The 72,089-nt window shown below is 37.7% G+C and overlaps 5 protein-coding genes, 1 long non-coding RNA gene and 1 pseudogene across 6 annotated transcripts; 2 read left to right on the plus strand and 5 right to left on the minus strand.

The window, feature by feature from the left end:
- Positions 1-26,486: 26,486 nt before the first annotated feature.
- Positions 26,487-29,042, minus strand: LOC137733203 (uncharacterized). Its single transcript, XR_011068425.1, has 4 exons — positions 28,645-29,042; positions 28,066-28,118; positions 27,279-27,368; positions 26,487-26,878 (listed from the first exon to the last, which is right to left on the minus strand). It is a non-coding gene; the product is annotated as an uncharacterized lncRNA (long non-coding RNA).
- Positions 29,043-30,794: 1,752 nt separating this feature from the next.
- Positions 30,795-31,384, minus strand: LOC137734210 (protein PHLOEM PROTEIN 2-LIKE A10-like). Its single transcript, XM_068473511.1, has 2 exons — positions 31,064-31,384; positions 30,795-31,023 (listed from the first exon to the last, which is right to left on the minus strand). The coding sequence occupies exons 1-2, from the start codon at positions 31,303-31,305 to the stop codon at positions 30,795-30,797; spliced, it is 471 nt and encodes a 156-aa protein (XP_068329612.1). The 5' UTR covers positions 31,306-31,384.
- A 798-nt stretch (positions 31,385-32,182) lies between these two features.
- On the minus strand, positions 32,183-34,871 carry LOC137735704 (uncharacterized). The gene is made up of 2 exons (XM_068475148.1): positions 34,748-34,871; positions 32,183-33,224 (listed from the first exon to the last, which is right to left on the minus strand). Exon 2 carries the CDS (start codon positions 33,050-33,052, stop codon positions 32,576-32,578), a length of 477 nt encoding a protein of 158 aa, XP_068331249.1. The 5' UTR covers positions 33,053-33,224; positions 34,748-34,871; the 3' UTR covers positions 32,183-32,575.
- A 16,166-nt stretch (positions 34,872-51,037) lies between these two features.
- On the plus strand, positions 51,038-52,705 carry LOC137733161 (acyltransferase Pun1-like). Its single transcript, XM_068472321.1, has one exon. The coding sequence runs from the start codon at positions 51,098-51,100 to the stop codon at positions 52,529-52,531; it is 1,434 nt and encodes a 477-aa protein (XP_068328422.1). The 5' UTR covers positions 51,038-51,097; the 3' UTR covers positions 52,532-52,705.
- Positions 52,706-54,221: 1,516 nt separating this feature from the next.
- LOC137734211 (histone deacetylase 5-like) lies at positions 54,222-55,635 on the minus strand. Its single transcript, XM_068473512.1, has 5 exons — positions 55,484-55,635; positions 55,231-55,343; positions 54,688-54,899; positions 54,479-54,543; positions 54,222-54,401 (listed from the first exon to the last, which is right to left on the minus strand). The coding sequence occupies exons 1-5, from the start codon at positions 55,541-55,543 to the stop codon at positions 54,222-54,224; spliced, it is 630 nt and encodes a 209-aa protein (XP_068329613.1). The 5' UTR covers positions 55,544-55,635.
- A 10,454-nt stretch (positions 55,636-66,089) lies between these two features.
- LOC137734212 (cytochrome P450 714C2-like) lies at positions 66,090-69,359 on the plus strand (annotated as a pseudogene).
- Positions 69,360-69,666: 307 nt separating this feature from the next.
- LOC137734967 (cytochrome c oxidase-assembly factor COX23, mitochondrial) lies at positions 69,667-71,786 on the minus strand. The gene is made up of 3 exons (XM_068474309.1): positions 71,629-71,786; positions 70,330-70,406; positions 69,667-70,042 (listed from the first exon to the last, which is right to left on the minus strand). The coding sequence occupies exons 1-3, from the start codon at positions 71,717-71,719 to the stop codon at positions 69,995-69,997; spliced, it is 216 nt and encodes a 71-aa protein (XP_068330410.1). The 5' UTR covers positions 71,720-71,786; the 3' UTR covers positions 69,667-69,994.
- Between the last annotated feature and the right edge of the window lie 303 nt (positions 71,787-72,089).

Genomic DNA, 72,089 nt, shown 5'->3' on the forward strand with positions numbered 1-72,089 from the left:
CTAAAAGGGGACATGAAGTAATACAACAAAAGCAGGTAGGAGGCCAAGTGCAATGATCGATCCCCAACTAAAGGAAGCCCAACGTCGAAGAACTATTCTAAGTTCTCAATCCCGATCCACCAAATCCTCTGCGACATAAAAAATGAACCATGGTTTAAGCTACCGAAGCAATCAAATAGAGATACCTCCAAATTGGACCACACCAAGTACTACGCAATCTATCGAGGTCCCAGTCACACAGCTAACGATTGCTGCACTTGGATGAACTACCTAGAGAAGCTGGGGAAAGAAGGTAAGGTCGACAGATACTTAGACAAGCCAGTTGCGCATCCTAGAAGAAATGCAGACGCCGAAGAAGAGTTGTCAACCAAGATAATTCGGATCAATGGCATCTTCCCTGAATCCGAACACTTGGGGGCCCCCAATAACTCTAAGAAGAGGAAGATTCAGCATGCTCTACTAGTCACATAGGTCTAGGCAGTTAAACACCTAGCCTGGACCCATTGTTGGTTTCATCGAGCAGGATGCCGAAGGAGTTGACTTCTCACACGACGATGCACTAGTGGTATCTGTCCAACTAGCCCACGCCATAGTCGACAGAATGATGGTTGACAACAGAAGTGCAGTCAACCTACTTCAGCTCTTAGTAATTCAGAAGGTAGGCCTAAAAAGCACAATCATACACATAGTAAGCGACCTATCTCTGTACAATGGGATTCTAGGGTGACCTTGGTTGATAAAGCTGGATGCTGTAACCTCCGTCAAGTATCAAAAAAACTGATTTCGCATCCCGGGATGAGCAATCGGAAAAATCAAGTCTGACTAGGCCACATCTCGACGATGCACTATGAAAGTATTGAAGGAGTAGAAAAAGAAGACCTTTACCCTCGTAGGGGCTACCAAAGTCCAAAAAGGCGACAAAGCTATCAAATAACAATTATAACAGATGTATCATGAAGATGGTGCCCAAAATCAATACGCCAGCAGACAGGATGAGATGGAAAGCCGAAGAGGACATCGAGCACATCATTCTTGATCCCCAACAGCCGGAGAAGACTGCTAGAATCTGCTCACGTCTAAGCCCGAAAAAAATGAAGGAACTCACAGCTTTCCTTAGGGAAAATCGTGATGTCTTTGCATGGTCACATTCCGATATGCCCAACATCAACCCCAAGATAGCTTGCCACAAGCCACACGTCGACCCCGCTGCCAAACCCGTGATCCAAAAGAGAAGACATTTTCACACCCGAATGAGTGGCGATCATTAAAGCAAAAATCGAAAAGCTATTGGAGGCTAGGTTCATAGAAGAGGTAACACACTCAACATGGCTTGCCAATGTCGTGCTAGTAATGAAGAAAGAGAAGGGCAAATGGAAGGTTTACTTAGGCTATACCGACCTCAACAAAAGCATAACAGAATGACCCTTATCCAGTTCCCCGGATCGATCTACTAGTACATTCAACTTCCGAGAACCAGCTACTTAGTTTCTTGGATGCATACTCCGGCTACAACCAAATAGCCATGCATGAGCCCGACAAGGAGAAAATCGCGTTCATGATCATGCGAGGCACCTACTGCTACAAGGTCATGCTTTTTTGCCTTAAGAACATGGGAGCCACTTACCAACGATTGGTAAATATGATGTTCAAGAAGCAAATTAGAGTAACCATGAAGGTCTATGTCGACGACATCATGGTGAAGGGCAAGCAGCGATCAGACCACATCGGCAACTTAGCGGAAACTTTCGACATCCTTAGAAAGTATAAGATAAAGCTCAATCTCGCTAAATACACATTTAGAGTATCTTCAAGCAGATTCTTAGGGTACCTAGTAACCCAAAGAGGAATCGAAACACATTCCAAGTAAATCAGAGTAATCTTAGAGATGAAGTCTCCAACTTCCTTAAAGGAGATCCAAAGCTTGACCGGATGAGCAGTCGGGTTCAACCGCTTCCTCTCGCATTCTACCGATCAATGCAAGCCTTTTTTCAAAGCAATCAAGAGGGTACAACGAGACAAATAGGATGATGAGTGTGAAAGAGCTTTCCAAGACCTGAAGAAGTATCTTACATCACTTCCCTTACTATCTAAGCCGGAAGGAGTGGAGGACTTATACATCTACTTAGTAGTCTCGGAAGTAGCAGTGAGCTCTACCCTCATGGGAGAAGAGCTAGGGGCCCAACTACTAGTACTCTACACTTCTAAAGCTTTTCTCGATGCGGAAACCAGATATCCGATGATCGGGAAATTAATTTTAGCCCTTGTTATTGTAGCTCAGAAGCTCAGACCATATTTTCAAGCTCATACAGTCATCATCATGACTCAATACCCTTTACGATCAATCCTACATAGTCTAGATGCTTCTCAACGAGTAATGAAATGGGCGTTGGAACTAGGCCGTACGACTTAGTTTTCCAACCCCGCATTGGGATAAAGGCCAAAGCCTTGGCAGACTTCATAGCAAAATTCTTGCCTAGCCTAGGCGATGCAACAAAGCGACCCAGCGATGCTCCAAAGGCAACCGAGCACACCCTAGCCATGCTTGCTTCACCCAATGGAAACTTCTGGCATTTGCACGTCAACGACACATCCAATTACAAGGGCTTGGGAGCAGGTATGGTCATTGTCACCCCCATATGGTTTGATGCTTAAATAGGCAATCACTCTAGGCATCAAAACATACAACAACGAACCAGAGTATGAAGCCCTACTAGCAAGCCTCTGAATGGTAAAAGACTTAGCAGTGAAAAAGTTTGCAATTCATTATGATTCTCAGTGAATCACTAGCCAGACTACTGGGGACTACACAACAAAACATTCAAAATGGGACAATACCTAGAGAAGGTAGGAAAGCAACTTAAGGCGTTTCAAACTTACACCCTCACTCAAGTCCCGCGGACAGACAACGCCCACACAGACGCGCTAGCTGGCCTAGGCTTCACCCTCCGCCCTTCACCACTAACTCAAACGCTTTATTTCGGTGGAATATCTATAAAATCCAAGCATAAAGGCAGAGCAAGCAACTGAGGTGTCACAGGTTAGTACAACTCCAAACTAGCAAAATTCCATTATAGACTACCTGGTCAATGACACACTCCTCATGGAAAGATTGGAGTCTAGAAAGCTCCAAACAAAGGCAGCATGCTACTACATATTGAACGGCATTCTCGTCCGAAGATCGTACATTGGACCACATCTCCGCTGCCTAGTGTCTTCCGACGACCTAAAGATTCTAAGCTCAATCCACGAAAGCGTTTGTGGAAATCACTCCAGAGGCTAATTCTTAGCATAGAAGGCTCTTAACGCAGGCTACTGCTGGCCTACTATGTTGATTGTTGGCTCAAACCAAATGTAGTCTAAAACCAACAAATGATGTTGGCTACTTTTGTGGTCAAAATTGATGGTTGGCATGCTACATGTGGGAAATAAAATGGATGGTCTTATGCCTAATTTGTTGTCAAAGAATGGATGCATTTATGCCTAATTCTTTTGACTTGATGAGAGGCCTTTGGCCTATAAAAGGAGGTGTAGGCATAACTCAAACATAACATCAAGGAAACAAGGAAGAAAGAAGAATAGCAAGAAGCCATTCGGCATAGAGAAGAATTTTCTCAAATTGTCTTGCTTTGTATTTTTGGTTTTCTCTTCCTATTGTAAGTGTGAGAGCTTGGGTTATTCGGGTCTTTGGGAAATTGAGTGATAAACACTATTGTATGTTCTCATTGATTATAGTGGAATACTCCGTCGTCTCCAAACTGGATGTAGGCATTGCCGAACCAGTATAAATCTTGGTGTTCTTGTTGGTATTGTTCCATTTATCTTTTGTCAGTTATTGTGGTTTATTTTTCACTCACACTTGGTTGACGCTTCCGCACAACAAGTGGTATCAGAGCCTAGTGTTTCGACTAGGCGTTCTCGTGGGAGTGAAAAATTTGTTGGCGCTACAGTCCCGTGAATAGTGCTGAGTAGATGGCTGGAGATAAAGATGAATCTGTGAAGGGGAAGGAGTCGGCATCGTCTTCGTCGGCATCTACATCCAATAGACATCAAATTGCTACTACAAGGTTAGAGGTTGATAAATTCAATGGCTCTAATAATTTTGGTATGTGGCAATGTGAAGTTATGGATGTGTTGTATCAACAAGAGTTGGATATGGTTCTGGAAGATAAACCAGAAGATATTGATGACAAGCAGTGGACACGAATTAATCTTCATGCTTGTGCTGCTATTCGATCATTCCTTGATAAGGAGTTGAAATACCCGTATATGAAGGAAACTTCTGCTAAGGAGTTATGGACAAAATTGGAGGAGAAGTATATGACCAAGAGCGCAGAAAATCGGCTCTTCTTGAAGAAGCGACTCTTCCGATTTCAGTATAGTCCAGGTATTTCTATGCATGAACACCTCAATGATTATAATAAAATACTTGCTGATTTAGCAAACCTTGATGTGAAAATTCCTGACGAGGACAAGGCACTATGTTTGTTAAATTCATTGCCTGATGATTATGATCATTTGACAACTACTTTGTTGTATGGAAAATCCGAGGTGAAACTTGATGAGGTGTCTGCGGCATTGGTGAATCATGAGTGTCGAAAGAAGGAACTAAAGACTCACAATTCACAAACCGAGGCACTTGTTGCAAAGGGTCGAACAGTGGAAAGAAAATATGTGAAGCGGGGACAATCTCGTTCAAAGTCACGAGGGAAGTTTCCTGCTAAAGATGAATGTGCCTTTTGCCGCCAAAAGGGTCATTGGAAGAAAGACTGCCCCAAATTGAAGAACAAAGAGAAAGCGGGTTCTGAAGCAAATATTGCAAAATCTGGAGATGATGATTTCGAGTTTGCTTTGGCTAGTTCATCTGCTGATGGTCACTCCAAGGAGTGGATTTTGGATTCAGGTTGCACCTATCATATGTGTCCCATTCGAGAATGGTTTTCTAGCTTCGAGGAGCTGGATGGTGGAGTTGTTTTGATGGGTAATGATAATGCCTGCAAAACACAAGGGATAGGCAAAATCTGTTTGAAGATGCATGATGGAACAGTCAGAGAATTAAGTGATGTTCGGTATGTACCGGATATGAAGAAAAATCTTATCTCACTAGGTGCATTGGAATCCAAGGGTCTCAAGATCACCATGAAGGGTGGAGTTCTTAAAGCTGTTTACGGGGCACTGGTGGTGATGAAAGGTACAAGACGAAATAACTTGTATTTCTTGAAGGGGAGTACAGTTATTGGTGAAGCAGCTATCACCGAAGCTGCTGACGCAGATAGCACAGACACCACGAGGTTATGGCATATGCGTCTTGGGCATGCTGGTGAAAAAGCGTTGCAAGGATTGGTGAAGCAAGGCTTATTGAAAGGTGCAAAGGCATGCAAATTGGAATTCTGTGAGCATTGTGTGTTGGGTAAGCAAACTAGAGTAAAATTTGGCACTGCTATTCACCATACTAAAGGCATTCTTGATTATGTTCACACTGATGTTTGGGGACCTTCCAAGAATGCATCTTGGGGAGGTAGCCATTATTTTGTCTCTTTTGTTGATGACTTCTCTAGAAGAATATGGGTGTACACCATGAAGCGTAAAGATGAAGTCTTGAAGATATTCCTGAAGTGGAAAAAGATGATTGAAACGCAAAGCGGTCGAAAGATCAAGACTCTCAGATCAGACAATGGGGGTGAATATAAGTCTGATCCTTTCTTGAAAATTTGTCAAGATGAGGGTATTGTGAGGCACTTCACGGTTAGGGAGACACCGCAACAGAATAGGGTGGCGGAGCGCATGAACCGTACTTTGCTTGAGAAAGTTCGGTGTATGTTGTCTAATGCTGGATTAGGCAAGGCGTTTTGGGCTGAGGCAATTACTTATGCAAGCCATCTCATTAATCGATTGCCAGCTGCTGCGAATGAGGGCAAAACGCCCATGGAGGTATGGTCTGGTAAACCTTGTACTGATTACAAGTTTTTACATATATTTGGTTGTCCTGCTTACTATCATGTCAGAGAAAGCAAGTTGGATCCAAGAGCAAAGAGAGCTCTATTTATGGGCTTTAGCACTGGCGTGAAGGGATACCGACTCTGGTGTCCAGATGAAAAGAAATTTGTTGTAAGCAGAGATGTGACCTTTGATGAGGCTGCTATGGTTAATCAGAACAAGCATGAAGGTGAAACTGAAACAACCGAGACCATGAGTAGCTCAAAGCAGGTGGAGTTACTGAAGACTCCAGTTGTTCCAGTAAGGTCTGATAGTCCTACAGTTAATCATGATGATGAGGACGAGGATGATGAAGAGGAGGCACCTACCCAAGAGCCTCCACAGCAACAAGACTATATTGCAACCAGAAGATCGAGAAGGGAAATTCGAAAGCCTGCTCGATTTACTGATATTGTGGCATATGCACTTCCCGTTATTGAAGATGATATTCCATCCACCTACAAAGAAGCTGTCATGAGTTCAGAGTACGAGTTGTGGAAGAAATCTATGGATGAGGAGATGAAATCTCTTCATAAAAATAAGACTTGGAAGCTGGTTCAGTTACCAAAGGGGAAGAAAGAAATTGGTTGTAAATGGGTGTATGCCAAAAAGATGGAATCTTTGGGAAAAGACAATGTAAGATTCAAAGCCAGATTGGTAGCTAAAGGCTATGCTCAGAAAGAAGGCATTGACTACAATGAGGTATTTTCTCCTGTAGTAAAACATTCTTCTATTCGTATTCTGTTGGCTTTGGTTGTGCAGTTTGATCTTGAGTTGGCCCAACTTGATGTCAAGACTGCGTTCTTACATGGTGATTTGGAGGAAGAGATTTATATGTCTCAGCCAGAAGGTTTTAAGGTTGCTGGAAAGGAAAATTGGGTTTGCAAATTGGAAAAATCATTGTATGGCTTGAAGCAGTCTCCAAGACAATGGTACAAGCGATTTGATCGATTTACGATCGGGCTTAAGTTGCTCAAGTTTAAGCACTGCTTAGACTTGATTGGCATTGGTAAAATTTGTTGATTGCCCCATGGGGGAGTGGGAGACGACTATTGGAAGTTCTACTTAGAGGGTTTGCGCCAAGGTGGAGATTGTTGATTGTTGGCTCAAACCAAATGTAGTCTAAAACCAACAAATGATGTTGGCTACTTTTGTGGTCAAAATTGATGGTTGGCATGCTACATGTGGGAAATAAAATGGATGGTCTTATGCCTAATTTGTTGTCAAAGAATGGATGCATTTATGCCTAATTCTTTTGACTTGATGAGAGGCCTTTGGCCTATAAAATGAGGTGTAGGCATAACTCAAACATAACATCAAGGAAACAAGGAAGAAAGAAGAATAGCAAGAAGCCATTCGGCATAGAGAAGAATTTTCTCAAATTGTCTTGCTTTGTATTTTTGGTTTTCTCTTCCTATTGTAAGTGTGAGAGCTTGGGTTATTCGGGTCTTTGGGAAATTGAGTGATAAACACTATTGTATGTTCTCATTGATTATAGTGGAATACTCCGTCGTCTCCAAACTGGATGTAGGCATTGCCGAACCAGTATAAATCTTGGTGTTCTTGTTGGTATTGTTCCATTTATCTTTTGTCAGTTATTGTGGTTTATTTTTCACTCACACTTGGTTGACGCTTCCGCACAACATACTATGCATTAAGACACTAAAGAGTTAGTACAAAAGTGCGACCGCTGCCAACACTACAAGTCGGTACCAGCACTGCCTGCTAGCAAACTACACCCGCAGACGAGTCCTTAGTTGTTCATGCAGTGGGTAATCGACTTGGTAGGGCCGTTCGCTACTAGAGGCAGATGCATGATAATCGTGGCAACTGACTACTTCACCAAATACGTGGAAGCACAGCCCATGACAACACCAACTCAGACAGACATAGAGCGCTTCATATGAAGGAACATCATTTGCGGATTTGGCATCCCTCAATCCAAGATATGGTGAAGTTCTTCCATAAATATGGCATCAAGCAGCACATGTCCATGCCAAGGTATCCACAAGGCAATAGGCAGGCTAAAACATCCAACAAGATGATTCTTGACTGCCTCAAGAAATCCATCTCCAACAAGAAGGGACAATGGCCAGACGAACTTCCTGGATGTTTATGGGCGTATCACACAACTAAACGACAAGCAACAGATAAACTTCTTTCTCTTTGGCATTTAATTTAGAAGCAATCATTCCTCCCAATGTCATTGTGCCAAGTATCAGCACTCTACTGCTAAGCATCGAGCAAAACATAAAGGAGATGGCCACAAACTTAGATCTGGCAGAGGAAAAACGTGAAAGGTCATCACCCACATCACAGCCTACAAGCAACAACTCTCCAGCTACAACGAAAAGGTTAAAATTCGGCAATTCCACCTTGGAGATCTAGTCCTAAGAAAAGCTTTCATCATTGCCCGCAGAGAAGGTTCCAAAAAGATGGATCCCATCTGGGAATGTTCGTACAAGATCAGCAGAGTAGGCGGCAAGGGTAATTACACCCTCGCCACCGTGAACAACAAAGAGATCGAAAGCAATGGAATGCCTACAATATGATGAAGTACCATGTGTGACCTCTCGCTACATCAAATCCTGAAGACTCAAGTAGCTCGACGGGCATCATCTCGCAAGTTGGGGACTATCCAGTTGTTATGCAGTTCTTACCTTACAGCTAAGTTTTCATTCGTTTAACTCATTTTTCAATAAGGAATTCATAAGTAATTTACAACTTGGCTCAGCTGCATGCTTACAACAACTGATCACTTCTGCACTTCAAAAGAAGATTGCACCCTTCTTAGGGACTTATCATAGGAATTGCACCCTTTGGGGACCAACCATGCTCTCCAGTGTGATAGGGTAAACTAATTCCCAAACACCCATATGGGTCTACTCTTCAATGCAAGAGGATAAAGTATACACTCCGAATATCCATATATGGATGAGTCGGGCTACCTTGGTGTGACTAGGTGCACGATGGCTTGCGTTGGGATTCCTAGAAGTAGCCACAATGGTCCTTTTCAAGGATTAGCTAACTGAAGGATTTTTGGTCTCTTGGCCTAATCTGTGGGGAACCGGGCCTCAGAGATGGAGGAGGCACATTACTCAGTATACCCTATGGACGGTTGCATTGAAACCCTTAAGCTACTACCGAGTGCACTAAGGTAGCCTACAGTTTCCAAAAGACTACCTAAGGCTTGCCCTTCGAGTAGGAATCCGCGCCAAACTTATACAATCGCACATTTTTTTGTGAAAGGTTAAACAGTTAGTGTGCATATACGAAGCTCTATCCATTGCCGACATGTTACGCAGTCGATAAGCTTCACCTTTGCCAAGCCCAGAATGATCATTTAGATCTACACTAATTCCTAAAGGGTTGTGATACTTGCACCCAAAAATCTTTAGTACATTGTCATGCAAGCCACACAACTCAAAGGATTAAAGAAAGCCAAGGTTAACAGCCAAGTGGTCACATGGGCTCGTCTACTTCTGTAAGTAAGGCATCCGGCTACCAACTTTGCAAAAGTTCTACACTAACACCTATGATTGCATAGGCTACGTGGGCCTGTCTACTTAAAGAAAAGTAGTACGCCTATTGTTGGTCTAAAGGTCAAGGGTTAGGCGTAAACAAAAGAAGCGAAGATGAAGAAAAGTGAAGGACTTTCTTTATTAAATTTTCTAGCAAAATTGATAAACAAATAGCAAAGGCCGAAGAAGTTCAAACAAAGTAAAAAGTGACTAGGAAAACAAAGAAAATCGTAAAGGCTACTTAAAAGACTACTCTTCAGCAGCATAGACATCCCACAATTACTTGGTCGCCACACTTTCAATAGCCACGACGCTCTTAGCATAGACATCATCCAGTGCTTCACCCTCGGCTGCCCCAACCTAGGCATTAACTTTTCTGACTATTTCACCAATGGAAGCCTCAAAAGTAAAGGCAAGCAAGTATTTCGAAGAAATAGAGAAGGTCTCGAAGTTTTTCCCAGCAAACTCAAAGTCATATAGCCTAGCAAAGAGATGATCTACATAACCCAGCTAGTAGAAATCGGCTTGACTCTGAGCAAACGAAGCCTCAAGCCCAGCCTTCTCACCATGGACGTGTTATAACTCTTCCACTTCCTTCTTCAGATTTTCATTGATCTTCAGTGCACCTTGGAGTTCCAACACTTGGGGTTCAAGCCTATCGACGACCTTATTGAAGTGGATCACTTAATTATAAGCAGCAATTAACTCTTTATCTTTTGTGTAAGCAGCAGAGCGAAGCTCGTAAACTCTTCTCAAGATCTTAAATCTGAGGTATGTAACATCTAATCTCCTTCTCTGCACCTTTATACTTAACTTAGATCGCTTCAAGTCAACGATCTCCTGGCGAGCGATCTCAAGCTGCAGAGAAGTGGAGGCAGAGATATTGGACCCCTTCAAAGCGACAAGCTCAGATTCCAACCTATTTATCTTTTCGGAAAAAGAATAAGCTTCAGCTGCCACAGTCTTTGCCACCTCGTTGGCAACCTTGGCATCCTCTTGCTGAAGGAACGTAGACTCGGCTGCCAGAATCGCCGTTTTCTGCATCATAGCAAGTGGAGAAGTCTTTCTATATTGGGTTGAATGCTTCGCAAAGGAACTTGGGCAAATAACCATTCTAACGCCATCAACAAGCTTGGCATATGCATCTATGTCTTCAAGCAAATCTGGCTTCAAAAGCATACAGATCTCAGTAATCTCTCCAGAAACAGGCTTGGTTGATTTCACACAACTATCCACGTGAGTAGTCTCCTTTTTCTCAGTAGGCTAACTAGTCTCAGCAGCAAAAGGATTAGGCCTTGGTGCCACTTTAGTAACGGAGTACGCCTTATCACTCTTCATAGTAGCAAGCTTTTCCGAAGGTGAACCAGACTTAGCTCCCAACAGATGTCTTGACACAACTTCGACATTAGGGGCATGACGAAACCTCTATGCTGAGTAATCCTATCAGCAATCATGCTAGCTATCTTCGGCATGGAAGGCGCAACTGGCTCAAATCTAGTAGCCTTATCTTTCTTCATATCTAGAGAAGTCTTAGGAGTTGAGCTGAATTCCGAATCTACATAAGCAAGGGAGGACAATCAACAAATTAGAGAATAGCTTAGCAAAAGAACAAAGCAGCCTCGAGACTAAGCAGTTTACTTACCTGTGATGAAATCGTCAGAATGCCTAGCTTAGGGAAAAAATTAGACTCCTACTCTCCACTTATCTCAAAAATCTCCTTGGCCCAGTCATGATCTCCTTTGCTCGAATGATCGAAGAGCCTATGGCGGGATCGCAGCTGCCCAACTCCATCAATATGGCTTATGTTGAAGAAGTACCAAAATTTGTTGATGGTTAAATCCAAGTCAAAGAATTGGCTTAGGTTGAGGAATCCCACCATCACATGGACCGCATTTGGAGAACATTAAGTAGGGGCACACTTCATGAAGCAAATCACTTCTTGGAAGAAACGTGGCATGGGAAAAGTAAATCCCAACACGAAATAGTAAGGTGAAACTTGATGGCTCTCCAAGCCCTACTACATGACTCATGGCTGCTATTCTCCTTGACATGTTTCACACGCACCCTAGACAGAATGACGTGCCTATATGCTTCAAGGAAATCTCTGAATGAGTCATCGGAGCTAATTTTGAAGTGAGCAGCCTTGAAGTAATCCACTTTACTCGAAGACCCACCTTGGCAATACAATGGCGGCACACCATCGTCACTCTTGTGGATTGAAGAAGACATACTCGAAGAAATTCTATAAAGATACAAGGAAGAATCATTAGACGGTTGCACAAAAAAAAAAATTGTATCAGGCCCCACGGCCCAAGGATAGTAGTCAAGGAAGCTTAGCCCGAGCTGGCTTCCATCTCTTTCTCGGCCCAACACGCGGAGATGACACGTGGACTTTAGGGTATAAAGGACAAAATAATCTTCGAGGCACACCGGGATTACCACACGCATGCAACGGACAATAACGGCTTAATCAAGGAAGAGTCAAAGGTGATCAAAATGGTATTTATTCAAATCCCTCTCATCATTCCTCATCAAATCCTTATTCAAAAGGTAACTCCCAATTTTTCTATTTAAATTAGGATTAATTGCCATGTTAATTGCAAGATACTATTTCACATAATATCTTGCAATTATTCAAACAATTCCACCATATATGGCCAGCCACTATTCTCCAAATAGGGTTAGCCACTCCCTATAAATAGCCTTATTCTCTCACTAAAAAGCTAAGCCATTTGCTACCCACAAACTCCAAAACACATTCTTTTCAGAATTGCAACTTTGGCATCAAAGATTCTTCTACCAAAGCCCCCCCCCCCCCCATTCATCGTGGGCATTTGGGATTTTTGGCCTTAATCTTAGGTGTTATTATTTTGCAGGTGCATTTTCATCAAAGGAGAAGACGACAGAAATTTGCATCCACACTTACCATTTAAATATACTACAATTTTATACTACCTTAAGTAAGGTGGACATGGCAACCACATCGATTAAAAAAGATGTTGTGGTAGTTGAGGTGGAAAACCATTTTGATTATAAAAGATGTTGTAGCAGCTGAGGTGGATAATCACATTAAATAATGTCACATAGTTAAGATGACAGTTTCCTTGTTAATAACTTAATTATAGCTAGATGATGCTCCAATTTCCATATATAAATTCCGATTCCTGCAGTTGGTTTTTGGTTTAAACTTGAATTAAGAATTAAGGGTTGGGAGTTGACGTGTATGAAGGATTTACTAAGTACCATGGTGGTACACTCCAACAGCTTAACAAAAATTCATTAATAAATAATAGTCGTCGCATAGTTTTGGCCTTTTCCTGTTTCTAACTGCTTAGCAAAAATTCATTAACAATTAATAGTCGTCGCACAGTCTTGGCTTTTTTTCTATTTTTGGGTGATAAATAGTAGACACAGTAAGAGAAGCAGCATAAATGGTAGAGGAAAAAATGGAAGTAGCAAAGGTCATATTGTCCCTACTGTTGGGTGTTTTTTTGGTCTTGTTTTTATATTTTTGTGAAATTGTGTTATTGAGGCCCCTAGGGGATTAAGATCAAAGCTTCGAAAGCAAGGAACTAGAGGGCCTCCTCCTTCATTTGTCCTATGTAACCTCCGAGCAGTAAAAATACTGTTAGTGTAGGAGAATCCCATTAGCATTTTCATGGGCTAGGGTTTGTAAATCTATGTGGGTCTAGTATTACTGGTACTCCAAGTCGCTTGTCTTGTATATTATGCTCTCTACAGTATCTTACTTTAACTCATCTGGACATTCCACATACAGTTTATCGTATCTGTCAATTCATGTCCCCTTCCACACAGACACATCTAATTAATGCTAAACGCATCATTTGGAATGTTTAGGGTTCATTGGAACACGAGATTTCTTTTCGCCGCTCTTCTGGTCCTTCGATACTCTATGCTCATTCAGATACAGATTGGGATGGGTGTCCGGACACTCGTCACTCCACCTTGGGTTTTCTCGTTTTCATCGGCCTAAGTTGATCTCTTGGAGCTCCACCAAGCAACCGACAATCTCTCGGTCTAGTGCGGAATCCGAATACTGCTCTGGTTCATGCTTATGTTGAATCCATCTAGTTTTTCATGGCAGCCAATCCAGTTTTTCATGCTCGGACGAAGAATATTGAGCTTGATTATCATTTTGTTCGTGAACAGGTGAAGTTGAGTACTCACAAGGTGCAATTCATTCCTTCAGTTGATCAACCTGCAGATGATCTCATTAAAAGGCTCTCCAAGCCTCGCTTTGAATTTCTACAATCCAAACTTGTCGCTTCGAGGCCGCCAAGTTTGAGGGGGATGTTAGTCCAGGAGAATCTGTTGGAAAAATAGGGTCTAATTGCTATATTAAATCACATGGAAAATCAAGAAATAATTCATGCAATTATATATCAAAGTAATGTATGCACATGAGTAACCAATGTTAAACGAGCATGTTAACATTTGTTACTCATGTGCACGCATTACTTTGATATATAATTGCATGAATTATTTCTTGATTTTCCATGTGATTTAATATAGCAATTAGACCCTATTTTTCTAACAATCTTAAGACAAGTTTACGCCCCACTACGGTGCTCATGGTTGATCGGCACTTGTCTCCCAATATACAACGACCATGTCCTTGTAATAGTAGCACTCCAAATCACAAGACTCCATGAACCACAATTGTGTTGAAAACTCTCTCATATGGACTCAATGAGACTCATTAATATTTAGTGCACTCTATATATGATTATATAAAATAATAAAAAGCTTTCTTATGTTTATAGGGGGCTTCCCTATTTATAGAATTTGAGATACCTCTTTGGAACGCATGTGACCATTCATGAAGAATCAAAAGCTACAACTCTTCAATATGATAGACACATATTTCTACCAAAAGGCATCACTTCTAATTTCCATTCAATTAATTATTTAATATAATAAAAATAATATTAAATTTTCCAACAATACCCCACATGAATGGAAATTGACTCAACACTATGCAAATGACAATGCAGACACTAGAGAGAGAATTCAATAGGAAAAGTACCGCATCAGATAGGTAGCTTTTGGCTTTGAACCTTCCATAGTGAATTACTATCAGATTTACTTGGCTAATTAGCGAACGTGATGTCTTGAACTGCTCAGCCATTTGTGTAAACCAAGACAATGGTAATCACACAATATCATTCCAGACGCCCCGTGGTTGCTCGATTGTGTTCATTTTGGCTCTGAACAATTCTCGGTTTCTCATGAGTGCTTTTAGAGAATTAAGCCCTTCAGAAAGTTCTCATAAGAACGGGCCCATTCCTCACCTAAGATAGGCAACTTCCCATTAAAAGTATCCTACAATACCCCACTTGTTATTTCCAAGTATAGGAATCATTAAAAGCAAAGTTTATCCTAAACACATTGCAGATAACACTGTTTCATCACAGGATATAGGTAGGAGATTATCTCCACAGTGCTCCCATTGAATCATCCATAATTCGGTTGTCCCTTTGAACCTAGATCTTGTCATATCCAGTCAGCTAGGTTGGGTTGCCATTATGGTGATTCTTAAGACATAGGCTTTTAACCCATTCCCCTCGATGATACAACTTACTTTCTAGTCAAACCTTTAATTAATTGGATCCACTAGGTTGGTGACTATCACTTATGGTGTGCACTTCCATTTATGAAATTATATTTCATTCGAGAGTAGTTGTTTTCCAACATAATTCCTCCAAACATGTGTTCGGACTTGATAAATAATTCCTCCCACATCTAGGGTATTTGTAAGAAGGTCTCCAACCTTGACATACCTTAAACAATTACTCATTACAAGAGATGACCTTTTGATTGTCTTATTCAATTAGCAAACTATATTTCCATTCCTCTTAAGTAAATCTCATATCTCCAAAATAGATAAGCTACCCCCACAATTCTTCGATACTTGTGGTTAATTTTTAACATCATCATTAAATTGATAACGTTTTTTACTTTAAGAAGTAGGAAACAACTAAGATAGATCTTATATATCTATCTTTTTTGGCCCTTATGCCTCACTAGTCATTGTGGGAAAAACACTTTTTGGCTTTCATCCTTTCCTTATTATCTATTCTAAAATTGAGGAAGGATTTGACTGTAGCTTAGCCATAGTCAAACTTTTGCCACTCGATTTCATGTTATTTACCACAAAGTCATCTGATTTGGGGCTGAATTAGAGGGTAATTATTAAAAGATAGGATGGTAAATTTGTCCGTGGTGTTTACGTGTTGTCCTATACACGTGTTGGTGCAACCGTCAGATAGGGTTTCCATTCAGTGGTATCAACGGCTGTGTAGGATTTGGGGGTTTGGGTGCCCTCATATACAACCATTGGGCAACCATCAAATGGGGTTTAAATTCGGTGGTATCAATGGCTGTGTGGGGTTTGGTGAGGGGATAGATTACGAGAGAGAGTCTTCGGCTTGCAAAGAGGGAGGGAGAGAGAGAAAGCTTTTGGCTTGCGGAATCACGATGATATAAGAGGAAGCTCAAAAGTCTGATACGCCACTTCGGGTGAACCCTAAAAACCAGAGAAGGAGAAGAAGCTCAGAAATTGAAGCATTCAAATCATGAGCCGAGGAAGAGGAGGCGGATATGATCGTCAAATCACAGTTTTTTTGCCCGAAGTTGCCTCTTCCAAGTCAATATGTGATAATCTCCGATCCCTTTTGTGCGATTTCTCTGATTTGAATCTCGGATGGTTCCTCAAGAAGGCAGGTTTGTGGGTTTTTGGTTTTTAGGGTTTCATGGTTTGGAAATTTTCTTTCTTTTTTGGTTATAAATCTTGGGATTTTGGGGGGTTGTACAATAGTGGGTTTTGGAAATTCAAATTATTGCATTCTCAAATCCATGTAAAACCCTTCAATTTCATTTTGTTTTACCTTTTGAGGTATGATTTTATAGAAATTAACGGTTGGAATTAACTTTTGTAATCTTGATTTTGGTTTGGTTCAGCTAGGGTTTAGATCAGTTCACCTGCTATGGTGAAGATGGAAGATGCTAAATTTTGCTTGATGGAGGTAAATTTTTCTCAATTTTACTTATTTGTTATTGTGAATTTAATACGTACATTGTTGCCTTGTTTGGCCTTGGGGTTTTGATTTGGGGTTTGTTTGGATTTGGGGAACTACCATTGATAGATAGCATTCAAGCAAGATGCATAACTCATACGCGCATTTTCTTTTCATAGTCCTCTTCTGCCATCTCTTATTTAGATTTTTCATATAATAGACATAAGTGAAGGATTTTCCTTTTGTATTCTACTGAACTATAACAAACTGGTTAATTGCTAATGCAAGAGGATCCTCTCTGGATCCACTTTGTGGGGATCCTAGGGATCCCCACATCCTAGCCATTCATTGTACATCGTGCGGCCAGTTTTCGTCAAGTACAATTTTTGTTTAATTATAAAAAAAAAAAAGTCAAATGATTTCTGACCACACGATGCAGGATGAATGGCTAAGATGTGAGGATCCCTAGGATACCTACAATTTGGATCTGGATGGGATCCAAATCCAATTGCTAATAGATCCCTTCGCGGCCTTTTTTTGGATTTAGATTCTGAAAGTAATGGTTTTTTGACATAGAATACATCTTAACCATGCTTTCATCTGTATGTTTGATTAAATATAGATTTTTCCTTTTCAAACCGTCTTTGTCAATTGTGTAGGGATTGCTTGAATTGCTTGGTTATCTTGGGGTTTTGCTTCATTTGAAAAGTTAAATCAAATTGAAAATAATAAATTATTTTTGACAAGTTGGTGCTTTCTTACAGCCCATTATATCTATTTGTTCCCTCCTAATCTCTAAAAAAGGGTCCTTAATTTTATTTATTGTATCATATAGGGAAAATGGAAAGGGAATATGAGATGGTAGTGAAGAAGACCTTGCAAAGCATCTGCCTACTTGATTCAAATACCACAACCTCAGTTATTGTTTAGGTGAGGTGCCTTGTTTATATAAAAATCTTTATGTCTGAAATATCTTAGGCATTGTGTCAGGAGCTTGAGATGATTATAAAACAGTGCATGGAGCCTTGATGTCTTTTGCTTTACTCACATATTTGTTTCATTGGAATTAAACTTGCATGTACAAATTTATGCCAAGGAAAGGTCACATGCTCTTAAACCCCTTCCCCTCCTCTGTCATTAGTTGTTAAACGATCTCTTCATATGATTTTTTTTTAATTTATAATTTTTGATCCGTGTCTATTCCTTCTAATCTCATCCACCCTGCACCCCCTTTGTCTTTGTCTATATTCTTCTTAGTGAGTCAATGATTAATTTTCATGGTCGTTTTAAAAATTTTTGATGGATGAAATGGTTTATGTAAAAAAAAGGGAGCTTTTGGGTCTGATTTGTTGAGAATGTTGAAAAAACCCCTTTCACTGGACCTTGTTCTTTGATGTAACCAACGGCAATAGACTAAACAAGCAAATATAGAAAACTTAGAAACACACAAGAATTATACTAGTTCGGCAGAACTTATGCCTACGTCCAGTTGTGATTTCCCTAGGTAGAGAAATCACCGCTTCTTTATTAATAATAGAGATTACAGAACTTATGCAAACCCTAGAACTAATCTCAAACCTCTCTGCTGTTTGGCTGTTTTCTCTCTGCTGAAAATCAGCCTTGCCGCACCCTATTTATAGATATAGGGTTGGCTTACATGTCCTTTACAAATTATAATTCCTATTCTAACTGGAATAGGAATTTAGACTTCCTTTCCAATTCCAAATAGACTTCTAGGATTTCTAATCTACATTGAATAAGGAAACTAAGATTCTTTCCTAGCCCTTTTAGGAGAAGAATTGGTGCAGCCTTTCCCTAAAACAATCCTAAACAGAAAAGGACACAAATTGACGAGCCAAAAACTAACAATCTCCACCTTGGTGAGTCAAACCAAGTCTTGATCGTTTGCACCCCAGAGTATCTTTGAACCTTCTTGAAGTAGCTCTGGAAAAACTTCAAGAGTCTTCACCTTGGCAACCTCCTTCTTGCCTCATTGCACCTCAGGTGAGGAGGTGCTCCACTTTAATCAATCAACGAGATTGATCAAGTTCAAACAATGCTTGAACTTCTTGGCTGGCACTATCTTTGTAAGGAAATATGCGGCATTGTCATCCGTATGAACCTTTTCAATCCAAATTTCCTTAGACTCCACCCAATCTCTGATTCTGTGATATCTTGCTTCAATGTGCTTTGATCTTCCAGAAAAAACCTGATTCTTTGCCAAGTGAATGGCACTTTGACTATCACACTTAAACTTCACACAATCTTGAGTGATTCCCATTTGACTTACCAAGCCACTAAGCCAAATTGCTTCCTTTCCAGCTTCGGCCAATGCAATATACTCTGCCTCTGTGGTTGATAAAGCTGTAATTGGTTGCAGTAGTGCCCTCCAACTGATTGGTCCTCCTGCGCATGTAAACACATAACCAGAAGTTGACCTTCTCTTGTCCAAGTCCCCTGCATAATCGGCATCCACATATCCTAACACCCCTGTATTTTCCTTTTGCTTCTCAAACATAATCCTTTGTCGCCAAGAACCCTTCAAATAACGCAAAATCCACTTGACTACATCCCAATGTTGCTTTCCTGGATTTGCCATGTATCTGGAAACGACACTGATTGTGTGCATACCATTGCATACATGAGGCAGCCCACGGCATTAGCATAAGGCACCTTCTTCATTTCTTGTTGCTCTTCCTCGGACGTAGGACACTGTTGTCCACTTAACCTGAAGTGAGCTGCCAAAGGAGTCGAAACTACCTTTGCTTCTTGCATGTTGAACTTCTCAAGAACCTTCTGAATATACTTGGCTTGTGATATCCAAATCCTTCCAGCGGTCCTATCTCTCTGAATTTCCATGCCAAGGATCTTCTGTGCGGCACCTAGATCCTTCATGTCGAACTCCTCGCTCAACATCCTTTTCAAGTCTTGAATTCTAGACTTGTCTTGACAAGCAATTAACATGTCATCCACATATAGCAATAGCAATATGATCATCCCATCTTGGAACACATGATAGTACACACAACAGTCATACAAACACCTTCTAAAATTAATTTTCAGCATTAATGAATCAAACCTCTTGTACCACTGTCTTGGAGACTGTTTCAGGCCATACAAGGACTTCCTTAGCTGACATACTAGGTTTTCTTTCCCATATTCAACAAACCCTTCTGGTTGAGCCATGAATATTGTCTCCTCTAAATCCCCATGAAGAAACGCTGTCTTCACATCCATCTGCTCAATCTCCATGTCATGCTGAGCTGCCATTGCTAAAAGCAATCGGATAGAAGTATGCTTGACTACAGGTGAAAAGATCTCATCATAATCCACCCCTTCCTTTTGTGAGTACCCCTTAGCCACGAGCCTTGCTTTGAATCTCACGGCATCTTGTTCATGTAGTCCTTCCTTTTTCCTAAATACCCACTTGCATCCAACTAGCTTTCTGTCTTTGGGTTTAGGAACCAACTCCCAAACAGAGTTCTTGTAAAGAGACTCCATTTCCTCTGTCATAGCACTTATCCAACTATCTCGCTCATCACTTGCTATAGCTTCTCGATAAGTAGTCGGATCTCCTTGACTAATGTTAAGAGCATAATTAACTTCGTTTTGGTCAAACCCAAACCTGTCAAGTTTCTTCTTGTTCCGCTTAGGTTTGTCCAGTGCTATGCATCTTTGGAATGCAGGTGGATTGTTGGGTGGAGTTTGACTCCTTTGGGATATCTGGCGGATTGGAGTACCTTCAATCTGTCCTGTTTCTTGCTCCACCTGATTCCTAACTGGTGAATGATGCTGATGCTCTTCTTCTTCCTCAAAACCATCAGATTCGACCTCTTGCTCAATTTGCTCCACCTGAGCTTCTTCTTCATCTGAACTGATTAACGGAATCTTTGTTGCTTCAATTCCAGCATCATCCTTCTTCTCCCTACTGCTCTCGACTTTATTCAGAGGCATGGTTGTCTCATCAAAGACAACATCTCGACTAACAACCTTTTTCCTGTTGTTGAAATCCCAAAGCTTGAAACCCTTCACTCCTTTCTCAAAACCTAGGAATATGCAATGTATAGACTTCGGTTTGAGCTTGGACTTTTCATCACTTGGAATATGTGCATAAGCACTACAGCCGAACACCCTGAGCTTGGAATAATCCACCGGCTTCTCAGACCATACCTCTTCTGCACTCTTAAAACCGAGAACTGTAGATGGTGATCTGTTAATCAAATAACTTGCATGATTAACAGCCTCTACCCAAAAACTATCAGGCAATCCTGCATGAAATCGCATGCTCCTTTCTCTCTCCATGAGAGTTCGGTTCATCCTCTCAGCAGCTCCATTTTGTTGGGGATTCTTCTTTACTGTGAAGTGCCTTATGATGCGTTCCTGCTTGCAGTAATCGGTGAACTCATTACTTGTATATTCACCTCCATTGTCACTTCTCAGATACTTGATCTTTCTTCCAGTTTGATTCTCGGTTTCTGTTTTCCATTCCTTGAACCTTGCAAAAACCTCGGATTTCTGCTTCATGAAATAAATCCAAACCTTCCTAGAAAAATCATCCATGAAAGTAACAAAATACCTGGCTCCACCATTTGATTTAGTTGGAGCAGGACCCCAAACATCTGAGCGAATATAGCTGAGTTGCTCCTTACTTCGGCTATCTGCACTGCTACTTGTGAATGATACCTTTCTTTGCTTCCCAAGAACACAGTATTCACAAAAGTCTAGTTTGCAAGCTGACACGTCTTCTAACAAGCCTTGCTTGTGTAATTCTTGCAATCCCTTCTGGCTTATGTGCCCGAGCCTATGATGCCATAGTTCAGTCTTGTCTTCTATACTTTGATTTACAGAAACAGCTGCTCCCCCGACTATAGTGGTCCCAATTAACTTATACAACTTATTAGGTTGTAGGTCACCCCGCATTACCACTAGCGATCCTTTGGTTACCCTGAGTCTTCCTTTTTTAGACTTGTACCCATAACCGGCCTCATCTAAAGTACCCAAGGAAATCAAATTCTTTCTTAGTCTAGGGACATACCTGACGTTCCCTAAAGCTCGTATCATCCCATCGAACATTCTGATTCGAACAGTGCCTATTCCTCTTACAGGACATGAAGAATCATCCCCCATTAAGACTTCCCCGCTGCTGACTTCTTTGAAAGTATCGAACCATTCTTTTACTGCACATATATGAAACGTGCATCCAGTATCCAAAATCCAATTGAAAGCCTTGGAGCCCGATGTTACCGAAAGAAGTTCCCCATCACTCTCATGTTCGGTGACTGCACTAGCTGAACCTGAGCTTCCTTCCATCTTGGCTTTCTTTTCTTTCCAAATCTTGCAGTTCCTCTTCCAATGATCGGCTGAACCACATTCGAAGCAACCTTCCTTCTTTTCCTTTTTCTTCTTGGATTTTGACCTACCTCTGTTGCCAGTTTTCTCTTCTCTTGTCTTTTCCCACCCCCTCTCCTTGCCTTTGGCATAAAGGCCTTGAGAGCTTTCAGTTATATCATCTAGTTTAGCATATGACTGAAGAGCTTGAATTACGTCTTCAAGCTTCAAGGACTCTTTTCCAAACATTAGAGTTGTTCGAAAGTGCTTGAAAGACGAAGGTAGAGACCTTAGCAGGATGATAGCCGTATCATCATCTTTGTAAGTTTCTTCGACTTTCTGAAGATTAGCTATGCAATTCTGGAACCTGCATACGTGATCTTCAATATCACCTCCTTCTTCTAGTCGAAGCCCAAATAGTTCATCCTTTAGAAAAAGTTTATTGGACACGGTTTTTCCCATATAAACATTCTCCAATTTTTCCCATGCTTCCTGGGCAGACATCTTTTCGGTAATGTGTGACCGAACTGATCTTGTGAGATGGATCTCGATGGAACTCTTGGCCTTCTTGAGAACCTTATTCCATGCTGCTTCTGTCATGCTTTCCGGCTTCTTACCATCAAGTGCATCATCCAAATCCTGCTGTATCAGTACGTTCTTCATCATCCTTTGCCAGTCCGTGAAGTCATCCTTGCCGTCAAAGGGTTTTAACGCAGGTCCTTGATCCGCATTCATCTTCCCTTTTAACATCGTAGAACACCTTGATCCTAGCTCTTGATACCAATTGTTGAAAAAACCCCTTTCACTGGACCTTGTTCTTTGATGTAACCAACGGCAATAGACTAAACTAGCAAATATAGAAAACTTAGAAACACACAAGAATTATACTGGTTCGGCAGAACTTATGCCTACGTCCAGTTGTGATTTCCCTAGGTAGAGAAATCACCGCTTCTTTATTAATAATAGAGATTACAGAACTTATGCAAACCCTAGAACTAATCTCAAACCTCTCTGCTGTTTGGCTGTTTTCTCTCTGCTGAAAATCAGCCTTGCCGCACCCTATTTATAGATATAGGGTTGGCTTACATGTCCTTTACAGATTATAATTCCTATTCTAACTGGAATAGGAATTTAGACTTCCTTTCCAATTCCAAATAGACTTCTAGGATTTCTAATCTACATTGAATAAGGAAACTAAGATTCTTTCCTAGCCCTTTTAGGAGAAGAATTGGTGCACCCTTTCCCTAAAACAATCCTAAACAGAAAAGGACACAAATTGACGAGCCAAAAACTAACAGAGAACTTGTATACAAAGGAACTAGATTTGAGACAGAGAAGAGAAGTATGGACATGTGCTTAATATTTTCCGTGAGTAACACTCTCTTTACATTTCATAAACACAATTCAATAAATTTGAGCAAGGGTTTTGTTCAATTCAATTTCATTAGGTTGATTCTAATTCAGTGAATAAATTTTCTTTCATAATTCATTCAATTTGTTTCATTTTCTGATTTGGATTTTGAAAGTGAGTAGAGTTTCTGTCTGTTTGCTTGCTACAATATTTTTTTTCCTTCTATTTTGTCTTCTACATTATGTTTGTGTAGAATTACCATTTGGATCAAGTGAATGACAACGTTTATGTATATTTTTGTAGCATCTACACATTATCAGGACGTCTTCAGCTTTTATGAGGACGAGCAACATTGTAATGGATTTGAAGAAGTACTGACACGATATGGAGACATCATTTCTCGTCCTTGACTTGCAGGTACTGCGGCCTCTAGCTACTGTAAGGGTTAATCTGTATCTTTTTTATTTCTTATTGCAGGACCTACATCTTTTGGACCAACTATTGAGATGGCCATGACAAAAACAAAAACCTCACGTTCCATTTCCCTCAAAACAACTTCCATTTCGAATTGCAACCTTTAGTTGAACCGCTGCTCAGTTCTCTCAGAAACTACTAACGAGAACATCTTCTGAAAACCATAAATCTGGTGCACATTCAAAGAAAATTTTAATCCTAGAAAAGGTTGGGTTGGTGAGTTTTTTGGCCGATTTCGCGTTGGTCATTTTTTGGTTTGAATATTATGTCTTGAGAATTGTAAATTTTCCAAATCGGTTTTCCGTGCAAATTTTGTTTTAGTGATTTGGGGGGTTTTGTTTCCAGGAGGAGATCAGCTTGCTGGTGATGAGGATATGCAACAGCATGGGTGGTATGATGATGCATCTGCATTTGATAATAAATGCGAGGAAATTGACTGGTAGCATTTAGATGCCTTTAGTTGTTGTTCTTATTGAAAGTATTTCCTTTGCAGAGTTACTTTTATTTCAAGATATTGCACTCTTTTTCAATCTCGCAGCATTGCGCGGGCATTCATTGCTAGTTGTGACTAACATGCATGACCATTAATTTGCTTGCTTAATAAGCATCATCATGTCTAATACATTTTTTTTCAAAAATCCCATGTTTTAGTGTCTAGTCTTTTCCTTTCCAAAGACCAAATATTTTGACTTAAAACGTCATTTTTATTGTCACAACAGAATGTCAAATTGAAACTCACTTTGCAGTGACATATCATATATCAAATGACCTTTAGATAGCCATGTATGTTCATTTGTTTAAAACAAGAAAGGTTGTGTTCTTAAATCACAATAATTTGTAAAGCAATGAAAACCTGAACAGTAGAAATTATCATGTTAGGATTCTCATAGGCTAAGTTTTGTAAATCCTTGTATGCCTAGATTTACTTGTACTCCAAATCGCTTGACTTGTATATATTTGTATCTTTGTGAAATCAATCAATCAACACAATTTCTATAAAGACTCCAAAGCAAGAGCAAGAACAGCTCGCGCGCAACGAAATATAACATATTTTAAATGGCTTGCTTTTGTATCCTTGTGAAATCAATCGATCAAATTTCAGGTTTTCGTCAAATTTCAAATTTCAGGTTTTGAAATTACGATGTGGCTACTGACCATATTAAATTGATACTGCTAGCTTCATTAACTCCTCGCATGTAAAATTTCATAGTTTACAAAAAAAATAATTGTTTCATAGGTGAAAAAATTAGAGAAAAATCAAATGGTATATAATATATATATATACACACACAATATGACAGGATTCAGCGCCCAATTTGTTTCATACACATTTGATTTAGTATGTACTAGAAAATAAGCCTGCGCATTGTGGCAGGAACCACTATTTTAGGCATAATTGTATGAATAAGACACATTTAACCTGAATAAATTCAACACAATCATGAATGAAAATTAGGGACACATGAGTGAATGAGGTCGATAAGTTAAGCAGCTTGCTTTTTATATGCATTCAACTGAACTAACATGTAAAGACATTGCACAATTAGTAGGAAGAAACTGAACGTTCTTAATCACAAAGACATGGTTGACCAAAAAGTTATGTTTCCATAAGAAATAGAAGAAACAAAAACAACATGCAGTTCACACACATTTTGTGTAGTTTAGATGGCAAAATATGTGTCCTGCAAGGCAAACACCTATTTCAACACTTAATAAAAAAAACATAGAAAGTGTTCAGTACTTGTTCAGTAGCTTATTTTCCAAGCACAAATGTTCAAAGCCAAAAATATGCAAAAGCCTTGTTTCCGTATGAAATAGAAGAAACAGAAGCAACATGCAGTTAACACATATTTTGCCCTTGCAGTTAAGACGGCAAAATATGTCCTGCAGGCTAGGCACATGTTTTAGCAGTTACCAAAAAAACAATAAAAAGTGTTATGTTCTTGTTTGAGCAGCTAAGTTGTCAAGCACAGATTTTCAAACCTAAAAAGGCGGTTAGAACGGAATCACACCCTCAAATGCACCAATGCAAATCCCTCAAATGCACCAATGCAAATAACACGCACTAATGCCCCTTCATACAAACCGCAGGCCAAGATGCATAAAAAACATTTGCATATTCCTTGAAGGAAAATTTGTAGGGCTTTGTTATATTATGTATTAAGGAGAACCAAACTGTATCCCCTAACACTAAATTTGTTGGACTCACAGACCCCTTGCAAGGGTTGTAAAACTCAAAAGCTTACTGTCCAATACCAAAACAATTTGTACCATTTACATGCATGTGCAACATATGCCTTACACTGGAAAAACGTCTAAAATCAAATACAAATTCGTAAATCATGTACAAATTTTGTTTTACATTCTTATAATCAAGTAGTAGCAAGTAAAATTACAAACTTTTAGCAACCTGAGAGCAGAAATTAAGATGTTGAGATATCGCAAAACATACAACATACTAGGGGTGGGTTCGGTTTTATTTCAGTTTTTTTCGGTTCGTTTTTATTCGGTTTTGGGTTTTTTTCGGTTCGGTTTCGGTCCGGTTCGGTTTTTTCCATTTTTGTTTTTTGTTTTTTTTTTTTTTTTAAATCTGAAGCTTGAAGCACATGCTTCCCTGCCTTGAGCATTCTCAGTGAGAAATCAACTTGCAACAACAGTTATTTAAATTAACAAACTTGTAGTCAAATCCATGAAGCATTCCTATAATGAACACATGAATTAACAAACCTGCAACATCAGTTATTATAAAAATTAAAAAAATTAAAAAAATTAAAAAAATTAAAAAAAAAACCCCACAATTTATTCTTTTTTCCAGTTCACCCAGATAACCAAGAATTAAACCTTTACCTCCATCTTGCAGATCGAACAAAACAAAATCAAGTACATACCGGGCAAATCCCATGGTTCACATTTGAGAGATGAAGTTAAACAGAATGAGAGAGAGAGAGAGAGAGAGAGAGAGAGAGAGAGAGAGAAAGAGAGAAGAAGGAGAAAGACAGTGTAGAGAGCGAGAGAGCGGGAGAGCGATCTGAACTAAAATCTTGAAAACAACAAATTAGTCAAAACCCCAAAAGTGACACAAATTAGTCAAATGTGAGAGACCCATAAATCCATAAGAAATTACTCCATCACTTGCTGAAAATTAAAGATTACCATTTGAAATACCAGTGGTATAGCCTCTTGAGCTTCCAAGCCTGAAAATGGCAAAAAATATGCAATCTTTGAAATACCCATTCCAATTAAACATCATAAGAATTTTCCTTTCCAATTAAAAGGTTCGGGAAAATTGAAATTTCAAATTCTCAGCGACCAAGCAGGACATTTAACCAATCAAGATCCTAAACCCACAAAATCAATCCCAAAACAAAACCTAATTAAGTACTATGTACATATATAACATGTTAGCTTTCTACTTTTAAGAAAAATTATTAAATTGGGGAAGTGATCAAATGGGATGGGTCTTCCCTATAAAGCAGCATTAATCCAAGATTAATTCCAACAAAAGAAAACAGTATGATCAGATCAAGAACAATGCATGCAACAAAGAGACAGAGAGAGGGTGTGTAGAAATTAGCATGGTGGATATAAAAATACCTTAGCAGTGATCTCTTTTGTGCCTGCCTGGACTACACTTGTAGCCGACTGAGCCGCCGAAGCAGCAACCAAAGATAATTTTCCAAAACCCTATCCAAATTAAATAAATGGAAAACCAAAAACAGACAGATAGTGTGTATCAATATCAGCCATCTTCATCTACAATCACGAATCAAGAATATACATAATAACAAAAATAATGCAACCTGAGATACAACAGACAACACGTCACCGTTGTCAAAGTTTCCCATGTTGTATGTTCGCAGGTGATATATGTTAATAGGGTTTCACTTTTTAGCATCATCAAGGAAGCACGTTATTAGTGAAATAAAGTTGGAAAGTTTCTGTTAGTTCTTGGTTGATTGTCTACGAATATCAGCATGTTTACAAACTTACCAGAGCATACAAAATAACATATACAGATAGAAAACAGGTTGATGATGATGAACGATGTAAAAGTATTAGAGAAAAAGCATTCTCACGTGCACTCAGAGTCCTAGTCCAAGTCAAGCCATAAAGAACATTGTAAATTAATATGAACATAGTCATTGGCCAATATCAATTTAATCAGAAATTTTTGTGTCAGCAATAATGTCAAGAACAAAAATCAGAAGAAATCATCATAGAAGCTGTACCCCCTTGTAAAATGAACATAACAAAGTTCAGAATCCCAGAGAATTATATATAGCATTGATCAATTTAGACAACAGAGGGGCTGAACCAGTAACAGTGAAAGCATACTATTAGTGTTTTGCCATAAGGAAGAATAAAAATAAACAAATCATACCATAGTGCCTTCGAGAGGTCATATCTTTTCACATCAGAGTACTCATCGTTCAGCTGAACAATGCATAGAGGGGAAAAAACAACATATCACATACCAATGCAATCAAAGAGTCTAAGATTGTAAAGAACTGAATGGAAACATAATGGAAGTAGCAGCCCACAAATCATTTAAGAAACAGGGGCAGAGCAAGCAGACATTCAAACAGAACCCTTATTATCCGTTGTCTAGGGCAACCAAACAAAACTCAACATATCTCCTCAAATTACAAATGGGAGCTTTTTTTTAGGTGATTTGTTGGTTTTTATTTGGAAGCCAAATCAGCTGGGAATTTGAGAAAAATGAAAAACCCAAAGCTAATTAAATCCAAAAACAACAATCCACAATGAAAGCGAAAAACTTGGGGAGCTGAAATACCAAAAACCCACCTAATTCAAAACCTAAGTAAAACCCTTAATTAAACCTCAGCTACAAACCTGAATTAAACCCTCAATTAAACTCCAAATTAAACTATTAATAAAACCCAAATTAAATCATCAATCAGGAAAGATAAAAATACAAAAGGGTGTTTATGAGCTGTACCTGTAGTGAGTGAGTGAGTGAGTGGGCGAGTGAAGCTACGACTGTGAGAGGCTGAGAAGAACACGGAGATGGGATCGAAGAAGATCAAAGATCTGCAGCAATGGCGCTGAGATCCCCACTCTTCCCTTTCCTTCTCTCTCTGTCGCTGTGTCTCTGTCTCCCTCTTTCCCTCTCCCCCTCCTATCTCTATCTCTATCTCTATCTCCATCAGCATGGCCTCCCAACTGCGAAACCCTCAGCGAGCGATTCTTACTCCTCCCTCTCCCACTTTCTCTTTCGCTTTGTCTCCCTCTCCCTCTCCCTCGAATCGTACACCCCCTGTGACTCTGTCTGCCTGCAAGCTGCATGCCTTCCTGTCACCAAATCCCTATCTCTCTCCCGACAGCATGGTGTCACCGAGTCCCACTACAGCTCAGAAAATAAGGTCTCCCTGAGTCCCACTGCAGCGTGGTTATGCATGTGAGAATGTTATAATAATTTTTTTTTTTTTTTCTTTAATCATCTCTTTATGAAATTTTTTTTTCTCTACGATTGTGTTATAAATTATTATTATAACCATGCTTTCTAATTAACGCATATAGTCAAGGCTTATTGTTCTGTAATTCCAGGTAACTTTTACATATGTTGAAACCACGTATGCCAATGTGTAGCCATTGTTATTATTTATTTTATCATTGGTGCCACATTATCAAATGTTTTTTATCACACTCACTAAAACAATTAAGTATGAAATTTGAATTTTTCCGACTATTAAGAAAGATAAAATGCACAAATATTGTTTACAAATTCAGTCTCCTTAGCATTACCCATATTGTTATCTTTGAAATCCATTATTCAATGAAGACAATAAATTCTGCAACATCGGCACTACAAATAGAGTACAACTAAAATGAATTTGGACATTGTATTTTTGAAAAAAGAACTTGTAAAAAAAATGTACAAAATGGAATTACAATTACAGTACAAAATGTAGAAAAAACTTTAATTCACTTTGAAGTTGGTGTAGCAAGGGAACACGTACGATTGCAATTACAGTACAAAGTGCAGAAAAAATGTATCAAGAGAAATGGTGAAGCTCTGAATATAAAACTGAATTGATTGTTGGTCGTACGTATTAGATAGAAGTGATTGCAATCGTATGCAGAGACGATGAATTACAACAATGTTTGATATCTTTTTTTCTACGGGCATTAAATTCTCAAGGTCTTGTCTGATGATAAAAATGAAACCAAAGATCTTGAATCAGAATCCAGAATCCCTGGAATTGAAAGTTAACTTTGTTTGCAAGGAAATGAAATCCTACCAGTGAAAAGCAATTTGTAGCACGGGCTTTTAGAATTCACCCAGCTGCTCCAAAAACATTGGTTTGATATCCTTTTCTCTATGGGCACTAATTTTTAATAAAATGCTAATTGAACTTATAAATTTCTATTAGGTTTTAGACATTGGCATGTCAACGTTGTGCACGTTAAAAATGTTGTTTGTCACCAATTGCAAGCAAAATTGACAATTCGCTGTCAGGTGGTACTTGTTTGCAAAAGTACAAAAATTACACAGAAATTTGTTATTCCATTCACTACACACGGAAAGCAAAATTATATTTCATATACTCTTATATTTTTCTCCTCAATCCACAGATAATTCAAAAACCTTTGTGTTTAATGTTTATACTTTTGTCATCCACAATGAGAGCAGTCAAGAACTAATCTCCATCTTCCATACTTGTTTTCTCTTTGGCATAGCAGATCTCCAGTGGTTCATTCTCTTTGCACTGATCACTATAGAAAAGAGGAAATTTGTTTATTTATTTTTCAAATGAAGAAGACGTCCAACTTCTCACCCAAACATTGAAGTCAAAGCATACAAATGAAGCTATATAAATTGTTTGAAACTAAGATATATAAAACCCAAAACAAAAACCTGATTAAGCAAGACAACACATAGTCCTGAATTCTTATTTCGATGGACTTCAAATTGCTTGCAAAAATGCTTATCGTTCCTTGTCGATCCAACCAATCAAAAAGCTTTATCTTGTTCCAAGCCAATCATACTTAAAGTTTCGTGATTTTCAACATTTAGTACATGAAGTATCCTATGTGGACAATGACGAGCGCCAATAATGATCCCTCGTGGATATTAAAAATTAAACATTACCAAAATAAAAAAGTCTTCTTCTTCAAACCCCCGACCCCACTCCCTTCTCCATCTCTTCGTTGGCGCCGATCCACACTCAAATTCTCACCCGATTGTTCATCAGAGTAAAATCCCATAACCAAATTCTTAGCAAAGCTTCCGACCACAACCGAAACGAACCCGATTACAGCCGTCGAGAAAACCTTCTCGAAAACCCTATTCGAAAAGCTCGAATTCTCCAAACCCCTTCCCCGATTCACTCTCATTCTTCATCTCCAATTTACACCCTCGAATCATCCCAACCGTCATAGCCTCTGTAATCCTACTCAGTGACACAGAGAACTCCTCCGACCTGGCAATTTTTGAAATCTGCTTTAAACTTTGGGGCATTTCCTTCGAATCAGAACGCAGAAATTCCTTCAAATCCCCAGAGACAACACCAATCGTCTCGGCCAAATCAGAGACCATTTCGGCCATAGAAATTATGGCTCCTACGAACTTCAGGAACCTCTTCCTCTTCCTGGCCATGTGGCAGCTGGGCTCGTGCCGACGAAGGCGGATTGGATGCCCTAGAGTTGTAGAGAGAAGGAGAGGGTGAAGAAGAGTGGATCGGGTGGAGGGGTGGAGCCGTGGAAGGGGTGGATGGAAGGGATGGAGAAGGGAGGGGGGTCGGGGGTTTAAGGAAGAGGACATTTTTTTTTTTTTGTAATTTTGTAATTTTTTTATGTTTAATGTTTAATTTTTTTTTTTTTTTTTTTTAAATAAGCGCCCAGTCATTGTTCATTTGAGCGACACATCATCAGGAAGACTTAATACCCAGACTAACGGATGTATGAGACTGTTTTAAAATTAACACTTTAGGTATGACTCTAGAACGAAAAAAACTTCATGCACTAAATGTTAAAAACCACGAAATTTGAAAGTAATAAACTAAGATTTATCTTTTTTTTTTTTTTTTTTTTTTTTTTTTTTATGTAAGGTGCATCCATTGTTTTGTTAATATAAAATGTACCCATTATTTCATATAAAACTTACCACTTTTTTGTGTAAACTATTCCAGCTTTTTGTATATAAAATGTACCGTATAAAAATTATCAATTTTTTTGTACGTAAAGTGTCATTAATATAAGTAATGACAAATCATGGGTTTTATATAAATATAATTTATCTTAATGACAAATTATATATATTTTTATATAAGTAATAATTTATTTTTAAATTTTTTCAATCCCACAAATCATAAATTTTATTTAAAATCTCATTAATATAAGTACAAATATCAAATTTTAATTTAAAATTATAATAAACTACATAGAAATGCATTATTGTATTAATATCAAAGACTTTGATCAAAATTTGAAAACCAATAAAGTTTCAATAAAAAAACATTAAATAAGAACCGCATCTAAAATCACCTATGAAAAATATAAGGAAGAAATGAAGAAGAGCAAAGGAAAAATGGCAGACCAGATGAGATAAATAAATAAAAGTTACACAAAAAGCAAACAAAAAACTATTTCAAATCATTTTCACTTTGAAGACTAAAACCGACTAAAACGGAAAAAACAAATAATTATCAAACGACTCCTAAATTCCTATCTTCGTCCTGCTTTGCTTTATGTCGACTCAGAACAACTCAGTAAAATTATTCAGTGGGTCCTTACCGCGCAGCAGGCTTCATTTCAGGCAAACTCCCTTCTCCTTCAATCAAAGAAATAACATGCTATTTCATATCATTCGAAATTTGATCTACCGAACTACAAAATTGTTATGCACTCGTGGGGCATCGGAAGGATAGTCAAACCAAACTGATTTTTCGCATGTTACTGTGATCACTGCGTTTAGCAATCTCCTTCAAACTAGTCCACGATTTTCTCCTCCGTTTGTTTGATGTACTAGTTGTGTTTTCAGCTATTGAGGTGGGACTGCTCTCAGGTTCAGCTGGTTTCTTGGCCGCCGAATTGTTTCTCCTTCTCTTCTTCCCTCCCAACAACAAAGTAATTCCAGTCTTCATCGCTGGAGTTGCAGGTGTATCCACGCTAGGAATCTCTGTGCCTGCTGAAGGAGCTACTTCATTAGCTTTACTAACCTCGTCTTCACCTGCAGGAGTGTCGACTGTAGGAATTTCTTCGCCTGTGGAAGGAGCTATCTCATCCGCTTTACTAACCTCATCGCCTTCAGTGGTCTTCTTTGAGTTGACAAACTTCTTGGAGATGGACCTAGCGAGGTTCAGTTTCGAAGTTGTTTTGGCCTTAGGGGGGCATATCGTTTTCATATGTCCATTTGGAGTCCCTCTCTTCAAATTCCGATGTGAACAGAAGTGGCATGTATACACTACATTGTTTTGAGAGAAATTAATAAGTTTCTTACTTCGTCGTCGTGCCTTCGCTCTATTTTTCTCAATTTGAACAGTACAGTTGAAGCCAGGCTGAAGAACTGTTTCACATCTGCAAAATAGTGAAACGCTGATCATGGGTCTGTACCTTTTAATATACTTTATAGTATCATTCATTTCAAAATGTATATTTTCCAAAATTATAAAACCTACAAGGCTACAACACATTACACGCATCCAAAGACAAATTGATTCAAATAATTTTTTTCATGTAACGTAATGGCTGACTCATTTCAGAGTCAAAGTCATGGGAAGCTCTCTGCTTATCTCAAAAGCACTTCAGTTTGTTTGAAAACATACATTCAAGGTGACATAAAATCCAAAACACGAAGGTTTACTAATATCTTTATTTGTGTTGTCAGTGTTGTGTGCTAATAACACAAACAGGTCAAGCCAGCATCAGTAAAGCAAAAAACGATACATGCCTCAGTCAGATTCATGTTTCATGCCAATACAGTATACAGTGCAAAACGAGTTATGCGGAAAAGAAAACCCTGCAATTGCGGTTTGTGAGAACTTTGTTAGGATTTTATATATTCATGGGTTAACCAATAACAACCTGTCTGAAAATTAAAACAAGCAAACATGTAGTTGACTAGGCTTTCAGGTTAGACGAGTCAGAATCCTATTCTCTCTCCACCTGTCGAGTCTAACATTCCATTAGATGTTTCTTAGTTTATATATCTGACTTTCGATGGTGAATCCTAGATGCATGTTGTTCCCATATAACTATGTTACAATTAAGAATTTCAGAACTCCAACACGTTTAGCTACGCGACCAGAAACGCCACCCCCATTGCCATACCAAACAGTTTCAAACCTATCCAAACCAATAAGATTTCCATCTTTATGGTGTACTAGGCTTAATCAAGGCAGAATGTAACTTCAGTAAGCATCATGATTACAATCAATTATCTTTGTGGAAGGTGGGTATGGTTAAGCTATATGAGGCTGTATTATGAAATCATACAGAAGATACGAAATCCCACGAAACTCAAGACTCCTTATAAAGATACGCAAGTCCATAATGCCTGTTATAGCTGGATTGGTTTGGTTCATTTTGGTAGAACGAATCTATCTCATTGGTTTCATAAATTTCTATTGCAATCCAATCCAAAAGACTTGGATGGGACTAAAGCGAAAAGCCCATTTTCTTGTTTCTTTTTCTCCACAGCTCTAAGTCATGCCACATTCAAAGAGCTAATTTCGTATCAGGGACAAATTAACCACTACAAACTATGCAAGCCTATTAACACCGAAAACTATTAACGCAAGCAAGTGAATCAAAAGTTGCACAAACTTTCAATCACAAAAATATTACAATGATCGTATGAAACCAATAGTTCACAATCCCACCTTAACAGTGAGCAGTTCATGATCACTTCCTAACAGAAATCAAATCTTCCACCATTTTTTCAAAACCAATCCTACAACATGCAAAACCCACAAAATTGAACCAAAAAGGCAATTAAATTTGCAATTAAATCCACTTATAACCACACCAAATTCAAATACGATAAACCCTCTTTTTCTTTTGGGGTTTTTCAATCAAGAATCTAAAGATTTTTGGCATACCTCTGGCAAGGGAAGAGAGAAGGTTCAGGGGGCACAGCGATGGCCTCTTGGGCAGCGGCTGCGCCCAAAGAATGCACCCAGAGAAGGAACAGAAGCCTCCGTGCCAGTCCACACAGCGAGTCTCTGCAAGTGCTCGAGCTTCAGCACGGCCTTGGCATTGATGGAGGAACCGCCCTTGGTTTGCTTTTTCCCGGTCAATTCTTCTCTCAGTGATATGTTGTTGGTAGACGTGAATGCAGTGTTTGGCACCCTCTTAGCTCCTCCTCCTCCTCCTCCCCCTCTCCTGCCCATGGGGGTGCTTTGTTTTGGGGCGTTTTCTCTTTGGGGAATTTGTCGAACGGTTGGACTGCGCCCTTGGTATGATACGACCAGAGACATCTTTTCTTTTTGGTATTTTCATCGGACCTGGACTATTGCACATTAAGCTGGTTTGGTACTGAGATGATTCTGAAAAAAATTGGTATTAAAAAAAGTTGGAACTATTTTTGTGTTTGGTAAACATTCAGCTTCAGTTTTTTTTTCATAATTTTGGGTGAAAAAAACCCAAAAACAAGAAGCTGCAAAATTCAGCTTTGAAAAACCGGTTTTTTTTCACATCTGTTTTACATAAAAATTTACCAAACACTATAATAATGCTTTTATTTTTTTTTTTCTTCAAAAGAACTTTTACAAACTTTTACAAAAAAGTTTACCAAACACTCTGCTGGTTTATTTCATAGCTGCTTATTCTCACAGCATAGCAGAAACATTTTTTTTTTCAAAGCACAACAATACCAAACTAACCCTTAGTCCTCAAACATTACCCGTTATTTTGTATGCTCCCAACAATGTATAATCCCAGTTTAAAAAGAAAAATGTGGAGGCAAAAGCAATTGCCTCTTGCCTTCAGACTCTGGCTGGTGACCAATGACCATATCATATATTAATCTCTATATGCACAAACCTGATAGCGAGCACTATTTCCTGCTTGAATAATGTGCCTAACTCCCACTTTTAACTCCGAGCATCTTGAGCAACGAGGGCTCACCAGCTTCTTCTCAACGTCTTCGAATTTGGCAGTGGCCAAAGGAGCCGTCCCAACGTTCTTGTTAGAACTGGGTGCGTCAATTGTGAGCATTGAAACCGCATCCCGGGCGGCATACCATGAATGACCACAGGAAATACACTCCAGCTGAAAAATGAATGAGAAAGTAAATTCCATTTGCAAGAAGGAAACAAATGATATAGCCGTTACAATCTAAAGTACCCTTGAAACAACGTTCATGCATTAAGCTTAGGGACTGAAAAGCAAATGAGGCTACAGACATCCATGGCGATGTCATCTTTTAGTGAAAAAAAATCAAATACTGGAAAGAGAACTCAATGATAGTTTGCCAGAACCAGAAAAAAAATTGGTAGATAGAGATAATGTACAAACGTCTTTCATCCATCATCAGCACCTACTTTTAGTCAGAATACAGCTACTATCAAAAGTTTAGGGACTGAAAAGTATGCAATTCAAACTTTGAACGTAGCCAGCAAAGCCAAACGCCTTGGCAAAATTAGGGGCGGTACAAGGCAACATAAGAAACCAAATAGAACAACTGATGTAGTGATCACAATGTGTAATTAAGCTGATCATAGGCTTTGATACACACGTGATATCCAACGTTATAATTTAATGGGAAAAGTGGTTTTGAGTTGCCAAATCAATGCCCACCAACCCATAGTTGATGCTTGCCTATAGAGTCTAGACAGTAGGTAAGAGACTTTCAGATTACTCAACTTAACCCCTACTCCGCCGTTGGTATGATACTACTAGAGACATCTTTTCTTTTTGGTATTTTCGTCGGACCTGGACTATTGCACACCAGACTTAGTCCTCAAACATTACCCGTTATTTTGTATGCTCCCAATAGTGTATAATCCCAGTTTAAAAAGAAAAATGTAGAGGCAAAAGCAATTGCCACTTGCCTTCAGACTCTGGTTGGTGACCATATCATATATTAATCTTTATATGCACAAACCTGATACCGAGCACTATTTCTTGCTTGAATAATGTCCCTAACTCCCACTTTGAACTCCGAGCATCTTGAGCAACGAGCATCAGTCATCTGTTTCACAGACAAGAAATCAACAACGAGCACATAATGTATATACTGCAGAGTGCAAGGTACTCAAAACCGACTACAGGTACAAATAAAATCACCTGCATACGCTCCCAATCATTAGGCTCGTTCTTTGCTCTCTCCTCAGCCGTTAAACCCTCCTGAAATAAAAACCATGAAAGCAAGAGCAACTATAGTATTATCCCTTTTGCGTACACCAAGAGTTGGCCATTGGAACTACATCTTATCTGATCATACATGGATACTCAAAAGATATCATGTCAAGAGGCCATACTCAACCCAGGGCAGAGGGAAACACAGACACATTTTATTCTATTCTCAACTGAGACCTTCATACAAAATGAGAGAGAAATTGTTTTGCTCCTTTAATGAAGTTTTTGCATTTGTTGAAATTTTTGGGTTCAAGTTGTAATTACATCAAGTAGTGGACTTCTGTGTTTCTACAAAGTGACCTCAAAAGTTTGTGTTTTGCAATATAGCCCAAAAAGTTGAGGTTATTGCATTTTGGCCCAAATTAGTTGAGAACAAAATAGTTTTGTATCTTTAAATGAGAATTGGATTTTCATTTCATTTAGCTCCATCTAAACCAATTCTATGGATAAAAAAATCAAATGACAATGTTGCATTCAAGTTTAATTAGTTAAAGCGTTAATTAATTAAAGAACGGGTGATTATGAACCTAAGCCTACGATAATTAAGCTATGTGAAAGGCCATCTCTCAAATTTGTTTGAACCATGGGAATGTGTAGATTAGATTTTTATTGTAATTTGATATGATCAAACGTTGTAAAAGAGCACAAGCTCTTCTTTACTTTAAAAGTACTCCTCTTTCGTTTTTTTTTTTTTTTTTTTTTTGAACAAACAATATTGTCTACACTAAGAGGTTTGGGCTAAGCCTCACAATGGGCTAGCGATAATGTGGTTCAAATTCGCATTTGGCTAGAATCGAACTTAAAACTTCTCACTTACAAGTCAAGATCGATCTTTACAAAATATCTTAACTTCTTTTCTTCTTTGTTTTAATAAAGATTTGATTGAAATGTAAGTTTCTCCTGTAATGTGACTTTCCATGCGAAAAGAAAAATGGAAATCTATAAAGAATGAAAGAATAGGTCTTTCCAGATCAACTTACTAAACATCTTAGCTTTTTCTTCTTGTTTGTTTTAATAAAGATTCTATTGTGGTGTAAAGTGTCTCCAATAATGTGACTTTGGCTTTTACAACTTTTATTTTTACCAAAAGCATGGATGTCATGGTTGATCTTTACAAAATATCTTAAAAATTTTCTTCTATTTGTTTTAATAAAAATTCGACTGGAAATTTTGCACTTACACCAGTTGTGAAGGTAGGCAATGAGAATGATAAACATCATATCATTATGAGGTTGTTCTTGAACCCCTACCCGAACTTGCATGGTGGGAATGACTTAACTAAGTGCAATGGAGCCAACATCATATCGTTATGATGCATCTTCTCTAAAGGCCAAATAAGATGGGTACTTACATGAGATGTAAATGAGTAAGCGTACTCTCTCATTATTATTGATGCTAGCCAACTTCATATCATTGTGAGGCAGGCTTGGTAATAGTGAGTCTCCCATACCCTACTAAGAGTTTCCTCCAAAACTCTCGAATTCCAATGAGGGATATGAAATTTGCCAAAAATAGTGGGTGGTGCTATTTGATTTAAAGACCCGGATCAAATAGCTTGAAATCAATCAATTTATATTTGTTATGTATTTATTTACCGATATATTTGCAAATGCTATCCAAAACTTGAGAAAGAAAAAGCCAAAGGCTTTAGTTTACAGACTTGGTACCACAATCCCATAGATTGTCTTGAATGGATTGTATATGTACCTAAGTAGTCTCATCCTTACAATCTTCCTATTGTTAATGTATCATTGGAAGAACTTGTTAGACAAGTATATCATAAAGAGGACAACACAAACAACAAATGCTTATTCCTTTGTTGTATGAACAAAGGAACTTGAGAATATTAGCACAAAGACATAGACACTTTTAGTGTCATAATTCTTCACTTACAAATTGTTCTATGAAGAAATGAGAGGTGCCTTGAACAACTCTTGAAAGTTTGTAATCATGTTTAGAACATAATGGTTGATTAACAAAAATAGTGCTTCAACATGGACTTATCATGATTTTGAATCATTGAGTGTTGAAGTGTTAAACCACTTCAAGAGACGGAAACTAGGCAAGGACTTCAACTTTGTGTCCCTATCCAAATGGTTCACAAAGTTTATTGTAAACTATATAGTGAATAATAACCGCACGCTCTCCAAATTATTTGATGTGTATGACACAATTGAAATAAGTTTCAAGAGAGATAGTGGGAGTTTAGGGACCATGACTATTGTAGTCAATGGAGAAGTCAAATGAAGAAGGCAAAATAACTCCAAGGGAATAAACTGCTTTTATGAAAGGATGGATAATGGAGTATCTGCAAGAAATGTCTTGTAAGCGTCAAGAACACACCTTTCAAAGGTGTTGTAAATTGTTCTTGAATAGAATCCTTTATACATACGCAGAAAGGTGATTTACGTATTTCATATTGTATGAAAAATGTTGATACGAGTTGTACCAAGATCAGTACAAGACGATATCAGTGCAAGCCCAGGATCATAACCATGGCAACTGTCAAGTGAGTCCTTAAGTATTTAAGAAATACTAAAGGATAGATTCCTTAAGAATGAGGAAGAATTAGAGTAACGTAATGGAAGCATAAATGTATTAGATTATGAATCAAATATCGTATCCATCATTGGATATCTCTTTATTATAACTAAAGAGATATTTGGGTGGAAATGTTATAAGTAATGACTTTAGTGTGCTCCATCATGCATGCAAAATATATTGCCATATAGAAGCTTACAACAATGTTGTTTGGATGGGAAAGTTCATTTATGAACTCTCTATTCGATTCCAACCAAAAAGTATCTTTAGTGTACCCAGACTACAACACTAATGGGGTGATAGCTTAAGCCAGGGAATTAAGGTCTCATCAAGATCCAAACTTAAATGAAAGACTAAACCACATGATTGAGAATCATGGACAAGATGATGTCGTTATTCTCAAGGTTGCTTCTATGAATTCAGAAGAGGTATCATCACTGATGACCAAGATGATTGGCTCTAGTGCAAGTGGGAGATTGTTGGAAATGTGCCTTAGAGCCAATCATATAATGATACTTTACGGACATTTAACATGTTAAACTAATCTAGCTTAATATAAAGGGCAAAGATTATTGTTTAAAGCCATCTCATATAAATGTTATATGCTTAACACGATAAGTCCAAGGAATATGTGATTGGGAGAATGTGATCTAAAGAAGTTAGATTCATGAGACCATTCTCTTTTGTATACATATCTTAACGGATTGCCAATTAGGCATTGACAGTTCGTTAAGATCAGTACGTGCTATGTCATTGGCGTGACTGACACCAAGACAAGCATGTAGGTGCTTAATAAAGAATGAGTCCACTGAACACGATCAACAAGGAGTTCTCATACTCATGTCACATGAGAACTCATGGTTAGGATAATGCAAAGTAGTCATTTGACATGAGGCATCATAGTTGTCTTATGGTTAGGTCATTGATCTTTGACTATGTCAAAGTCACTCCGTCAGAGGGTGTCCCCGACATAGTTAGGATTAAGCCACTTAGCCACAGAGGCAAATGAATGCACAACAAGGGATCTCTAACCTTCAAACCGTTTGATGGAGAATACTCTATGATATGATTAAGAATCTCTGGCTAGAGTATGAATGAGATTTAGGAAGTCATTCCAAATCACGTTCAAGGTATTCATATAAGTAAGAGAATCACATTGGATAGTAAACATGAATAAACTATCAAACCAAACAATGTGGTCAAGAGTATTGTATTAGAGAAAGACCGTATTACATTGTAATCCCAAACTGAATAGGTTCTCCATCTCTTCTGATTAGCTTGGGTAACCATGACATACTACTAGGTGTCACTCATGGTTTGTGGAAGCCCTAAAGCTCACCTTTTCTCTCTAGGAGATCGGCCCCCTTGGAGGGGATTTACTAGTATCAATCCTCCTCCAATGTCACTCATCTCTTCTTCAGGTCCCTCCTTGGTGCGGAAACTTAGAGGTTCCATTTCTTGGGAACTTGAAGAATCCATTCTAGCTTCCTCCTCCAAGAAATCCAGTGGAGCTAAGAAGGAATGAAGGCCCTCTTTCTTGGGTGATTAGCCTTTGCTTATGCAAAGAGGATTCAACAAAGGTATAATATTTTTCAACTCACTTTTTTCTTGAGTTGAGTCTTGGTTCACCACAATTACTATGCCATGAATTTCATGGGTAAAGTTTTGTTTTAAGTGCATAGAAGCATGATTCCACCTTTAACTGCATGCATAGATGTTGCTCAAATAAACTTGTTTTTTACAAATTTTTCCTTCATACTATCTTTGCCGTAGCTTTGAGGTGAGGACCATCCAAGTGTTGTTTCAAGCTCAAAACTTAAAGTAATTGTTCATTCGTTCGTCCGAGATCAAGTCATCGCGATCCTTGGATCAACAACCTATATACTACATCAAATTTGGAGACTAAATCAGAGGAAAATTGTAAATAGAGATTGTAACCCTATAAATTCATCAATACAAATCTACTTTGTAAACGTGTTCTCGTTTCATTCGTTACAGAATTTTCGTGTTTACACATAAGGTGTTAATTGTTTTGCAGGTGCATTTTCGTCCAAGAAGAAGAAGGCAGAAATTTGCATCCACAAATTGGTGCTTTCATTGAGAGTTTGATTCACACACTCGAAGAAGACTCTCGCATTCAAGGTTTTTCGCTTTCTTGTTCATTTGTAAATTTTTTTTACATTCTTATTCCTAGAATTTTTTTTATAAAAATTCTTTGAATAAACGTAAAAGAAAAGTACAATGACAAAAGATTCAGAAACCTTGACGAATGGAAATTCCAACGTTCAAGAATTGGGACCACGGCGATCTATGAGGCTCAATGCGACGACAAGTGAAGTGGCACCACCGCAGCAACCACCACAATGGCCACGACGACAGTAACCACCATGGCCACCCATGGCAAGATCCATACCCACGATGAGCAGGCCACCTCGTAGCAACAGGCCTAAGCCCGTGCCACAAGGCAGCCATCCCAGATTGAATAGGCCACGGCCTAAAAGGTACAACATTTGAATGTAACCCAACTTGCTGCCACTTCAGCAATCCAGGCCCACACCCCAGCAGCCAAAGCCTGGAACACCCAGGCCCACGCCACGAAGCAACGGTAAGCCCAAGCCCGCATCATTTTGCAAAGCCTGGCCCAGGCCCGCTACGCACAACAGACGGCCTAAGCAGCTTCGAGAATGAGGCAAGCCCAACGCTCATGTGCCCTACATGTGGCTCAGCCCACGCTAGTGATCCGATTCGCTCCAATGATCCGACCTATTTCCGTGGCCCAATTCAAAATCCAGCTTATTCTCATAGCCCAGCTTACTTCTATGGCCTTTCAAGCAACCCAAACCAATCCAAGACCTATTCAACTATCCCATATTTAGATAAATGGGGTAAAAATGCTCTCGGTTCAATACGTATACTGTCCAAGCTCTTCCAACTTGAATGGTGAACAACATTTATCCCGACAAGTCATAAAGTTAACAAGCGCCCTAGCACAGCAAACGACCTTGGTGAATTAGCTCTTGCAGTGCACGGAGATGCAACATGCCCTAGATGAGGTGTCCCAAAGCGTGACAAGGGTAGGCGACGGACCTCTCCAGCAGTGTCCCGACAATCAACCCTTCAACCATCCATGATACGAACATTCTAGCAGTTTACGCTTTGCCTGGGTCCTCGAGATAGTGTATACTCTCGTCTTAGCTCACGGAGGAACGTGCATTTCTGATCAAGCCCACAAATAAGCATATGTTCACGGTTGAGACCACACTCCGATTATCAACATGGACAACCTTCCAAACGAAGTGTTTATTCATAACGAGACTTGCAAAGAACATTCTTCACCTCACAACGGAGTAGGCAGCACGGCGAATGGAAATAAGCAGTTACTCAATCTAACTTAAGTTCAACCAGTAGCCTACGAATAGCCCGCTCCCTTGCCAGGAATGTGCCACATACACCATAACCACGAGATAAATGAGTTAAGCATAGAGAAAAACGGCCTAGACCAATAGGTCACGACTAAGGGCATCCATTAGTTTCATTGCCCCAGTAGAGGCAAATTGAAAAAGAAGTTGAGAGGCCTTTTACTGAACGATAGCGTAATTTTCAGCGCAACGAGGCTACTAACTATGCGTTTCGACGAGACATAACCAACATAAGTAGGTCACTATTCACGGATGAGATCGAGCAGACAGATCCACCTCGCAGGTACACTATGCCTCACTTCACTCCTTACAAGGGAGACGAAGATCTGGACCGACATCTCAAGCACTACCGCAATTAATCTGGAGTTTCAACGAACTTTCCTTAGTTTTCACTAAGGAGTATTCGTCTAACCGCTCAATCAAAATGACATTCAACCATCTCTTCAGCATCGTAAAAAGCCCTTAGAAGACAATTTGCTACTATGTCAAGATGTTCAAGGCAGAGAAGGCCAAGATTGTTGGTTGCAACAAAGACATAGCAACGGCAGCAATCAGAAATGGGCTTCCCACCGAACACCCTTTATTCAGAAAATTAATCATAGGAGAAGAACTGACCATAGCAAATTCGTATGCTTTAGAGGAGGCGAAGAAGCATGCACTATGGGACAAGGCCAAGAAATCTAACAAAACGAGTCAGAAAAGAAGCATATGGAATGTCCCCCGACCAGAGAAGACTCAACGCCTGAAACATTCACCAAGTTCACAGTTTCAATCGACTAAATTCATCATAAGCTAAAGAACAAACCTTGGTTTAAACTGCCGCGACCCATGAAAGGCAATCTTACGAGGTTGGATCAAACAAAGTATTGCGCATTCCATCAAGGATCAGGCCATACTGCCAATGACTGCTAGAAGTGGAAGCAGTACCTAGAGAAACTGACAAGTAAGGGCCGGTGCGACAAGTATCTTGACAGGTCAACGACACGGCCTACGAAAGCAGGGGAAATCTTCATCACCCCCTGAACCTCGTTAGGGCTTTTCCAAATAAGTTCAAAGTCTCAAGCAACTCAACAAACAAGACTTTGCAAGCCAAGGATTATCCAGTTTGTTATGCAGTTTCTACCTTCCAGCACAGTTAATCTATTTCTTTATTCTTAATGAAGATTCAAGAAGTTATTCATAAGCCAGGGTCAACTGCTGTCTACAACAACTACTCGAACACCCATCTGGGTCTGCTCTCTAATGCGAGAGGGTAAACTAATTACTCTCCAGTGCAATAGGGTAAACCAATTTCCCAACACCCATATAGGTATGCTCTCCAATACAAGAGGATAAACTAATTGATCTCCAGTGCAAAAGGGTAAACCAATTCCCCGACACCCATACGAGTTTGCTCTCTAGTGCTAGAGGATAAACTAATTGCTTTCCAGTGTGAGAGGGTAAACTAATTCCCCAACACCCATATGGGTCTGCTCTCCAATGCGAGAAGATAAACTAATTGCTCTCCAGTGTGAGATGGTAAACCAATTCCCAACACCCATACGGGTCTGCTTTCCAATGCGAAAAGATAAACTAATTGCTTTCCAATGCGGTGTGGTTGTGAACATACACGTGAAAAACTGACCCTGGCCCTGGGCGAGCACTAACACCGAGTGCAGCAATGTATGATGAGCAGGTAAAATGTATATAGTCATGCCACAGTGATTCGATAATTCTATTCAACATAACATTATTCATGGCCATAATTATAATTAAGGCATTAATAATAATGCGCATACCTGTGCATCCCTTAAGATGTAGCATAACGTCATGATTTCTATCAATGCTCTAAATCTTATAAATGTCACGCTAATCTAGAAGTATTGTGGAAAACTCTTTTTTTTTCAGTGTATAAATGGAAACTAGCAATCATATACATATATATATATATATTTATATATTTATACTATATAAAAGAAAAGGTCCACTCATAGATCATATCGTTGAGTCGAACTCGTTTGAACTAGAATAGCCGAAGTCACCGATAATAATCGCATCTAAGTATAATAGTAGGACCCATTAGTTAAACTCCACTAAAACAATTAAATTTGGGAAAACGAAGTGCAAATTTGGAATCAGGGCGTCGAAATACACTAAGGAGGCCCAACAACCCCATACAAGTCAATCTAGAACATCCGCCCATGGATTTCTAATCCGTAACTTCCCAAAGTCCACACTAAGCTTCTAGAACAACATGCTAAAGCTTCCTCACGATCCAACGGTCGGATCTCCACAAGTTGCTAGAATTAGGTTGCTATCAACGTTTGTTTTACAAACTTAGAAATTCAATTTGGGAAGATCCGTGCCTCGGATTCTCAATCCGTTAGTTCCTATGGTCCTCAATTATTACGTACTATAATATATTAAAGTTTGGTGACGATCCAATGGTCGGATCGTCAAATCATAAAATAGTCAAGTGGCGTAGTATTCCATACTAGGTTCAAACTATCGAACTATAACAAACAGTTATCAAATTAAAATAAGAACATCGAATTTAACTTAAAAAGGCAACATCGGCCCACTAGCTACGCGCTGCTACACGTGGCGGTCAGCCACCCTAATTCGCTGGAAAATCGAACAACTCCAAAAATTCCCAAATTTTACAGGAATGAAGATCTCAATGAGAGGAACAACTTTCATACCTAGGCTAAAGTCCAATTCGGCCGGGAAGTGGCCTAAAATTACCACGAACTGCCAAAAACCCTATAAAGGGTGTGTTTTAATTCGTTAACTCTGGTGCTCTGCCGCACCAACCAAGGCTTAGGACTTGTTCCTGGGTTCAAAAGGAGGCTAATGGTGGTGGTGGTTGAAGGAATCACATTCAAAAATGACAAATTTCCGCCGATCTCAAAATAGTTAGGTTTGGTGTGGAACTTGAAGAAGGAAAGTCGTGGAGTTGGTTTTGGGTAGTGGCGACGGTCATTTCGCCGGGAAAACGTCGGAATCGGCATTGGGGTGTTTTGAAATCGGGTCCGGTCGGCAGGGAGGAACCAGGTCAAGGGTGATTCGGTGCTCTTCTACTCCCTCATTTCCCCTCCGTTCTCTCCTCTCTGGTTGGTCACTCTCTTTCTATTCTTTTTGATTGGGCATCCACCCTCCTCTCTCTCCTTTCTCCCTTCTCTCCTCCGATTAGGTAGTAGCCCCCTATTTTCTCTCATTTCTCCCTTCTTTCCTCTGTCCATCCTTCTCATTTCCTTCATTTCTCTCAACTAATATTACAATAATAATATAATAACTATGAGAGATATATATAAAATAATAAATAGTAATTTTTACAAAAGTACTTTTCAGATTTGTAGTTCTGTAAAACCCTATCATAACTCCATTTTCGATTCAAATTGCGCTTACACGATCGTCCTGTCGAGAACTTTGAGAGTACGCTAAAATAGTAACTTGCAAGCATCACTAAATGACAGTCAACAAAAGTCAAACATCCTCGCCTCTAAGGGCATTTTCATAAAATCATGAAATTAGGGATGCATTGTCACAAAAATCTTAGAATAAATTTATTAATTTGAATACATTAATTAATAGACAAAATGTTAAATTTTAGTATTAATTTCTCCCTATAATCTTACAAAGATTGATAATTCATCTTACACTTTTCAGATTTTTTTAGTTTTTCACAAAATAAAATGTTTTATTTTATATTTTTAAATAAGAGTACATTTGAAATTGAAAAAGGGGTACATTTATAAATTTTACATTAAAAGAATGGGTTCATTTTACATATAAAGAGGTGGTACATTTATAAAGTAGAATGGGTACATTATGGATAAATTACGGGTACAAATAAAAAAAAACTAAACTACAAATAAATCTTTTAAAGAAAAGGTCACAAAAAGAAATTAATATATGGGTACAATTTAAAACTAAAAATAAATTTAGTACAAATTTAAAAAAGGGAATTGGTTACAAAAATTAAAAATTAAATATATATGATGCAAAGAATAGCCATAAATATAAATATACCAAATGTAACATTTCTAATACTAAATTAATATATTTTAAAATTTTATTTAATTATTGTAATATGTAAATATTTTATTATTGAAATAATGACATTCATTAAAACCTAAAGACCTAGATCAAAAATTGCAAAGAAATAAGGTTTTAATCAATGAAATAGAAGAAAGAGAGATGAGAACCTGATTTCTCCTATATATATAGTTCTTTGCAACTATATTAGTGATTAAATAACCAAACAATTTTCTACGGTTGGAAATTCTTTTTTTTATTAACTGCAAAAAAATAAAAAAATAAAAAAATAAATAAACCTTGTTATAAGTATCCTGCAAAAATCCTATTACAAAAACTGCTTTGATAAATCAATCTATGCATCTGATAAATCTAGAAAGTGCAGTGGCAGATAAAAGGTTCAACTTCTATTTGATGCAGTCAACGAAGGGCAGGGATTAGCCTTGCCCAGAAAGTCAATGACAGAAAAACTACAATTATTGGGGTATTCAAATCACTACGAAACAGTTACCACATTCTTCGGGTTTAGCTCTTGAATCCTTTTACGTCTATTGGTCATAATTAAAAGTTAACATGATAATCATTAAACTAGTAGGTGATGTGGCAATGACATGGAAATAAGTAAACATAAATTACAATTAAATTATTATGAGAAAGAAATAAAACAACTCTCCATCTCCCTTCCACATTCATTTATTCTCTACCCTAATTTAACTGATCTCCCATCTTATGTGCGTTTTATCCCTTCCATGGTCGCTGCTACCATTTTATTACGTTGTTTAAATTCATGCCCTTGATTTTGATGATAGTTGATGCCTTTGATTCCAAATCCCATGATATGGGATCGAAAAAAAAGGATAGAGAAGGCAATAGCAGAGTTAAGAATTATTTGGTGAGTGGGCTAAAACTAAATTAATACTACGAGATCAAATAGTTAAATTTTTTTGTTACTTACAGAAAGTTACACAATAACAAGCTTGAAAGCAATAATTTAAAGTAAGAAATTTAACTATGAATAAAGCAAGTTTCAACTAGATTTAACAAAGAAAATATTTGAAGTTGCAACTTATAGTAGAAAGAAATATACATCATCAATCTTGTCATAACAACTTAACAAATAAAAGAAAAAGTACATATTCAAGTTGTGCCCTTTGATCCTTAATGAAATTGAACGTAACCTAACAAATTGAAAAAGTACCTATTCAGAAGGTATGTCACTCTCTAATTTATCACCATCATCTTTTTTTTTTTAAGAATGAATCAATAGTTTTTAACCTCTTCATTAATGTTAACCTAACAAATTGAACAACAATAATACAAGTTTATATAATAAATTATATTTCTAAGAAATCTATCAGATTATCAGAAAAAATATATTAAACTTGAAACTGAATTTTTAAAGTACGAACTCTTAAAATTAAAGCAATAAACAAATAAAATCATCAAGACTTAAGAATAAAGTGGCAAAAAACTTACCTATTTATGAGAAAAAACAATAAACTTTCTCGCTTGTATGCTTGATTTATGTGAACTACAAAAAAAAAGAAAGCCTTTTGAAAAATGAAAAACGGGCACTGTTGTACCCCAAAAGTAAAAAATAAATTAAGAAAGTACTCTTAAGAAACCAAAAATAATAAAATATTAAACCTACTTTTTAAAACCGGATGACTATCCCTAGAAACTTAAACTAATCACTATAAACTACTCTCTAGAAACTAATCAAATAAAAAGACCTATAAACCTATAAACTAGAGATGTGTATGTATGATTGGAAATATAAATTATTAAATTTTGATATTTATTAAAATAAATATTTTTTTAATAGTTATCAACTCTTACATTTTTTAAAAAGTAGTCTTATATTTCAAAACATTTACTTATACGATAGGTTATAACAGTTAAAAATAATAAAATAGTCTAAATTATTAGTATTTTTAACATTAAACAACTAAAATTCCCTCTGTACTAGAGCCCACTTGTTACTGCCTCCGCCTTTAAGAGAAGGGATAAAACCAGTGCAGATTATTCCTTATGAAAGACAGAGGCGATGGAGATGACAGAATAAAAATTAAAAAAAATCCCATGATGATTGATGCTTCCTGTCATGTACTATTATTAGTAGTGGTGCCATGAGCAAAAATAAAAAAAAATAAAAAAAGAATAAAAATAAAAATAAAAAAATCTATAAAATATGATTACAGAAAATCTCTTTGTTGACTTATGCGTCTGATAACCCTAGAAGATGCAATGGCATATAAAAGGTTCAACTTCTATTTGAAGCAATCAACGTAGGGCGGGGTTAGCCTTGCCCAGGAAGTCAATGACAGAGAAAACAGAATTATTGGGGCTTTCAAATCACTGCGAAACAGTTATCATCATAATCTACGGCTCTAGTTGTAGGATAATAAAAATCATTATACTCATAATTTGCATGTAAATTCAATCAATTAGATAATATTCATACGCATCAAACACATATATCAATAAACAAAGTAGTAAATAAAGAATGAGTATGATAGGGATATGGCACAAGGTCTTCTGTTGTGGCTAAATATAGGGGTATGGCACTGCGCTTGTTGGAGGTAACTTGGTTACATGGGGTATTAAGAAACAAAAAGTGATGTCAAGGTCTTCTGCCGAGGCTAAATATAGGGGCTTGGCACAAGGAATGTGTGAACTCCCTTGATTACGTAAAATTTTGCAATGTCTTGGTTTCAAACCAAAAGAAGCGATGAAATTGTTATGTGTCAATAGTTTGCAAGAGAAATAGTAGATACTCTTGTACGGCGTGATAGAACAAAATATGTGGAGCTTGATAGACGCTTTGATGATTATGGAGAATCTCGAGAGGAAATTGTGTCAGTTCCATTCATAAATTAAGAGAAACAACTTGGTGATGTTCTTACTCATGCAATGTGTAGTAGAGTGTTTAATGACTTACTTGTCAAGTTGGACATGTAAGATATCTATGCACCAACATGAGGGGAGTGTTGACTTAAGTAATAAATTGTAAATATTTCAGAAGTCCTTTTTCACCAGGAGTAGGATTTGTCCATATTAAACTGTAATCATTCTATATCTTTTCTTATAGATTAAAGCATATGTGCCTATATATTGTAAACACTACAGAATTAATGAGACCATCTCCAATGGTTGGGCTAAAAACCAAAATTTTTAGCCCGGAAAATTTAACTTTTAGCCCAGAAACAGCTTTTCTGCTCCAACCGTTCTAGTCTAAAATTTTAGCCCGGGATTATTAAAGAATGAACTTAGGCTATTTTTTTTGTTAAAATAAATTCAAAAAAAATAAATATATAGAATATCGTAAATTAATTTTATGAACATTTTAATCCAAAAAAAATTTAAATTCTGATAAATATTGGGTGGAGTCCACTCCGATTTCTGGGCTAAATTTTGGGAGGAATTTGACATTGGTTTAGCATTTAGCATTTAGCCCAAAATTTCCCCTTGGGTTGGAGTGGGTTTGGGGGGAAATTTTGTGGAGTAATTTGGTTTTTAGCCCACCATTGGAGTTGGTTTAAGGGTAATGAAATATTCAGCCTTATAAAGTTCTATTAACGCTATATGATGTGAAGATGACGTGCAATTTTGATGATTAAACTTGGGTCAACATTTGCTTGCAAGAGCCTATAACGATTACAAATCCAACCGTTAGATGCTTGTTTCTAGTTAATTTTTTTGGTTTTTTTTTTTTCCTAGTTAATGAACATTACTTAATCTGAGTACTTGCACACTCTATCTATAATGTGAGAGATTTTTTGGTGTAATCGGAACATAGAATGCTACATCATGTGTCAGTATATAAATGATGGAATATGTGTGTTAAAATGTTAATAACATAAAAAAATAAATTTTTTCATCACTTATATGAAAGCACGTAGTGTACCACCTGTGTTTTGGTCAGAATAAAAAATTTCTCCTACAAGAGGGGAAATATTAAAGGAAAAAAAATGGTCGGTGGCTGTTAAACAATCTCTTCGGTTTCTATAAATTCTCCAAGATCGCTCTGACAAACGACTTCCTCCTAATTAATTTTCTACCTTAATCTAGACCACCAAACCCCTCAAACCCTCATCTCCAACTCGATCAAAAATGGCAATTCGACATGGTACAGTACTCAGTAGTTGTGATATCAATTCACTGGTGGAAATAACCTCAAGAAAGACCATCAAACCATCATCTCCAACTCCTCCTCACAATAGAATTCTTAACCTCTCTCTTGTGGACCAACTTATGCCTTCTACTTTATATGGAACCATCCTATGGTTCTTCCCAAACCACAATGCTTCGGATTTTGCTTCCAAACCTTCAGAGAGTACTACAAGAAAATCTAAACGCTTGCAAGATTCTCTATCCAAAACTCTAGTTCATTTCTATCCAATGGCTGGCCAACTCAAAAGCCCGGCGTTAGTTGAGTGCAATGATGAAGGGGCTCATTTTCTGGAAGCCCGAGTTAACTGCCAGCTTTCAGACCTTCTCAGACAACCCAATCCCGAGTTACTCGACCGCTTAAAGGCCCTAAATGATCCTGAAACTGCCAACGTAGCTTTGGGATCTACACTTTTGCTGGTTCAAATCAGCGTTTTCAACTGTGGAGGAATTGTTGTTGCTGTGTCCCCTTCGCACAAGATTGCAGATGCAGCATCAGTCCTCACGTTCGTGCAAGCATGGGCAGCGATAAATCGTGATGATGGAGCCCTCGGACAGCAATTGGTTCCGCCGGAGTTTATTGGAGGGTCTTTGTTGCCGCCTAGAGAGCTATCCTTGCCGTCCATCAAGGGATCCTTGGAAATCCAGAGTCAAAGTTTAGTTGCAAGAAGGTTTGTATTCGATGTCTCGAAGGTAGTCAGTCTCAAGACAAAAATTGGAAGTGTTGTCCAAACCTTCATCCCATCAACCATACAACTTGTTTTGGCTATGATTTTGAGATGTTCTATTGCTGCTTCTCATCAGTGCAAGCCTGAGAGTTCGATCAAGCCAACGGTGGTGTCCCAAATGGTGAGCTTCCGCAAAAGAATCATCCCGGAGATATCAGAAAATGTCATGGGGAATTGGTTTTGGACAATTCCAGTGTTGTTAAAAGAAAATGAGACTGAATTACACGATTTGGTGAGCAAAATGACGCAAGGAGTGACAGAATTTCGCAATGAGAAGGCCAGCGGATTTAAAGGTGAGAATGGATTCTTAGTGGTATCTGAGTCTCTAAGAAAGAGTGCTGATATTTTTAATAGCAATAACATCGTAAATGTTTATAAAACCACAAGTTTGTGCCAGCTTCCTCTGTATGAAATAGATTTTGGATGGGAGAAACCTGCGTGGGTCACCAGCCTAAGTGTCCTCAAGAACATAATTGTTTTGGTTGCCACAAAAGAGCAAGATGGTATCGAAGCTTGGGTGACCCTGGATGAAAAAGAAATGGCCATATTTGAGTCTGATCAAGAGCTTCTTGCATTTTGTTCTGTCAACCCCAGCATTGGCCATTCCGGGTTGGTCCAGGGTTTTCCAAGGACCATGGCGAGGATATAAATTTTGCTCTTTAGGAATTTGGTCTATTTTTAAGTTTGGAGTTTTGTTCTTTTTATACTTTATTGGAATTTTCTAGTATAATAAAGATTATGATTGTATCCTATTTGTTTTCCTGTTTGATTAGTATTAAGTCTTTATTAATACGCGTCTTTAACGCTTTAGGAGTAAGTTTTGACAAGATGTTATCTTTCGTTATGTAAGTTGTCATGTTATGAATGTAATCTTATCCTTTATTTTTGTCAATGAAATAAGTATTATAGCAAGCACAACCGATCAAGGTTCAATCTGCTTCATTTTTTTTTTTGTTTTTTAGGTCAAACAATATATTTTGTTAGAATAGATGTTAGATAAGCCAACGATGAATTCCTTATAAGTCATCTGTAAATTTATGGGGGCCAGACGCACATAAGTTCAACCCAGAAAGATTTGCCAATGGAATTCATTCGGCTTGCCAGTCTTCACAACCTTCCATTTGGAAACGGTCCTCGTATCTGTGTTGGCCGACACTTAGCCATGATAGAACTTAAGGTGATGCTTTCTTTGATTCTGTCAAAGTTCAGTTTCTCCCTCTCGCCAACATACCCGCATTCTCCAGTTTATACCATGGTCATTGAGCCTGAGCATGGCATGATTCTCCACGCAACGAGAGTGTGAATCTGTGAAGTTTGAGAAGCTTTTGGGTTATATGTTAGATTTCTACTGTGTCTGAAAATAAATCCCCATCAGCAAAAATATGGGTTTTACATTGCCACATCAATCAATTTGATGGATTGGCTAACGGATGTATGATACTATAATGAAACTCTAAATTAATGTAGGACATTATAATGTTCAAAGCATTAAAGTATGAGTTTATTATGTAACTCAAAATTGAGGTAGAATGGGAGTTTTAACAAAAAACTTACAGTACTGTTCACTTTAACGAAAAACCATATTTTTACACTAAAAGGTCAATCCTGCTACTATTCACTTTACTTTTTATTTTGTCCTTAACATTAAAACTCAAAGTTTTCAAACATTTTTCGTTAATTTGCTAAAAATGTAATTTATCCGATAAAGAACTGCCTTAGGTCCCGTTTTCATGGTACGCAGAAGGAATGCGCCAAGGTGCTGAGGGACCCAGAACCTAAATTATATTGTGGATTCACAACAAAATTCAATTGCATATTTGGCGAAAAATCGACTTTCTCGAAGGACCAGGACAGAAAAATTGCAGAAAAAGAAAGGGAGTATTCTTGAAATGCGAGAATCTTTGGCGAGGGAGATCAGTTCAAGCAACCATTCCCTCTTATTTTTCGCAATCAGGGAAGGAAACCCAAAGCCGAACCTCATGAGATTGCGGTTGGAATCGCTCAATTCGCTCTTTTTTATGGTTGTCTTCTTTGTTGATGGAAACACGAAAAGGAGAAGAGGAGGAGAGGTAGGAGTAGGGGTGGGTTCGGTTCTGTTCGGTTCGGTTTTTTGCAAAAACCGGAAACCGAACCGAAATTATTGTTCGGTTTGGTTCGGTTCGGTTTTCTATCGGTTTGTGTTCAGTTCGGTTTGTATTCGGTTCGGTTTTTTCGGTTCGGTTTCGGCCCGGTTCGGTTTTTTTTTTTTTTTTCTTTTTTTTTGCTTTTTTCCCCAAGTAGCTTAAAAAAAGTATATGAAAACAACTTGCATCCATTTTGTAATAAGTCCTATTTCAACATTAATATACCACTTGTATCACACGCCATGTAGACTCAAATGGGTATGCCTCTGAAGACCCATGAATAGGATTGTCGTCCAGCAGAACTTCAACACAAGAAAGAGTTGAACTTGCAATAGATTCGAGATTGTATCCTCCTTCTAAAGCCAACACGATTTTTCCGTTGGCAAAACTCATCAACTGAGAGACAATAAAAATATGTCAAACATACAATAATCAAGGCCACATTAATGAGAAAAGAGACACTGTAAAATGACCTTTTTCAACATAACTGCGTATCCATATGGTGTGACACGACAACCCCCTACAGGATCACCAGCAGCTGTTTCAACAAATTTGAAAATTAACAATTATGATACTTAAATAGAAATCAAAGATAAGTACTACTGCAAGCTAAACTATCCACACAATAAAATGAAAACTCATTCTGCAACCTGCATTAAACAGAGAAAGTTAGCCCACCAACCTGCATCAAATCCTGCAGAGACCATAATTAAGTCTGGATTAAACACCTTGGCAACAGGAACCAAAACATGGTCCCAAACTGCAAAATAGTCTGCGTCCCCACACTGGCCATTTTCCCAGGGGACATTAACGTTGTATCTTGTTCCTGGTCCTTCTCCAATCATAGTATAGAAGCCGTCACCATTAGCTGGATAAAAACTTCCAAACTCATGCCTGAAAAAAGCACAACACCATACTGTCATCAGAATTAGAACTTTGATCTTATGCAAGACAAGTCAACCAAACAAGTTACATACTACAAGCTCCAATGTGATAACTTTTGATACAATGATAGAAGTTAGAAAATTGAAAATTACAGAATCCTTGAAAAGTGTAAATAAAAACCTTGTAGGAAACTTAAATTCAAGAAAAGAACAAAGGAATCCCAAGCAGCACATCTTAACAAAACACTACATGATGGAATCTAACTTCAACTTTGTTATGTTAAACATAGGCTTAGAAGATCAAGGAAAAGAACAAGTATCAATTCAAAATTCTGGCATACCTATGAACCGAGAAGAATAAAACACGAAGATCCTTCCAGAACATCTTTTGAGTACCGTTACCATGATGCACATCCCAATCAACGATTAAAATTTTGTTGATACCCAATTCTGGCTGTCAATTAGAACGTGTGAAAAAAACAGTTGAATTTTCAAAACAAGTATTCCACGTTTCATAAGAAAATAAAATAAAAGGAAACTGCAAGGCTCAAAAGTGAAGTTCTAATTTCTGAATAACTACAAGGCAGGTCATACCTTTTCATTTAAAAGGACACTTGCTGCAATAGCTACATTGTTGTACAGACAAAATCCCATAGCTTTGTTTTGTTCCGCATGATGTCCTGGAGGCCTAATGATAGCCACGGCAAGAACAAGCTGACGGCGAGATCAAAGACTGGCGCTGGCGGCGAGGGCAAGGTGTGAGTCGTGTGACCGTGTGAGAGATTGAGAGAGACAGAGCGAGAGAGAGAGATGAGGCTCATTGGCTCAGGGCCTCAGGCTGCGCGAGACTGAAGAAGAAAAACTGAAGGCAGGGAAGGCCGGAAGGGAAGTAGGGAACGAGAGAGAAGAGGCTTAAGGGTTAGGGTTACAACGGCGGCTTTAGTTACAGGGAGTCAGGGCAGGGTTTTGTTATTTGTTAAGGCTTAAGGGTTTTGTTATTTGTTAAGGCTTAAGGGTTTTGTTAAAAACATTAAAAAATTAAAAATAACCTCACAAATCCTGGAGGCATGAGGGTTCGAACCCATGCCTTCAGCTTGTAAAGTTTCATTGAAACCAACTTGGCAATAGGTTCTGTTTTGTTATGATTGTATGACTAAACAATTTATAAATATTCAAAAAAATTATATATATATATATATATATATATATATATCGGTTCGGTTTCCGAGCCTCAAAAACCGAAACCGAACTGGTCAGATTCGGTTCGGTTCGGTTTGACAATTTCGATTCGGTTTTTTTGCGGTTCGGTTTTTTTCGGCCTCGGTCCGGTTCGGTTGTCGGTTTTTTTCGGTTTTCGGTTTTTTGAACCCACCCCTAGGTAGGAGTGTAAGGACTAAATTAAAAAAATTAATTTGATTTTCTAATCCACATGTCATTATAATATTTGAGTGGGAGCTTGTAATGTGCCACATCAGAATAGTAACGAATTTTTTAATAGAATTCAAACAGATGAACGATATTGATTGATTTTTAATTTTAGAAATTATCTTAATATTGTGGGTCAATTTCAATGATCATTTATGATAAAAATTCTTTCTAATCTAAACTATATATTAATAGAATTCTCTTTGTCAACTAAAAGAAAGTGAAAAGATAATTAGTCATCTATCACAAAAAAAAAAAAAATTAAGAACAATAATGTAATATCACAAACTAAAATTTTGTTTTTTTTGTTTTTTAGTTGAAGTATCATCTACAAATAATATTAACATCTTTAATTTAAAAAACATTAAAATAACAAAATTAAACCCGTTTCTCTCTCCCCCACTCTTATGCTCTCTCTTCTTTTATCCTTCAATTTTAAAATAATAAATAATAAATTTCACAAACTTCGTGTATAAACATATATTAGTTTCTAACTATAACCGCTATGAGCAATCCAATTATTCATTTACGAAATCCAGAGGGTCCAGGAGGACCAGAACGTGTCCAGTATAAAGAAAAAACCTCTCCTCCACCATATGTCCAAAAAAATTGTGCGGTATTAATATAAAAATAAAAAATAAATAAAAGCCCTACCTCCCACCACGTCCTGTGAGGCTGGTTTATTAAAAATTTAAAATATTTTTTTTTAAAAAAAAAAAAAGGCATTGCTTTTCCGCATTTGAGCTATTTTCTTATTATCATCAAAGAGTTGACCTGCCATGTTCCACAGCGAATGGATTAATTTTTGCCCATTTGCCCTCGCGTATGTATGCATAGTCTTAAATAGTTCAGAACTTGACATACACTCCTAGATAGGGCTAGGTTCGGTTCCGTTTGATTCGGTTTTTGGCCAAAACTGAAAACCAAACCAAAATCACTATTTGGTTCGGTTCGGTTCGATATCAGTCCGGTTCAGTTTTTTCATGATTTTTTTTTTTTGGAATCTAAAAATTCATAAACAAATAAATCTAGAAATTGGTAAAGAAATAAATCTACAACACCAAGAGCAACACAAACACATAATTGATCAAATTACTAAATCTACAACTCACAGCAATAATTACATTCATTCATCTAAAATTCAAATAACTAACAAACCCACAACACAAAAATTGAACAAATTTGCAATACGAACCAAAACAACAACCCATAAATTTACACCAAAATTTCAGTCTCCCTCTCTTGAATTTACCCTAAAAAAACTCATAAATCGACAAAAGAAATAAGAGAGACTGGGGATCATAGCCTAGAGTGAGAAGATTGAGAAACGAAGCGACCAATCGTGAAGAAATTATAACTTAGATGTCGTAGGGATGTGGGTGGGCTGTCAAGACGGCGAGACAGAGAGACGACAAGAGTGGGCTGTCAGGATGAAGGCTGGATGCGGGTTATAGAGAAGAATAGAGAAATTGGAGGTAGGGACACGAAGGGAGTATGGCGGCAGGGGACGAGAAAGAGAAGAGGGGAATGAAAGTACAGCTGCTACTGCTAGTGGCTAGGGGTGCAACTCGGGCGGGTTAGAAGGTCAACCCAACCCTAACCCAACTTTTACAATTCGGATTCGGGTTTAGGTTGGGTTTTAATTGGGTTCATTTAGGTTCGGGTTTAATCGGGGTTCGGGTTTACTTGGGTTGCTTTTGGGTTGCCCAACTTTTTCAAGTTTTAATCGCGTTCATGCTGATAGAAGCATATTTATGTGACTTAGTTAACTTGTTTTCTTGCATTTACATAGTTAGTTTTCATTTATTATAGTATTTTAAGCTATTTTCGTGTGTTTGTAGGTCCTAATAGCAAAGTTGACAAGAAAGTACATTTTGGAGCCATTTGGAGCAGTTTTGGGCATGGAATGGATAACTTGCATATGGAGCAAGGTGGATGGACAAATTTGAAGTCAAAAGAGGCTAGGAACATGCTACAAATCTGGAGAAACAAGTTCAAGACAAAGAAGATAAGGAAAGAGCAAGAAACATGGAACATTATCCAATCTTATCTTATCTTATCCAAACCTTATCAAATCCTAATCTATTGCTACCTTAATACCAGCTACAAAGAGGACTCATTTTCACATTAAATCACCTAAATATCAGGTTCTAGAAGCCCTATTTTCGTGCCCTAAGTTTATGCCACATGTAATCCTTTTAGAAGTTCTAGAATCTGCCACAAGGACCATTTCTTGTCCTCCCTGGAATCTGATTGAAAGTGTCCTTGTTCTTTGGTGATTTGGAGTCCTAATTCCTCACCTTTTCAGCCCAATTTCATGCCTTCCCTTCACCCTATATATACATTATGCCGCAACACTCATAAGCACCACCCTCTACCACAATTTCACACCACACCATCCACCACACCTCAAGAGCCTAAATTCAAAAAATCCCCATTGTGCCACAGCAAGGAAGGAAGAAGGAGCCACCTGGAGTGTTTCTTGGTGTATTCTATCTTTGTTTTCAATGTTTCAGTTTAATTATCTTTGTTTTGCAAACATGAGTAACTAATTTCTTTATAGTTGGAGGTGAATTCGAAGCCAAGATTATATGTTTTATATGAATTGATTACATCCAGTTATTGTTTCTTGAGTCTTGAATGTGATTTGCTTATCTGAGTTATTAAAACTTGTTTATGTATGTTGATTGAGGATCGATACTTGGTTTGCATGCATGAATTTGATGCTAAAATATAAGAGAGTTTTACGTAATAGTTATTCGTTTATATTCACAACTAGTGGAAGTCACTAGTCATGATTGTGTTAAGTGAATCCTTGGCAGGAGTCTCATGCGTTTCATAGTGATGAATGTCTTGTCAATGCTTATGATTTTCATAAAACTTAATGACTTTTGATATGTATCTTTATTATGCATTTCATATAGAAAACTTGAGAAAGATAATTTGATTGTAATGCGTATTCATTCAATTCAATGAAATAAGGAAAATATGATGGTTGGTTGTGCGATGCAATTAACTTAGGGCGTTGTCATTCATAGTCTAAAGGAATAATAATTGGAAATTGGTTTGTATGCATATGTCATATGTGGAGAAGGACCCTCTAACTAGCCTTTCACCTTTAATTCAACCAATTTAGTGTCTAGCCTGTTTAGTTTTGCAATCTACCTAGTTTAGTTAATTTCGTCAAAATCAATCCCCCTTTAATATTTAGTATTTTAACTTAGTTAGAATCTGTTTAAGTTTAGTTCTATTAGTGTTTAGAGTTAAGTTAAGGTCAAAATTCGTCCAAATAACCCTTTAGTTTTTATTTGTGTTAGTTTTGTTTCAATTCGTCAGAATCTATCCATATTGAGTCTTTTGAGTCATTTTAGTTCAATTTTCGTCCAAATCACTTTCTAGGACCTGTTTTGAGTCAATTTAACTTATTTTGTGTGTTTTGAGTCTATTTAGTTTGTTTTGAGTTTTAGTTTTCTTTTTTTTAGTCTACTTAAGTGTAATTGAGTCTAAATTGAGTAGATTAGCATCCCTTCTAATCCCCAGCCTAAAATGATCTCTACTTTCATATACTACAATCATAGGGTTTTAATTTGTGTGCTATTATATATCACATCAAATTTTGGCACCTTTGCCGGGGATTAGTAAAATTGCTAATCCCTCAGTTTGTTAGTTTATTTTTCTTTTGATATTTCATTTAGTTTTATTTCTTTGATTTCAGGTACTAGAGAAGCAAGACATGACAATTACTAATCTTCAAGCTCAAATAACGAATCTTACTTCTCAGTTGTCATAGTATGTCGGAGGGTCCACAATGCAAAGTGTCCCTACATTTGGTGCTTCTTATAGGCAAGAATATCAAACAAATCAACATCCACAAAGAGGTTGCGAGAATGTCAATACTTGGGGTTATCAAGATCATAATCAATCAGGGAACTATTTGTTTTCCAACATGTACAATTCAGATTGGAGTGATCATTCAAACTCTATGGGGTGGGAATCTCAACAAGTTCAACACGAAGGATATTGGCATCCATATGAGGAGTTCTATTCAACGCCTATGCAGCCACCACAACCTCATATACAATATGCCCAACCAAACTCAGGTTCGTCAATAGATTATGATTAAATACTTGATGAATTAATTTCTTTGGTGCAAGGCTCACAAAACCAGCCAATGAGGCTCAACAAGAAGAATATTGGCAGCCATATGAGGAGTTCTATACAACGCCTATGTAGCCACCACAGCCTCCCCCATAACAATACCAACCAAATTCAGGTTCGTCATTGGATTATGATAAAAATTTTCCAATACTAACTTCTTTGGCATAGGAAGTACAAAATCAAACCAAGAAATTACAAAATCAGCCCAAGTGATGAGCGAATTGAAGAATCAAATGGAAGAGGTCACGGAATTCATGGGGCAAATGCAAGAACAAAGTGAACTATCCAACTCAACTGTTGAAATTGTTGAAGCTATCACCTTGGAAAGTGGCATCGAGGTTGGAAATGAACCCAAGACGTCCAAACCAAGCCAAAAGATGGATGAACAGCTGCTGCTCAATGAAGATAATGATAACAAGGCCACGGCAAGGGAAGAACCACCTTTGCCGCAGCCACATATGCCCTTTATGCCGTCCACTACAACCAAGGTAAGCCCAAATTCAATTTTTCTTAACCCCGTTCCACCCCAATGTCCCTATTCCTTGCAGGATCATGCAATCCAAGGAGGATAAGGGTGAGAAAGGCATCTTCGAAACCTTTCCAAAGAATCAAGAGCAAGATGTGGCTGGGGAATGTCTAGAATTCATCAAAGAGGATATACTTGAGACAACAATTCGCAAAGAAGTTGAATTTTATGACACGGGACAAGTCATAACTCTCAAAACACCAAATCTGGCTGAATTTTCTAGTCCTACAACTTTCGAAGGGGTGTTTATTCTTGAGTTCATGTCAGAGCACACAGGTAAGCCACCTCCCCGAATTTCAATTTTGTTTTATACTAATATGTTGTTAATGATTCAGGCACCCACTCTAGAATTTAAACCATTACCGGATCATCTCAAGTATCACCTCCCATTCAAAGATCAATTCCATGCCATGGGATCTAGGGGAGCTTAAAGGAGGTATCGTCCGGCTGGAAAACGTTAAAACAAACGCTTCTTGGGAAGCAACCCATGCATTCAAATAAAGAAGACCTAGGAATCTCCAGCTCCACAGTCAGATCTGCATTCCTAAACCCTACGCTTTATTGCTTTTACTTTGCCATGATTGTCATGTTTGTTAGTTATGTTGTTTAATTGTTTGCGTGTGAGTCTATGTTTGAAACATTGAGGACAATGTTTGATTTAAGTGTGGGAGGGTAAACAAGTTGTTTTTGCATGATTTTCATGGGATTTTATCACCTATCACTTCTAAAGTTGTTACTCACTGTTTTGAAGTGTTTTTAGTGTGTTTTGAAGTGTTTTTATGTGTCTTAAACAGAAAATACAAAAATTTGAAAAAAATATTCGAGAATGTTTGAAAAACCCAAAAAGGGTCGTTTTTAGATTCGTTTTTGTTTTTATGTTTGTTTGTGTCTTAGGGTACCTTCCAACATAATGATGAGGATTTGGTTTTTAATTGCATGATTGTTAAAGAAAGTTACAAACCTGGGTGGAAGTTTGATATGCTCTTTGGTTTATGCTTAGTTGTAGTTGTCATTAACGAATTCACATGAAATCACAAAAAGAAAAAAAATCAGTTTTTGTAACATGCTTGAAGGAAGGAATTCAAACTAATGCTACAACCCTAAGATACTTGAGCCTAAACTTTATTTGGAGAGTTATTAATCTTTGAATTCTTGTTTTCTAAAGTCATTGCATGATCTCATTATTTCTTTGCTTGGTTGCTACTTAGAATGCATTTTATAACTATAGTTTCAAATACTAGAACTCATGCCCATTTCATTCAAAGCATAAAATTGAGTGCATAACATATAACAAGATGAAGTTATTTAGTTAAAACCAGAGCAAAAAAGCCTTACCCTTTGCATGTGTATTGTAGGTTTAACCCCTTTGAGCCTTAGTTAGCCTAATTTTCTTTGTTAGCCCACATTATCCTTACCTAGCCTAGAATAGGACTATCCATACCCTTGTTCTTAAAGGATAGTGAAGCATGACTTAGAGGGAATTCCTTTTGATCTACAATTTGCAGAAAAACAAGTGTGGGGGAAGGTGTTTCTTTGGAAACCTATGGGGATGTAAGTTTAGTGTGCCAAAGAAAAAAGAAAAGGGCACGAAAGAAAAAAAAAGTGAAAAAAGAAAGAAAAAGAGTGGAAAATAAGTGAGAATGAACTCACAAGTACTGGTTGTTGAAGAAAAGGTCCAAAAGTTTGAATCTGACCCTATTTGATGTGTGAATCTTCCCTTCATGTTTAGAGTTGATTTCTGCATCCAAAAATGAATTCTAAGTTTTATTTCATTACTTTGCTTACTATTGCTTTAAGAACTTTTGTTTATCCTCACCTTTCTTTGTTAGCCAATACCTTAACCCCGTTACAACCCTTAGACTTCGATCTTGATTGTTATGTGTTTCAATATGTGGAGTTTAAAATTGGTACGAGCATATGGTATCCCTGGTTCTCGCATCTAAGTAGTGGCATTCCATTCATGAGATCATATACATATTAATAATTCCAGAAAGTGCCATCTTTGATTATACATATGTGAGTGCTAGTCTACATGTTTACATCAATTTTCTCACATATAGCTAGTGTAGGGAGTGTAGTCAAAAAATCTGTGTGAAAATAGAGAGTATATCTGGTGAGGAATTTGGGGAATTCTCTAAGGCATGTTACTACATTCAAATGTTGTTTTAATTGATTAAATGCGAGCTAGTGAGTGGTTACTACGGTTAAGTATATGCTCAAGGGTAGGGATAACTAAAATTTATGGGAGTAGTGATTTTTAACATGTCGTGTTGCATTGGAAATCCCTAAGGCAATTGTTGGAAGGTCTAGGTTATGTTTTGTTGTTTTGCTTTGCTCGAGGACTAGCAAAAGCTAAGTATGGGGGAATTTGATAGGAGCATATTTATGCGACTTAGTTAGCTTGTTTTCTTGCATTTACATAGTTAGTTTTCATTTATTATAGTGTTTTAAGCTATTTTCGTGTGTTTGTAGGTCCTAATGGCAAAGTTGGCAAGAAAGTGCATTTTGGAGCCATTTGGAGCAGTTTTGGGCATGGAATGGATAGCTTGCATATGGAGCAAGGTGGATGGACAAATTTGAAGTCAAAAGAGGCTAGGAACATGCTACAAATCTGGAGAAACAAGTTCAAGACAAAGTAAAGGAAAGGGCAAGAAACATGGAACATTATCCAATCTTATCTTATCTTATCCAAACCTTATCAAATCCTAATCTTTTGCTACCTTAATACCAGCTACAAAGAGGACTCATTTTCACATTAAATCACCTAAATATCAGGTTCTAGAAGCCCTATTTTCGTGCCCTACGTTTATGCCACATGTAATCCTTTTAGAAGTTCTAGAATCTGCCACAAGGACCATTTCTTGTCCTCCCTGGAAACTGATTGAAAGTGTCCTTGTTCTTTGGTGATTTGGAGTCCTAATTCCTTTCCTTTTCAGCCCAATTTCATGCCTTCCCTTCACCCTATATATACATTATGCCGCAACACTCATAAGCACCACCCTCTACCATAATTTCACACCACACCATCCACCACACCTCAAGAGCCTAAATTCAGAAAATCCCCATTGTGCCGCAGCAAGGAAGGAAGAAGGAGCCACCTGGAGTGTTTCTAGGTGTATTCTATCTTTGTTTTCAATGTTTCAGTTTAATTATCTTTGTTTTGCAAACATGAAGAACTAATTTCTTTATAGTTGGAGGTGAATTCGAAGCCAAGATTATATGTTTTATATGAATTGATTACATCCAGTTATTGTTTCTTGAGTCTTGAATGTGATTTGCTTATCTGAGTTATTAAAACTTGTTTATGTATGTTGATTGAGGATCGATACTTGGTTTGCATACATGAATTTGATGCTAGAATATAAGGGAGTTTCACGTAATAGTTATTCGTTTATATTCACAAGTAGTGGAAGTCACTAGTCATGATTGTGTTAAGTGAATCTTTGGTAGGAGTCTCATGCGTTTCATAGTGATGAATGCCTTGTCAATGCTTATGATTTTCATAAAACTTAATGACTTTTGATATGGATCTTTATTATGCGTTTCATATAGTGAACTTGAGAAAGATAATTTGATTGTAATGCGTATTCATTCAATTCAATGAAATAAGGAAAATCTGATGGTTGGTTGTGCGATGCAATTAACTTGGGGCGTTGTCATTCATAGTCTAAAGGAATAATAACTGGAAATTGGTTTGTATGCATATGTCATGTGTGTAGAAGGACCCTCTAACTAGCCTTTCACCTTTAATTCAACCAATTTAGTGTCTAACCTATTTAGTTTTGCAATCTACCTAGTTTAGTTAATTTCGTCAAAATCAATCCCCCTTTAATATTTAGTATTTTAACTTAGTTAGAATCTGTTTAGGTTTAGTTCTATTAGTGTTTAGAGTTAAGTTAAGGTCAAAATTCGTTAAAATAACCCTTTTGTTTTTATTTGTGTTAGTTTTGTTTCAATTCGTCAGAATATATCCATATTGAGTCTTTTGAGTCTTTTTAGTTCAATTTCCGTCCAAATCACTTTCTATGACCTGTTTTGAGTCTATTTAGTTTGTTTTGAGTCATATAAGTTTAGTTTTCTGTTTTTGAGTCTACTTAAGTGTAATTGAGTCTAAATTGAGTAGATTAGCATCCCTTCTAATCCTCGGCTTAAACGATCTCTACTTTCATATACTACAATCATAAGGTTTTAATTTGTGTGCTATTATATATCACATCACGTGCAAATTTTGAATTAAAATACAAGAAATACCAAAGTTAGTACCCAAAACCCCCCCCCCCCAAAAAAAAAAAAAAAAAAAAAGAAGAAGAAAGAAAGAGGAACACTTCATTGTCCAAAGCTAATACCCAACTCAAGTCTTGTCCTTCGAAGCTCCTGCAGAAAAATCAAAGTGTGGCTGCCAGAAAAATAATTGCTTTCTGCAACTCCATGCACTTTTCTATCATAATCCATCAAAAGTCATTGGTGAATCCTCCACAAAGGTGCAAGGGTCATTAAGAAGCATGTTGCATAGCTCAACCCAATTGGGTTTGGTTAATCGGGTTGGGTCGAGTTGGACAAATGATCAACCTAACCCAACCCAATCAATGAACGGGTTGAAATCGGATTGGGTTCATGTGGGTTATAACTAAAAAAAACCCACTTGTTCGGGTTTAAAATCGGGTTAAACATGAGCAGGTTCGGGTTGACCCACCCCAAGTTGCATCCCTATTGGCTAAGGCTTTCAATCTTTATAAATAGTTTAGTTGTACAATCATAACTAAACAAAACATGTTGCCAAGTTGGGTTGAGCGAAGCTTTTTGAGCTGGAGGGGTTCGAACCCTCATGCCAACCGAATTTTGGGAAATTTTGACCCCTCCAAACCCTCATGCCAACCGAATTTTGGGAAATTTTGAGAAATTCTATAATTTTTATAATTAAAAATTATAAAAAATAATTAAATATATATTGGTTAGGTTCAATCCAATTCGGTTTTCGGACCTCAAAAACCCAAACTGAACCAACCAGATTCGTTTCAATTTGGTTTGGTTTTCGGTCCGGTTTTTTTCAGTTTTAGGTTTTTCAAACCCACCCCTACTCCCACAAATCAAATGGCGGGAGATGAGGTAGCTGCTGCGGTAGCAGCAAATAAGTTGATAGTGCACTCAGTATATCTAGGTGGGTTTTTGGTATGGCTCCTACATCTTTTTGAACTTGTAGTTTTGAGGCCTAAACGGCTAAGGTCAAAGCTCCAAAAGCAAGGAATTGAAGGGCCTCCTCCTTCATTTCTCTTGGGAAACCTCCCTGCAATGAGAAAGAGCCTCATCCAACACAAGACCCAGTCGTCGACAGAAACAAGGACTAGTTGTGATGTTGATGTCGCTTCTTGTATTTCCCATGAATGGCCCTCAAAACTCTTCCCCTAAATAGAGCAGTGGTGAAACGAATACGGTAAGCGCTCTGTTGCGTATCTAACCTACTTTTTAACATTGAAACGAGAAATCTTTCTGGACGAAGAGCTAGTTGGCTTAATTTGCTTATTCCTTGTTAAGATGATGCTTCATCAGGAAAGAAAAAGTATCACACAAACAACTCAAATATTCATTGCAATTGTTGTTCATGATTAAACTTTAAGAAACATATATTGATAAAAACAATAATTGTTCAAACTTGGTGTCAGGAAGGAACTATTGGGCTCCATTTCATTTCCTTCGGCGTCAAAGATACTGATTTAGTGTAAGGTGTTTGTTGCAGGGCAAATATATGTGTGTGGACTCGCACACAAACAGCAATTATGCATAACAGATGTAGAAGTGCTGAAGGAAATCGGCTTCTGCAAGTCCTTAAACTTAGGCAAGTCTTCATTACCTTCGACGATCGGGGGGCCACTTTTCTGGCAGGGCCTTTTATCATCGAATGGCATAATTTGGGCACATCAAGGGAAAATCATTGCTCTCGAGCTATACCTTGATAAGGTAAAGGTATATTTTAAACTATCAAATGCTGGACATCATTTTTTTTTATATATATACAAGCGATATTGGTGGAGGGGAGATTCAAACCAAAGACCTCAAGCAGGGACGGAGTTAGAAACTTTCTTTAGTGGGGGGCGACCTTAACCTTCAGTTATACTTGAGGGAGAAGAAAATCATGCTAGAAGAGTTTCTTCTATAATTTCATTGCCTTTCTTTTTCTTCTCAAATTTCATTAAGCCAACTTGTAGACATCTTTTCACAATTATAGTTTTTCATACATATTAATTAAAAATTTCAACTAATGTTAAAGTATTTAAATACAATAAATTCAAGTTATATAAGCATTGTGACGAAACTTCAATGGGGCAGCTGCCCCCAGTTGGCCGTAGCTGCCTCCATCCTTGACCTCAAGGACAAAAGCAAATGCTTTTAACTCTTACTACTTGAGCTAAAAGTCCCTTGCTCTAAATCATCTTTAACCGTGAATGAAGTTCGAATTTTATTTACGAAACGTTTTAAAGCATCTACTTTTAATGCCTTCAATTCAAATACAAATAATCGTGCAACTCTTTTTCTAAGGGCATGATGGACTTAATAGTTGATCAGAAATCGAAAGTAAGGGAGGACTTGCAGAAATTAGGGTGGATCAGAATTTGAGAAACTTATCCGCAGATATAATCGCAAGAGCTTGTTTTCGGAGCAGTTACCATGAAGGAGAAGAAATTTTCGTAAAATTTAGGGCTCTGAAGAAAGTTGTGAATAAGGGAATGATGGGAACTCCTGGTTTTAGGTACAATATTTCGTAACATGTTTGCTTAGAAGTTCTTTGATAACTATTTCGTTTTCAATTTTCAGTTTTAGAAGTTCTTTGATAACTATTTCGTTTTCAATTTTCAGTTTTTACTTTTTAGTTTTTGGTTTTGAGTTTTCACTCCTCTGAAAACTAAAATATTGTTTAGTAAACACTTTCAGTTAAAAAAAAAAAAAAAAAAACTGAAAACCAAAAAGTGAAAACTCAAGAGGTCATTTGATAACCATTTGGTTTTCAATATTTAGTTTCTAGTTTTCATTTTTTTGAAAATTAAATACTGAAATCTTATTTGGAAACTACCAAAAAGTGAAAATTCAAGGCAAAATTCTGAAAAATCAAGAAAGCAGAACTGAAAATAGTTACCAAACAAGATTTCAATTAAAAAAAAAAAAAAAACTAAAAACTAAAAACGAAATGGTTGTCAGACTGCTCATTAGTTATGCTTAGCTCTCTACCTAACTTTGATTTCTTCTTACCCCATGGTGATAGATTGTTGCCTACCAAAGACAATAGAGAAATTTGGAGATTAGAGAAAGAAGTTGAGTCAATGATTTTAAAGCTGGTAAAACAACGCGTCGAAGCTTTGAATGAGAAAGATTTGCTACAAATGATTCTAGAGGGTGCCAAAAGTTCTGCTGATTACAATGGCCTATCACACAATAAGTTCATTGTTGATAACTGCACGACTTTATTCTTTGCTGGCCATGAGACCATTGCCAGTACTGCGTCATGGAGCTTGATGTTACTAGCCGCACATCCAGATTGGCAAGCTCGTGTTCGTGCTGAGGTGCTTGAAATCTGTGGAGATAAACCGCTAAACAATGAGACGCTTCGAAAAATGAAAGTGGTATGTCACCAAACAGATAGTGCATTCCACAATACACAAGGATGTGAAAGCCTTACCGTCTTGCATTTTTGTGCAGCTAAAAATGGTGATTAAGGAGGTACTGCGTCTTTATGCACCGGCAGTCTTTGTAACAAGAGAGGCCCTTGAAACTGTCACACTCAAAAACGTTGTGATTCCAAAGGGGGTGCAACTTCAAATACGAGTCCCCTTTTTACACCAGAACCCAGATTTATGGGGGCTGAACGCACATCAGTTCAACCCAGAAAGATTTGCCAACGGAATTCTGGCGGCTTGCCAGTCTTCACAAGCTTACATGCCATTTGGAAATGGTCCTCGTATCTGTGTTGGCCGACACTTGGCCATGACAGAACTTAAGGTGATGCTTGCTTTGATTCTGTCAAAGTTCAGTTTCTCCCTCTCGCCAACATACCAGCGTTCGCCAGTTTATACCATGGTCGTTGAGCGTGAGCATGGCATAATTCTCCACGCAACGAGAGTGTGACTCTGAAGTTTGAGAAGCTTTAGGGCTCATATGTTGGATGTCTTCTGTGTCTGAAAATAATGTTCCATATGCTGGATTTCTTGTATCTAACTCATGCTTCTCCATGATTATAAAGGTTTGCATAAATTACCATCCATTACTAGCAAATATCAGGGCGGCTCTAACGCTTCTACTCGAGCACTATTCTTTTTTTCTTTTTTGAGGTGAAATGATAGCGATTTTATTAGAATGTAAAACTTCGAAGAGGCACTAATCTGCACAACATATAAGAAATTCTCACTATAATGTCAAATATCAAATAGCCGGAAAGACAACGTTACCCTATATATAGCTGTGTGTATATATATATATATATAGAAAGAAGTTATCATGGCAGCCTGTAAAAATGTTTATGCTACTATACTACGAATTCTAACCATTGATTCCGTCAATTATTGCCCGAACATGATCCCCGTACAGCAGGGAACAATACACAGGTAAGCTACTCAATGAAACGTGGAACGAGTGGCCGAACAAATATACACGCGAATTCAAAAATCAGATTTGGCTACAATGATCAAGCTGGTTTTTTTATTTCTTTTCTTGTGAAAATTCTGCAATGAAGATGAGATTCATACTACACAATAAACACCAACTGTCCAGACTTGGAAGTGAAAACCATGTCTAACATTGTTTGCAGACAATGTAAATCACTCGTCACCGTTTCACTAATGGCACAAAATGAAAAGCAAATTCTGAGCTTCTAAATAACAAAGAATTGAGCCAATTCTATTTTTGTCTCAGTATCAAGTATAGCACTCTATAAATCTAATGCCACTCCTAATGAGCTCAAAAATAACTTTTGTGCCTTATGATACGAGCGGAAGATCCCAAAAAGAGTTTCAAGAGAAAAGTGACCTAGTCTTGTTGCGCTCCAATCGAGCTAACCTCTGTTGCAACAAAAAAACGTAAACCATATAAGAAACAAGCAGTGTACCAACATAAACAGATGATGTCTTCTGTCTTCAGAATGTTGGTGAGTATGTTGGCAAACAATAAGATTATTGAAATATATAATAACCAATTAGATTTATTTCTTGTCACAAAGAACCTCATAGGCATGATGGAAAACAATTATTTAACAATTCAAGCATTGAGATAGGATGTCCAGTCTTTAATTCCGAAGTACAATAAACAATAGACTACAGAGGAATTAAGTATCTAAAAGCGTCAATACCTCCTTTTTCTTGCACTCTTTGTAAATATCAAAATGTTCTTGGCATTTGATCTTGTCCGAGTTATTTTCTTCCAGACCTGCAAAGTTTACAAAAGAAATGAATACTTCAAATAATTGAGCTTTATTTTGAGTCTGCAAAACTAAGTAAAACTCATGAACAACATAATTAATAAACTGGTTCCAACCCTCACTAACATCTTTCCATCCCAATGTGTGTCCTTAAGACTTAAGTGCACGTCTGTGTACAGCTACCAGCTAGAAACTAAGAAGTATAGCTCTCTCCATCATTATCTGATAAAATAAAATGGGAATTTGGTGTGCATATATCAACGCATACCCTTCAGTACTACCACAGGATAAAGGAGAAGGTTATCGGACCTAGACATCAAACTAACCAAGAAAGAAATCGACTAGAGGGAAATAAAAAAAAATGTCAAAAAACAGAGAAGATGGATAACTTTAAAGACAACAAAATGTAATCGACAAAACATAAGTTAAATACCGCGTGGAGGATTAAGAGAAGAAAACTATCAACATTAAGAATAACCTTACAGAGAGACCAGAATACCAGAGTGGATGGGATGCAATTAGAAAAGCTTACTGGAAAACCGCATCAACTTAATTATCGACCCTAATCTTCATTCCTAAATTCTCCAATTTAACCATCAATCCAGTTTGAAATAGCATTTCAAAAAATATGGTGGCAAATTTTACGGTTCCACTTAACCCAGTGGGCACACCGAATTTAAGAATTTTCTCCACTTCGGCAGTTGTACAAACCAAATGATTCACCACTAGACTTGTCAAGCAATGCAGTTCTTAAAAATGAATATGCAAACTGGGATAAGATATATATAATATAGATAATTCATCTAAACTAATCATGGGTATTTCTGTGCTCTCAAATTTATAAAAAATTCATAATTCTAACACCTTTATACAATTTTCCACCAATAGAAATTGAAGTGTCTGACCAAAATAACCTGTCAAGTGTTAAATTTTATGCTGCACCTTCCTACATGAATTGCAATCTGACAAAAATATTAACTTTTGAAACAAACTCCGCAAAACTTCACAAACCCTAACAAGCAAATCGGATACCATAAACAAATTTGAGCCTCAAAACTCAAAATTAAGCTTTAATTAACAACCCCATCCCAATTATTATTTCATTTAAGGATAATTGGAGTTTAAAACAAAATTAACTGATAATAATTGGGGGAATCAAGAAAAGTTAACAAAAAGGTTAAATTTGAGAGGAAAACGGAAGAAAACAACGAAGGGTTGGAAGTAGGATACACTTTAAAGAGGCGGTGTATTGAGGATAACACTGAGAATCGGAGATTCTAGCAGCGCTTGGATACGGCGGTGTTGACGCTCCCGATGCCATTGCTGTTTCTAGTTCTATTCTGTGTGTCTGTCTCCCTCAATTAAGTTCATTCACAATTACCCCTCTTGTAATTCACTTTTTGAAGCCCTTCATCTTTTCATATTTCCCGTGGAGCCATTTAAATTATTTAATCAAACTTTTTTTTTCTTTTTTTTTGTTAAAAATACATGTCTTCAAATATTATTGGGTTAGCAAATTGGATATTGCCTGATCAGTACCAAGTACAAGTAGTACTCTATTTGTTATAAAATCGGCGGTATGTGTGCAGTAGAATAAATGAAATAAGACATAATATTTATGAGGTTCCTCTACAATCAGTGTAATTGGAATATATCATCGTAGCATCAGTGGTGCTTTCATTGAGAGTCTA

The sequence above is a fragment of the Pyrus communis genome, chromosome 5 (assembly GCF_963583255.1).
Source record: "Pyrus communis chromosome 5, drPyrComm1.1, whole genome shotgun sequence".
Taxonomy (NCBI): Eukaryota; Viridiplantae; Streptophyta; class Magnoliopsida; order Rosales; family Rosaceae; genus Pyrus; species Pyrus communis.

Coding starts and splice junctions, on each gene's coding strand:
- LOC137734210 (XM_068473511.1), bottom strand. CDS start 31,305: ATGGCCAGGAAGAGGAAGAGGTTCCTGAAGTTCGTAGGAGCCATAATT. Junction 31,024..31,063: donor ACGGTTGGGATGATTCGAGG/GTGTAAATTGGA, acceptor GAATCGGGGAAG/GGGTTTGGAGAATTCGAGCT.
- LOC137735704 (XM_068475148.1), bottom strand. CDS start 33,052: ATGAAAACGATATGCCCCCCTAAGGCCAAAACAACTTCGAAACTGAAC.
- LOC137734967 (XM_068474309.1), bottom strand. CDS start 71,719: ATGGCATCGGGAGCGTCAACACCGCCGTATCCAAGCGCTGCTAGAATC. Junction 70,407..71,628: donor ATACACCGCCTCTTTAAAGT/GTATCCTACTTC, acceptor TAAACTTTGCAG/GTCTGGAAGAAAATAACTCG. Junction 70,043..70,329: donor AAGAGTGCAAGAAAAAGGAG/GTATTGACGCTT, acceptor TTGTTGCAACAG/AGGTTAGCTCGATTGGAGCG.
- LOC137734211 (XM_068473512.1), bottom strand. CDS start 55,543: ATGGGATTTTGTCTGTACAACAATGTAGCTATTGCAGCAAGTGTCCTT. Junction 55,344..55,483: donor GTGTCCTTTTAAATGAAAAG/GTATGACCTGCC, acceptor TCTAATTGACAG/CCAGAATTGGGTATCAACAA. Junction 54,402..54,478: donor ACGCAGTTATGTTGAAAAAG/GTCATTTTACAG, acceptor ATTGTCTCTCAG/TTGATGAGTTTTGCCAACGG.
- LOC137733161 (XM_068472321.1), top strand. CDS start 51,098: ATGGCAATTCGACATGGTACAGTACTCAGTAGTTGTGATATCAATTCA.